General features: G+C 38.6%; 1 protein-coding gene across 1 annotated transcript; it reads right to left on the reverse strand.

The window, feature by feature from the left end:
- Positions 1-13,152: 13,152 nt before the first annotated feature.
- FRMPD2 (FERM and PDZ domain containing 2) lies at positions 13,153-58,603 on the reverse strand. Its single transcript, XM_065639047.1, has 33 exons — positions 58,480-58,603; positions 54,798-54,955; positions 53,776-53,841; positions 52,368-52,553; positions 51,389-51,515; positions 49,544-49,675; positions 46,077-46,161; positions 42,677-42,827; positions 40,967-41,038; positions 40,125-40,299; positions 39,216-39,366; positions 38,981-39,119; positions 37,948-38,100; positions 35,521-35,706; positions 34,465-34,621; positions 31,669-31,876; positions 30,636-30,739; positions 29,520-29,618; positions 28,323-28,430; positions 28,077-28,193; positions 27,383-27,618; positions 26,704-26,808; positions 25,378-25,471; positions 24,796-24,881; positions 24,442-24,589; positions 23,201-23,415; positions 21,813-21,911; positions 20,265-20,629; positions 16,777-17,068; positions 15,697-15,855; positions 14,868-15,042; positions 13,754-13,964; positions 13,153-13,228 (listed from the first exon to the last, which is right to left on the reverse strand). The coding sequence occupies exons 1-33, from the start codon at positions 58,601-58,603 to the stop codon at positions 13,153-13,155; spliced, it is 4,959 nt and encodes a 1,652-aa protein (XP_065495119.1).
- Positions 58,604-60,948: the final 2,345 nt, after the last annotated feature.

The following is a 60,948-nucleotide window of genomic DNA, read 5'->3' on the forward strand; positions in this document are numbered from 1 at the left end:
TGCAGTACTTAAGTGCATTTTGAGGCTTATTCTGTGGAATTGAAATGTGAAAAAATACTTTTGGCTCACTTATGTTTGCAGTAGAAAGAAGAAAAAGTGAGCACCATGGATACAACCAGCACCACATTTCACGTAATTTGGAAGTAGAGCCAACTATTGCAGCTTATTGCCTCATACAGATTCTAAATACAGTTTGTTCTAAATAACCTGTCCTTGCAGAAATATAAACTTCGATGCTAGTTTATATTGGTAGAGGAGACTGGCCACATTTTCATGGAATCATCCTCATGTTTCCAACGCTTTCCTGAAAATTAGTATTGCCACACCTCACTGCTAGGAATTCTCACTGCAAATTCTTCCTTCCTGAAGTAAGAAAATATTTTCTATTCTTTTCAGCTTATCTCACACTCCTGTTCAAGAATGATACGTGAAGTAACTTTGCTGCACCAAAATCAGGATTCAGTTTTACTAATCTGCTCATCATGGAGTATATGTTCTCATCCAAAACTTGACATTAAGAAGATGGATTTATGTCTCCAGAAATATCACTACTCTACTGGAGCAATTGGCAAAATTTTGTTGCCATGTAGAGTAAAACCAGTAGCTTGTTTGGTGAAAAATAGTGGTTTGAGGCAGAGGAATTATAGAATTTGTCCTTTTATTCATAAGCTACTGTTAGCAAAGAGTAACATGCCAGCTGTCTCAAGGAAAACCTGACGATCTGTTCCACAGGTTTGTTGCATGCTGAAGACAAGGAGCAATGCTCTGTTTTCCTCTTGTAAGATGTCATTGCTACTCTTAACTAATCTCTGCAACAAAAGTGTTGTGCTTGCTCTGCTTTTGTCTGGGCTACAATTTGCACCTGCTTTGCCTGAGTTTCTAAGACACTTTCTGTTCACAGATTCGAGGGTGTTTCTATTAACTAGTTGAGAGTGCCAGTGAGGACAGATCTCCCACTCCAGACAGAGCACGCTATTTCCCACAAACTCTTCCTCCAGATAAAGTGGAATAAAAACCCCAAACTCTTAACAGGTCATGGAGGATAAAGTGGTTACAATTTTCTGTTTGCTAGCCAGCACAGCTTGGTTGTGCGACGGAGATAAGTGTGGTTTACTTTGGATGAGACATCCGCTATCACAGGGTAAGAAGAAGCTGGGAGAGACCTGTATTGCAGAGACTCTGTGGGATACTGCAGCATCCTCAATATGATCCCTTTCACAAATTATTCTTGTTTGAGGCAGAAGCAGCTTAGTTTCCTACAGGAACAACTAGGCAGGTTCTCTCTGTAAGATGTCTTCTGATATCAGATGGGCTTTAGCACCTGAGGGCTGAACATGCTTCAGTATGTGGTTAAGCACATCAATTCTAGAGGTTATGGAGTTATTATATGAAGAGAAATTCAGTGATTCTGGGAAAAAATCTTGAGATAGAATTTGAGATAGATAGACCCTTCACTATACATTTTTGTGTAAACATTTCATTTACTTTTTTGATGAGTTGTATGGGAACAGCAAGGGAGAGAGGAGAATGATTTCAAAACCTTCTTGTATCCACTGATAACAAGGACATTTTGTAGTATGTTCCTGGAATTTATTCTATTAATTCTCAAAGCCTTCTTTTTCATTGCCTTTCATATATGAAAAAGGCCTTCTACTACATCCCATCTGTTTACTGTATCTCTTAGAAGAGAATCCATCTGCATTTATTTTATTCATTTTTGGACAAACTAAGAATTTCATTTTTTTAATTATGCACTGGGAAACTCCCATAAATTTGCTTCTCACCCAAATGTCAATATTCTTCTTCTTTTTTTTTATTTTTTTGTTCAGACACTGAGCCAATGTGTCATTTCTTTGCACTGTCCAACAGTGCATAAGTTTGAACAAATGTCATGATGTCGCTCAAATTACAACAACTTTCTTTTCATCTTAATGGCTCAGTTTGTATACCTAATTAAGTACAATCAAGGTATTCAGAGATTTTCCTTTGAGAAGGACATGATATATAACATTAAAAAAAAAAAATCCCAACCAAAACCTAAAAGACACAAAAAATCCCCACAAAAAAAAATATATATGTATAAAAGGTAGCTCATCCTTTTCAAACTGGAATTCCAAAGGAGATGTGCTCAGAGCAGTGGTGAGAGGGTGGTGGCCAGCAGAGCTGCCCTCCCTGGGTTCAGTTTCATTCAGATTCATGTTCCTTCCTTCTAGCAGTTCTCCAAAACAGTCGGAGAGACCTTGATGTGGGCCGCCTTCTTGTGGATGTTACAAAGGTTTGATGGCCTTCATATGTATCAATGGTAAAAATTGTGTCCTGAGTGCCCTGGTCTTTAAGACACAAAGAGCAAATTCTTAGCTTGTATACAAGGGATTAGTGTTGTTTTCTCTGTACATATGCAGAGGAGTGGGCCTATAATGTTAAAGAAACAAGAGAAGTTTTTGCATGGTTACTTCTAGGTAGAACAGAAACTCTCTGGGGTGTATCATCATCTTCATTGTTCCAGTTGTCTGACTCAGACTGCTGACTCTCTCTTCTGCCACCTTCACATTCCACATATTTCTGTGACCTGTAAGACAGCATTAGTTGAACGGTCTTATGCAAGCAGCAGAAGCTTTGATAATCTGAACCATACAAAGGTTTTTGTTTTAATCTAGTTTTGGTCACTTACAACTTTCTTGAGCAAGTATTTTCAAGAATTATTGTGAACTCTGAAGAACATAAGTTCAAGAAGTAATAGTAGCATTTTTTTCTGGAGTAGTATTTACAAATATAGCTAGTGAAAAAACACTATTATTTGTATATGATTTTTTTTTTTTTCAAAGAAATAAGAACATACTTTGTATAAAAAGATGCCCCAAAATTATTGAAAGTAAGGTTTATTGCAGTTATACATAATTTTTCATGTATGTCATTTTTCAGTTGTTAGGCAATCATAGCTAAATAGCTTTTGCTTATTAGCATTTCCTATTTAGAAAATTTCAGAGCACTTAAATATGTTTTAGGTAGAAGATATGCCTGTAATCCAGAACACAACTTCACTGGTTCAAATATTCCTCTACTGGCTAACTCCTATACTCTTAGACCTAACATTTGACTGTGTTAGTAGACTTAAGCATATCAGTCTAACATTATCCTATCTTATGTATAATCATAATACATAATGTTAGAAATAGTAAAAGGTACACTTAAGAGGGAGAATAAAATAATAAGGAGCAGCCATAGTAGCACAGGGTCCATCCCGGGCTGCAAGACCTGCTTGGAATTCTTAGTGTAATAAAACCCACGGGGACCCTGCCCACACCAATGCTGTTTAACAACTCTTACTGCAGATGGAGCTGCATTCAAATACAACCGTATTTCTATTATTTGGGACACGAGTACATTTGCATGCCATACTAGGACAGCTCTGGAAATACAGGAATAAATTACCCATACTATTTAATTTGCAGTTGTATTTGAAAGACTTACCTGTCTGAAATGTTACTGATGATATCCTTATAGTCTTGTCCAGCCAGCTGACCTTGCGGAGGGTAATTGGGTGTAATTTCTGGATCCTGCAGGTTTAAAAAAAGATAAAAAGCTGTGAAAAATCAGTACACAGAAACATCAAGAATATAGATACTTCCATCAACATTCTTTATCTGAAAAAAGAGGTGTCCTTCACTCAAGGAGGAGAGGGAAAATAGAAAAGTTTCCATTTTCAGAAGAAAGTATGTAACTTGGATTCAGCGCTGCAGTATCCACTAGGACCAAAAAGCCACATCAGCTGTATCTCTGAGTTTCATAACAATACAGCCTTCCAACACCTCTACAACTTAGTAAACATGGTTTAACTCCGACAAGGTTCACATTAGTTATTAATATATGATCTCTGATCTCAAAGAAAAGGTAATCACGGGAACCATGAGTCACACTCTTCCACTCCTAGATCTTGGCAGCAGAAAGCACTAGTGTCTGAGGTGGAATTGTTGGTAATAATTTCCTTTTTTATCAGACACAATGATGCCAGCTGTTAGAGGCAGGGTGCAGGTGCTCTACTGAAGAAGCACTCAACTAACAGAGAAGGCAGACTCTTGATCATCCTCCATATGCAGTAGAAGCACTCAACTAACAGAGAAGGCAGACTCTTGATCATCCTCCATATGCAGTAGAAGCAGTAGTATTGATGGCTGGTTTTTGTGTTAGAGAATGATAACTGGGTCCTGCATTTAAGTTATGATGCAGAACATTTGTCATTAGTATGCAGAAGAGGCTCCTTCTCAGTTGAAACCCTTGATAGATAATTACTTAAATTTTAGTTCAGAGTGGTGTTTCTTCTTCTTTTCCTGCTTAATATTCCAGATGCACTCAGAAAACACCTTGCCATGTTACACAGTAAAAACTACTGAATGTCCCATAGGATATTAATGGTAGTTGACACTTATGCCTTATTTTCTTACTTCCATGGTGCATTTCCCTGTTCCAATACGGGAATTCACAGCTGCCTATGTAACCATGAATGTATTTACTCAGTTTCTGCACCTACTGACTACAGTGACTGGAGAATGCTATATGGATTTTTGTTTTCTATTTGCCAAGGAAAGGTATTCTACTGCTGCTTTTTTGCACCTTTTTTTTTTTTTTTTTCCCAGTAGCTTGTCATTTTCAAAGTCTACATCTTTGGAGTAGATGGCAGCTGTGCTCTATAAATTAAAGCATCAATAGTTTCTATTTACAGGAGAAAGCTAAAGGCAAGCTGGAAATAATGAAGAAGAGAGAGTTAATGGAACGCATTCAGCAAAATTTTTAGCATGTGCTTAAAGTTAGCCATGTGCTGTGCTGAACTAGATAGACTTAATCACCTGCCAAAAATGAAATTTATGCCTTATTACCTTGCTAACTCAGGGATCTAATAAGGAACCTATAGTGTTAGTACTATCTCCTACTTCTCATAGATATTATTTCTTGGGTGTACTTCTTTGTCAGATCATGGACATGACCTTGTTTTGATATTACATTTCACCAATCTCTTAACAGTTTTGTTCCAACACCCCTTCTAACTGTATATTTAAAACTGACTCAAATTCCTCTTCAAGGTTTTCTCAGCTTATTCATGTCAAGGTTTTTTTCAATTTTATCTTTTTCTAGTTTGAGTATATTGGTTGAAGCAGGGTTTGTTTTCTTTTTTTTGCTCTGGAGGATGAGAAGACCTATATTTCTAACATTTTCTGAGGAGAGTTTTTACAGTTGTAACCTTAGAAATAATAGACACTGTAAAACTTGATGTGGAATATTTTGCAGAACTCACCAAGATTCAAAAACGTAACCATGTTTGAAGAATTTTGGGTGCCTTGAAGTTATGAATATTAAGGGAGACACTTGAATAGAACTCTTTTAAAGTATATTGTTTTAAAATACTGAAAGAATGGTAAAATTAATAAATAAGTCATTCCAGTATTATAAAGCACCAGAACTAGACTTGCACATGTAACCTTCCTTCCCCCTGCCCTTTTAGCATATATATTATACTAACCACATTCTCTTATCTCAGTGGAATCCCCTGACTCATTCAAATGTTAGCAGTTCCAGTCATTGCAGCTCACTTCCCTCACATTTATTTTTCCATTAAGGTGTGGTTCTTGCCCGCATTGCAGCAAACTCATTTTGTAAACACTTACAAGTACATTTCCTGATAACTTCTAGAAGCCTGATTCAGATTTTACCTTGTTGCACATCTGGTTGGATTCTTCTTCCTTGAAAGTGAATCCAGGCTGTGCTTGGAGGCTTTCCTCAGCACCATCTGAATACCAGAAAACAAAATCAAAGTAACATGCCTACAAAGTATGAAAATACAGATCCATTTTTTCTACACCATCCACATCAGAGGACTTTCATCTTGGAAGAGGCACTGAGAGACAGTGCCAGAAACTGGCATGGAATGTCCCTTTCATGGATGAGGGTTAGTACAGCACAAATGCCATATATCACCACTGAAGAAACCTGCATAATTCAGGTTCCCAAGAGATACACTGAAGTAGACCTCTGTATCAATAGCAGTTATAAAAAACTTCAAACAGAATTGAAATCTGCCCTCCCTAATCCAGCCCATTCCTTTGCAGTGCTAAGGGACAAATAACATAGATCAACTTTGATGACAGTTCTTCTATAATACTATTGGGTTTTGCTGGTCCAGAAAAACAGTTTAAACTTTTCAGCAACTGTGTAATTCACCAACATCATGTGAGATGCAAATAAACATCCCCACAGTTATTTCCTTAACTTTGCAGAGCTGGAGAAAAGGCTAGTCTCACTGAAGTGAATGGGAATATTTCCACAACCCTTAATAGGGCAGGAGCTTCAATCAACCTTTTTATAACTGGCCATCCTTCCATTTTTTTGCATCATTAGACCCTCAAATCAGAGATGAGGCAGTGAACAGCCCCCTTCCAGGCCAGCGCTGAGCATAGTTTTCTCATCTTTATGGAAAAACTTTGCTCTTGAAGCACACCAGTTATCTTCCAGTAAGCAAAGGAGTGTCTAGTCTTTATGACAGATTAGGAGTTCAAGAGGATTAGCTTCAGTCTAATAGATACTGAAAAAATTGAGATATTTGAACCCTAGAGGCAGCTGCTGCCTAACAGCAGAATTGTCTAAAATACCTACGCAGGTAAGTTTGCATCAGTAAAGCTGACTACATGCATAAATGTTTACCTTAAAATATGTCCAAAACCTACAGTCAGCTCTGCATCTCCCCCTAGTCAGGTGTGGACAAAACAAAGAGCAATGGCAGTGGTTTCTTGCCTGAGAAGATTTGAAACAAAACCTCTAATTTGTAACCAGTGTGACAGAAGGTATATTAAGGAAGACTTCTGCATTCTTCCCCTTGAAGTTTCTACACCTTATAGGAAACATTTAGTTGTTCAAAGAAACAGAAAGTTGAGGAATATAAACCCATAATCCCCTGGTAACTCTATACCCTTACTTCCACTGCCAGCTTTAATCAATATGTTAACTTTGAGTATTCAGTAGAGCAGAGCCTTCAACACAGGTTTCTTCTGTTAGACCTAGTCAGCTCTCTAAGTATTGCTGATGCAGGTGGGTGTGCTCTCAAATTAATAGCAATAACCTGGAAGCAGAGGCTTCTGGATTTGAACACAAACAATTGCAGGAAAGGAGTGTCTGCTAGGCAGAACAGGAGGTGTAGTGCTTCCGAGAGATAAGGTAGGAGTGCTGGAATGTGAAATTTTTTGGAAATGTGTTTTAGCAGCTGGGTCAGTAATGGGCTATGCTTCCACTACTCCAAGACTTAAAAATCATGCTTAGGCATTCCCTCCCTGTGGTCCTATGTCTTGAGTATCTTAGCCAGAGCTGCAGATCAGAGTGAAAAATGTGTTTGTATCTACAGCTATGAATCAGGAGTAACTGTGAAGTTAGTAATATTGAATTGTTTTGCTGATGGGAAATTGGAATACAGGCAACACGTAACCCCACTTTTATTATGTACTGAGTGGATGTGGCTGCTTACCAGGCTCTGCTTTTGTGTTTGGAGGAGAAGGTATAGTGTAGCTCTGATTGCCTGAATAAGTCCAATGCAAAGCCATGCTTCGGCAGACAGTGAGTTGAACAGTGCCTCGAGCCTTGCGCAGCAGATCTATAACTGTTTGGCGTGGCAAACCGGACACAAAAGTCTCATTCACCTGAAAAATACAATGATACCTGCTTCAAGGTTCCTGTAACAGAAAGCTTCATTTAAGCACATATCCCAGCACTGAGCAATTTTTATATAACTTGTTTGCACTTCAGGTGTCCTTATCTCCTCAAATTTTTGTAACTTGTTTGATCATCTTCTCTCTAATTCTTTATACCATGACTGGCAGCAGTACACCACAAAAGTATAGTCTATATCTCTTCTGAGACATTAACAGTGCACTGTTTCTCTCACTCTTCAGATGGAAAATGGAGGAGAGATGGAAGTAAATGGAAGAGTAGGAAAACAAACAAAAATATTGAAATTCCTGAAGGAGGAAGACAAAATAATTGGGGGGGGGGGGGGGCGAAGATTATTAAAACGTGGTTAAGATAATAAGATTTTAAAATTAAGGTTCAAAAGCTCTAATTCCAGTCCTAAATGGCACTGTGATAAGTTCCTGCCAGTGTCCTCCTGGTTAGCTGTTTTATGCGTGGCTGGTCAGTCAGCTCTTGTTTCCCTGATTTTTCACATGTAATCCTCACTGAGCGCAGTGGAGGAGTTGCACTTTGCTGCTTGCCCTGCTACACTGGGTCTGCTTTTCTGCTGGAATGCCCGATTGCCACCTTACAGCTGTAGAGAGACCCAATACCACAGGGAGCTGAGTTCTGGGCAAGGGGTGGGAAGGACCCAGAACAGCCCTCTGAGCCCAGGAGACAAGCAACATCATCTTCTATGTTTTACTGTGCCAAGCAGCCACAGATTTCCAATCTGTGCAACCTTCATACTGAACAGAATGCTCATGATAGAGTAACTGGAGAAAATGTAGGCCAAACCAATGAAGAACAAGCATTACCTTAAGTAGGATGTCACCAACTTGAAGCCTCCCATCTAGATCTGCAATGCTGTCTGGACTGATGGCTTTTATTAGGATAGCTCTGCCATTTCTTCCACCTACCAGTGCAAATCCTAGGCTTCCATTTTCTGCTTTTTCCAGCTCAATCTTAATAATGAAGTCCTGCAAAAGAAAAAGATCCAATCTAAAGTGGGCTTTCTTCAGGCATGTGTTTTGTTTGTGTTTTTGATACCAAAGACTGCTTCACAGTCTTCACTGGCTGATGTAGTTTATGGGATATATCCTTCTCTTGAATAGGTTTATAGAGCTTCTAGAGATTAACATAGCAACTGCATGTATGTATGAGAATAAAAATAGCACATACTTATTTCTGTAATCTTTTTTTAATAAGTATTGGAGGAGAAAAGAACCTCTTAAGAGCAAGGAAACACAAAATTTTGTAACCCTTTTAAAACATATCAAATACATCACCTTCATTGACAAACAAATCACTTCTATCTCCAGCATGATAGTAATGCAGTACATACTCCATTCTTTTTCTGTGATGAAAATCCTAACCTTGCAACCCCAACATACCTATCAGTTTGGCTTTAGCACTTCATTCAGTTTTAAAATCAGCTGCTTTTTTAGGGTCAAGTATTATGTCAGAAATAGCAGCAGCCTAGAAATTTTTATGACTTGCAGCATGGATAGTTTCAATGTTGCAAATATCTTCAGAAATTATTTTAGCAAGTTGAACAGATAAACCCTAATGGATTAAATGGTTTGGAAGAAGCAGCAATAGTGATGACTTAATCAAAAGTGAGAAAATTGTTCCAATTTTTCTGCCAGGTTGAAGGTCTAATTTTAACAAGAGACAGCCCTTTTTTGCAAACCACAACGAAGAGAAAACTAGTAAATCTATTCCTATGAAATATTGGTCCTAATGTGGATAATTTCATTTCCAAGTAACATTATTTTCCACATGTTTGCACAAACAGAAGTGATGTTTGCACTTGTAAGAATTTTGGGGCATTGTATGTTGAGCATGGAAATCACTTATTTTTTTCAAATAACACACCTGTGTATTTTAGGAATTCATCAATTCAAAAATGGCATTACTCTTGCCAAATTCAAACCATCATGGTTTGTATCAGTGCTGCATAATACTACAAAGGTTTGGAAAATGTTTGACAATTACACTTATTTTCCCCAAAACCCCACGCTTTCTAAGCTAAGTATTAATCTCATAAACTGTTAAATAGTCCTATGAAGAACCAACGGAGGGGTTACGTCATATGAGCCATACTTACGTTACCAAGCTGGTAAAATAGTGATATTATGCATTGAAAAACAGCAACAGAAGAGTGTGATAAAATCTGCCACTTACCTTACATTCTGGAGAATCGGGAGTGTTTTGCTGAGCACTACAGTTTGTTTCCTCCAAATGTTTTTCTGTGAAAAGCAGCAACAATTTTTACACAGTTGTATTGGTAAAATGTTCCATAATACAACATTCAAAATCATATTCAGAGACATAATAAAACATTTTATATTTGACATGTAAAATACAAAAAAATGCCTGTGGACTTATGTGGGCTTAAACTCCTGAACTGTGAACTGAGCCTTCTGCATGTTATCCCTGTAGATTTTTACCTCCCAGTAAGCAGATTTCAAAACAAGCTTTAAAAGCTGCATGTTACAGGGTCAGAGACACAAGATGGAGAACAGGCAATGTATAAATGTTTTCTGAAACTCTGAAGGAGGCAGTTGTGTTTATGAAGAATTAATCTTTCGCAGGTGCTGCCAGTTCCACCTACAGACTTCTTTCCTTTCGAAGAGAGGGAACAAAATTTTACTAACCCTAATCGAAAAATACAAAGTTCCTTACCATGTTGATGGAGCAGATGCTGTTCTTGGGCATTCAGGTTTTCATTTGAGAGAGAATTTTTGGCTTTCTCTGTCTCAGCACGTGGCCCTGAAAGCATACACATAGGTTTTTTCTGACAGGCCTCCTGCTAACCTTCATAAACACAAGGGAATGTAAACTCTGTGCTTATATTATTAAACAAAGCATCAATATCCAGTATCGACACTATATGAGGCAGTTTGAGGCACTACTGCATTATTAAGTTTGCCAGTTTGCACAGTGATATAAACAATTCTGTCATGAATTGCAGAAATATTGCATCTCAATCATTGTTATTTTTAAAATGGTACAATCAGAGATCAGACCGAGTCATTCTAGACATGTGGCAATGAGCAGGCAGAGGAAGCAGCAGGGTGTGTTAGTGTCTGCAGAGATGGATACGCAAGAAGTCAATGTACATTTCTTGATACTCTTACCTCTACCCACCTCCAGGTTTGGGCTTTTGCTTTATTATATCTCGGTGCTTTTACTATTTTACTCTTAATGTATGAATTACAGAAAATGATGAGTGTTCTGTTGTTTAAAAACAAAACACAACAAGCTCCCTGTTGCATTTGCAAATTTAGTATACATTTTTGTAACTAAGAAACTGAGAGTCTATAAAATGAAGGTTTGCTTCCATAATAGCAAATTGTTATACATTTATCTATAACTCTATCAGAGATGATAGCAAAAAGAATGCCAGATACCAAATTACTATAGATTTTTAAGTGCCTTATAAAAGGAAAGAATCTTGTTTTACAAGAGAGGCAGGTAACTGTACCATTGTAGAGCTCACAAATCTGCATCAGAGGTGGACCAGACCTGTAACCTACTTTGAAGGTGTCTTGAGAAATCTTGGAATCTGCAAAGCTCATGGAGTGAGGATGTAAAAGCAAGGCCCTACCAGGATATGCATTTACCATGCTTTAGTCATACCACAGAAACTGAGAGTACACATAACTTTATCTGTGTCTTGTAGTAAACTCAAAGAAGCTTGTTCTTCAGTAAGTGAAAGAAGCTGCTTCAGTTTATAAAAACAAACACATGGCTAGTTGTTTTAGAGTAGGAAATCTGTAACTGGTTTGACTTGGAATAATTTCTTCAGGTAGCCATATGCCAATATTCAGATGAGTGTGGGCATTTAAGCAATTCTGGTGCAGGGTTACTTTTTCAAGTAATCATTGCATGATTAAAAAAAAAAAAAAAAAAAAAAAGGATATCCAGTCAGGTAAATTAAACTGTGGGTTAGGCTTGACTTGACATGCCAGCAAAATGTACACTCGAAAGTATTACTTGCATACTTAACACATTTTCTACGCAGTGACACAGACATGATACCTATCCTTCCACCTGATGGTGCAGATGCAGCCTCTGCTTGCTGAGACTCCTGCTGCTGCTAAAGCAGTTCTGGTCAAGTCTTTGTAATGCAGATGATTGCTCAAGTTTTCTGTCAGTTATAGTATTTGATATCATCTCCTAATAGGAATGTTTTAATATTAACTAAGAGATAGTAGTGCTGCCTGTTTCTGATTTCCTATAGATTCGTTGATACCAGTTTAAAAATTCAGTCTAAGTGATGAATCATAGAATCAGTTTGATTGGAAAAGACCCTCAAGATCATTGAGTCCAACCATAAGCTAACTCTAGCACTAAACCATGTCCCTAAGAACCTCATCTATATGCCTTTTAAACAACTCCAGGGATGGTGACTCCACCACTTCCCTGGGCAGCCTGTTCTGGTGCCTGACAAACCTCTCCATAAAGAATTTTTTCCTAATATCCAAGGTAGTAGTGGCTCATATTAAATAGTGTCTCAAAAAAGTGCTGGAAAACCCCTTAGAGAATAGTTTCAATCAAAACAGCTGTTGAAATATAACCACATAAATTTCCCATTTAATAACAACATATTGAAAAAAATAGAAACTGACTATGCAAAATGCATTTATTTTTTTTTTACAGAGAACTCTGTTTTATTTCTATCTTTAAAGAGGTACTGAATTTTCTTCAGACTTGGAATGGCAGTAACAGAGGTACTGAATGCCAAGTTACAACCTGTTAATAACTTTTTAAATTCAATGAATCAATACCTTAGGGTTTTTTTCAAAATCAAAAGCAAGTTTTGAACTAAAAAAAAAAATAGCCTTACTTACTCTTTTCCTGATCTATAGGAACCACTGGATTGCCATTTCTGGGGGCAGAAAAAGTGAAATATGTGAGCCATTAAGAGCTGCATGCTTTGTAAAGCACATATGAAAAATATTTTTAGAAAGCCAGTTGTCTAAATTGTAGTTGTACTTCTATTATTTTATTAATGGTGCTTTCCTAAAGAGCATTTATATCAGTATGTAAAATATTTCACTGTATTTAAAAACAGTGAAACATTTAAATGGGTTGGGTAAAGAAAGAACATGCTAAACTATCTGTCGAAATATGCAACTGCTTTGTGGATTCAGCTTCAGTTCCTCCTGTATAAAGTAGGAATGATCTTTTGGAATTTTCTTTGCTCTATTTCTCTATTTCTGTTTGTCTCCTTAGATTGTAAATTCTTACGTTAGTGTTGCCCACTAACTGATCAAACAGCAAGAAGTATAATGAGGCTGCAGTTTCTTCATCTGCTAGCCCAGTGCAAATTAATAAAACACTGATAAAAGTTTGAACTACATTAAGACAGTTGTGACAGACATACTATTGGCAGTTCTGGTTATGTATCTTAGTTATTCACATTCCTTTGGGTTACTATTTGACGGTTCCTCTGAGATCTTTGGAAGCTATTTCTAGGTCAGTCCATGACCTCTGTTGATGCTCTATCAGACTGTAGAACACAATAAATCTACAGTATGGCCAAGAACTGATGAAGGAAATTAATAACTTGCTACAGATTAAATGCTGCATTTTTAACACCTTTCTAAAATATTTGGCTGTTGGAAGTATCTTGGAGGTTCCCACCAGAGGTAGTTTCTTGCCTGTAGTTATGAATCTGAGAACATATGGAGAAGGTTGGCACTAGTGGTGGAAATATAAAGATTTTCCTTGGAGAACAAGATATCTGAAAATGGTGGCCAGCCTCACAGTTAAAGGATTCACATCCGTGTTTGGATGATGAAGTTTGAAGAGTTCTCATTTGTGTTGTATGAGCCTACAGGTACTCACTGTGTTAGCTGCAATTACAAGGAGTTCAGATATCTTATTGATGTTATGCATCAGGTTGCAACCTTCAGACCTTTGAGGTAAAGCATTCTTCTTGTATTTTGTCTTGTTTTTATCGTTTGCTTTAGTGATGTAAAGTGTAGAAATCGGCTTTAACATTAGGACTGAGATTGAGTGTGCTCAGATTTACCTTGTGGCTTTGATTTGGACATTCTGGGTGGCAGCTTCGCACACTCTCACTGCATCATCGAGGCTAATGCCCTCAGTCCACAGTCCACAGATGTAAACAATCTGATCGCGTGGCTGCAAACTGCCTTCCACACTGGCAGGAGAGCCAGGCACTATCTCTAGCACATAAATACCTTGCAACTTGCTTCCAGCTCCTCCTGTCAGCTTCAAACCTAAAATAATGAAGAGAGAGCATCTTTTGTGGCAGCATGTTTGAATTTTGCTGTCAGGGACATAGAGCCTAACAGAACAGATGTGGGTCATTGAAAGATAGGCTGAACAAATCAACATTATAAACAACAGACTTGCCTCAGCGAGATGGTATAAAAGCTGGACTGGGAGAGTGGAATGCAATTATATGTCAAAAGAGTATGGAAAAAACTGAAATGGTATTGTCCATCTCTACACTTCAGCTATTCCATAGTGCTTTATTTCACCTAATGTTGAATAGTCATTTCAATAAGACACTTAGCTGCATAGCAGTGACTCCATACCAGAGTGCTTAAGTGCTTTGCAACAGGAGATACCTATATAGCACAAACCAGAATTGTGCAATGATATTCAAGCAGCCTCCGAACAAGCTAGTTTCTGGACTGAAAACCTGAGCAGATAAATCTGTGTTGTTTCCTGGATCTACAGGTTTATCTGTGTGCAGTACTTGCCACATTCTGCAGCAATACTCACACTGTAGGGATTTCTTTTATCACTTGTATTGCACAATGTACATAAAGCCTTGTGTCTGTGGTGAATCAAGGATTTGAGTGGAGGGTTTTTAATCTAATTACCAACAACTTCTGTATAACAGTAACATAAAAATATGAGACTAGACATCTACCAGAAACTTCAGCTGATAGGACGATAATGCAAAGATATTTGCCTAATAAAGAGATATCAGTCTTCCCTTTAAGGCCTTGCCCAAAATAATGCTCTCCCTTCCTTGGCCATGGGCAATGGAAGAGAGCATAAAGGTGTCAAGGTCACACAGGATCATATTGATCCAAGACCACAGTTGCTTATGATTACCTCAATTGCTGTATTCCCTGTCCTAAATCATATGCATATTTTTTCCTACACACCTAGCTGTCCATTGGCACCTTTGGTGAGAGTAATTTCAGGAATCTCATCTGGCCTCATAGAGGGACGTGGATCACAGTCAGCACGACCAACCACAAGGTGCAGATCAGGAGGAGAGCTTTGCAGTAAAGTCAGGGCTTCATTGCATGGTAAAGATGTGACATCAGTTCCATTCACCTAAATGACAAACCAGTAAAATGATGTCATAGATCTCATTGACCATCATGTAGCTCTCTCAACACTCTAAATTTTACATATAAACTGAAATTAGTTTTCACTTTAATGTTACTGCTTTGCTCTGGTATTTAATGTCAGTGAATGCGACAGTTAAGATTGTAGTAAGATTTCTTCGTTGAACTTTTATTTTTTCTGAATGCAAAGCTTTCATAAAAATAGCTCCTTTTTCTTGAAACTGAAGGTCTTGTAACAAAAAAAAAAGGAAGACAGACTAACACAAGAAATAGAAGATGAATCAGACTAAAAACAGGCTTTATTCATATATTACAAAGGACATAACTCCTGCATCCTTTGTATGTCACCTATCTTATTACATTAATTGTGTTTATGTCACTTGATTGGGAAGACTTTTAATATCTTGGTTGTCTTGTATGGCTGCTATATGATTCATGTTATTTGCCTGGTCATATAATCTATTCAGTTTGAAATTTGTCCCACTGAAGTCAGCAGAATTACATTTATTACATGATTCATTTGCACTTGCATTCCTAAATATGTGATAAACTGGATCCTACAGAATGAAGAATACCAAAGCTAAATGATGTTGATCTGCAAATATTCTCTCCTCTGTATAAACTCAAAGGATTACTGTACCATAATGATTCTGTCTCCCCTTCTTAGTCTTCCATCAGACAGGGCAGGCTCATTCAAGATTTCATCAATATACAGGCAGTTGTCCACTTTGTTAAGAACTACAGAGAATCCATAACTGTTGTTCTCTGACTTTGTCAAAGTCACAAAGATCTCCATTTCCTATTAAAATAAGCACAAGATATGTCTGATGTAGGCTTTTCTTTTGCTTCACTAACGTATCCCATTTGGTTTTATATGCAGATAGGAATCAGATCCTCAGATGGTATAAATAAGAACATACATAAGAGTTTCTCTGATCCTGCCACTGCCTTATTGTAGAATTAATTTTACTTCTTTTCTCCTAAGTGGAGTGTCATGGTGATTGATTGATTTGGCCTAATAAGGCAGCGAATGCGATCAGAGACTGGAATTTTGGCATTTGAAATGTGTAAAGAAAAGCTTGGAGTCCTCTGAGCTGACAAGCATGGCAATAGTAGGGTGCAGAGATTACTGTTGTTATTGCTACCACTGTTCCACTGAAGGAAATGGCTGGACTTAAATTTTGTCCTCGGTGTTCCACAAATTAGTGGGAATTCAGAGCTCACTACTGTCACCAGGAATGCAAGATGTTCAGCATTTGGCAGGACTGAGCCCTACATTTTGAACAGCAATTAGCACAAGGATCACACGTTCTTATCAGGACATTATAGTAGTATCACTGTAACAAAGTGATTTTCTGCATGGTTTTAAAACATGACAGAAAAAAAAAAAAAAAGTAGCTGACTCAATTTTAGAGGCCACTAGAGGGCTTTTAGGCCTTTGTGTGCTGGGAATAACACTGCAGAATGCTGGAAAGTTGAAGATATAGTAAGATGGCAAAAGCAGGGATATGGCCTTAAGACAAATGGTAAAGAATTCTGGAGAGCTGGGCATAGAGGAAGTTTTGCTTTACTTGAAGACTGTGGGCATTCAGGAAAGTAAAAAAAGCCATGCAGAAATACTATAGTCAATGAGTTAATGTTTAAGAATGTTGCATTCTTAAAGTTGTTTCTTTTCCCTCGTCATATTCTGCCTGTTAATAAGCTGGTGCCCATCACATACCCTAGTGCAATCTTCCTTTTCTTCCTTCTCTTCCAGTTCCTCCAAGTCTTCCCATTCATTGTCACTGTCATGTGTCTCTCTAGCAGGCAGGGATGATGAGAAAGGACCACCAACACGTGGTTGTGGGGTCACCATGGTTGTGGAGAGCGTCTCGGAGCTTCCATCTCGTGAAAGGGAGGTCACAGACATTGAGCTGATGGTGAGATACTCTTCATCAATAGGGGTTAGAGAGAGAGTTTCAGGCACACATTTTGTGTTCGATAGGTCATCATGGCTCTTATTAAATATGTGGCTGGAAAATAAAAAGATTGCAGTGCTGGAGTTTTCCTCCACATGCTTTATTAGATGGCCACCGAAAAGTCTACTGACATATATGACCTTATTTTAACTGAAGTACTAGTTATGGTATTAAATTGCAGTCTGGGTCCTCCAGTGTTACTGTAAAAATAAATAAGTAATCAATATTTGGCAAAGCTAGTTAAAATATTAAAAATCTTTCAGAATTTGAAAACAGTCTCTGCAAAATCTTGCACTCTTTTTTTTAAAAAAAAAGCATTAATTAGTACTTTGGTTGCTTCTTGAAAAGAAAAATTGGACAATTCCTAGATCATTAATTATTTCATCTGACATAAACAACCTAATTAGCTTATCTAGTAAGTGTTATGCACATTACAATACTACTACAATTTTCACATTTGCATTTTTCTTGAAAAAGGAATGCCAGACATATTCCTGGCCCCTACAGGTCTTTCCTCAGTAACTAGAGCACAGATGAGAAATATGAAATATTAAATGAATCTTGTCTCTCCATAAAAAATACAAGTCCTGACTTCTCTTTGTAAGCCTGCATTTATTTTTATGCTTGCCTTGAGGCATAAGAGTTACCTTACGGAAATCAATAGATTTCTTCAGTTACTTGAACTAAAATTATTATTGATTTGATTAGAGTCAGAGTATTTAGCACTTTTAGTGTTCAAGCCCTGACTGTAATCATATGTGGTGTGTTCAATATTGGTTTGGCTGTTGTTATTCATGAACTCTAATAGACTAGTATAGTCTACATAGAATAGCATTGTCTCTCACTAAATTTACCATTAAAGCTAATAGAGAAGACTGAAACACTTTTCTTTAAATACTTGTTTTATTCATATCAATCTTTATTGAAATATTGATGTGTCATTCATCTTAAAAACACTTAAAATGGCATCACTTTCATTAACGCTTCACAGAGCAATGATGCCCTGTCATTTCATATGTAACATTTGCCTCGGATCTTTCACTATGTGCCGTCTCCCAAACAAATATATACAACCAAAAGGAACATAAATTGGGTGTCTTGTATGAAATCATAGAAGATCCTCATTGTTGTGCTCTTGTTTCAAAAGTTGTCTATAGTCAGAAGGAAAATATAAAACAAAGTAGCAAAATGGGCATTTTGTCTGGATATGGCTAGTGTTTTTGAAATACTGACCAAAATAAGGAAAACATAGGCTCATGTCATGTGCCCTCAGTGAGGGAAGCATTGCAGTCTGCCAGCTTATATCTGTGCAGAGAGTAAAGAAGTTGGCCATCTCCAGTAGCACAGCAAAGCTGACAGTAAGGCTGACAGTTTGTGCTTTAATAGCTGGACAACAGTTACTTACAATATTGTGGAAGAAGACTGGGGCAATTAAAAGCAATGTTTAAGGATAATGGCAAATGCACTCTGCTCCTTTCTTTTGGAGACAGGAAAGAGCAAGTTCAATGGATGTTGCTCAATATGGGTGTCATAGAAGCTGTCACATGCTAGTGGAGTGCTGACTGACCTTCAAGGCGTATGAAAGGTGTTTGGCAGAGCTAAACAAGCTCAAGGCAATGAGCCAGCAGTGGCTTAATCATAGCACAGCTTCTACGCATCTCTGCATCACCATGGAAAATAACATGAGTCTTGGTCCTGCATGCCCATATATGAGCTCCACCGACATGCTCAACTTTCTTTTGGAGTCTCTTGAACCCTACACCTGGACTTCACAGGGGAAAGCTATGGGTTACAGTTTTTCAAAGCAGCTTTTTTAAAGATTCTTATTGGTAGCAATGAGAAGAAGAATGAAAGAAATTTTCCATGTGAAACCCTGAGCAGGGAACTTTTAAAATTCATATCAGAAGATTCCTGCATAAGAAGTTTTGAGCAATCTGAAGAAAATAAATTTCTTCATTAACGCTTATGTCCTTCTGGGTTTCTTTATATGTTTTTAGATGGAAGGATTATTTAAACTGAGATGACATTTAAAATATTGTTCAAAATGCATACCGCCTTAAACTGCTCTGGCTGCCTTTTGAAAATGCAAAAGCTGAAACTAAATTATATCAAGAATGCACCAAACAAAAACATTTACTTCAGAACTTCTTTATGAGGAAGAACCCAAAACTTTTTTTGGAATTCATATTTTCCCACAAGAAACTTAGTTTTGTTTAAACTGTATCTCTTGGCAAGTATGTTTGCTGCAGACATGTATCTGCTGCTTTTATTCGCAGCAGTAGAGAAGCATATATGTAAGCTGAAGTTTCACTCAGGAATGTGAGTGAAGATTCTCCTCTCAAGAGAGAATAGCTACAAGTACAAATTCCTACTATGGCCCCACTTGACTTTCAGTCAGCTGGTGCCGTGACTCCTCAGAGACTGAAATCTCTGACTGTCTGCTTCTGTGCTTGATGGATGTCAAGAGTAACAAAAGGATTTCAAGTGACTGTATGGAAAAATAGAAATTAGTTTCCAGATAAAATTACTAAAGTTGTAAGTTAAAGGTCTCTGCAAGACCTTTAATTTGTCTTTCCATCAGTCCTTTCTGTTCTGATAATTTATATTCTTTTGCACTGGGCAAGATTTTTAAAGTGGAATGGATTGTCTTCTGTGTGCCAGTGTTTGGTATATCCAAAAGAGTGTAAAGGGAGGCTGCGTCCATTTCACTGCATTTTATTGTACAACTTGTCTGCCTTGGGGCTTCTATTGGCTTCTGAAGACTGGAAAATAACTTTTTTTTTTTCTCCTGGGTCACAGTTTGTCTTCTGAGTTTTTTTTATTTGCTCTGAAAAAATTTGAAATTAAAAGATTATACAATAAGAAAGAAATTTTTGATGCCTATTGAAGTCAGCTCTGAGAAAATTGGAATTAACAGAGCATATAATAAATAAGAAAGCCTTTCGTTCCTATTTAAGTCAATAAGTCTTTCCACTGATTTCAAACAGCAGCCAGCTTTGGCTGAACAGCATAAATGATTACAGTAGTGCAGCACTCATACAACTGTCTTGCAATGCAGACTTATGCAAAATTCTAAGAAGATGATAATAAATAGAGCAGATTAGGATAGTCACAATAAGATGGCAAAGCAAAATCTTCAGTAATCAGCAGCGATTGAAGAAGATAGTCCTGTACTTAAACCTAAGCAATTCACTTTTAGAATTCTAAGAACTGAAGGAAAAGCTGCAGAGTAGATTTTGTAATTTCTTACCGTTTGGCCCATCCAAATTCACATGGTGAGTAGCAGTTCTGCTTCACTTCTTCTTCTAGGGAGTGTAAGACTTCAGAACTGGCAGCTTCTTGATGAAATTTCCAAAGATGCTTGTAGAAACTTTCCCTGGTAGTCATAAATTTCTGTAAGGACTTCTCTTGAAACTCAGCATCCTGCTCTTCATAAGCTGAGCTGTCCTCTTCAGGAGGCTCACTGAAATCTGCTGCCACTGGAGAATCCAGGCAGTCTTCGAGGTCTGGGGAGGTGCTACCTCCATCACTGGTAGACTGGTCCATACTATTTCCTACCTCTGTACTGCCTGGCATTTCTGCCACAAACTCCTTAATTGGAGATGGTGCTGGAGTCTATCAAAATAACAGAAAGTTTAGTGTAACCCTTTTTTTATCTCCCATCTTCTTTCCTTTAAGAATAAAATAGTTTGAACAAGCATCTGAATGTGAAAAATATCAAATGGTAGCTAGAAGGCAGGGGAAAAAAAATAAGAGGGAGGTAATCTCACTAAATAACTGCTTTGTCTTTATGCTCATCTTTCACATTCTTCAGGATTTCCAGACAGGAAACTACTACACAAGTTCACTTTTCCAATTAATTCTTTGCTAAAGGTGGCTGATGTTTAATTATTTTCATATCATGCCTCAACTTTGTGTCTATATTCTCTTCATTGTGTAGAGCTGGCTTCCAAATTTGACTCCTGTGTGACTAACCATAGAAATCAGCCAAGGGTACATTTTAGGAGAGTAATGGGAGCCAGTTTGTTATCTGGAGATGGTCCTGCAGTCATTTCTGTCTGCCCATGGACAACAGTTATAAACCCTTGTGGGACAGGAACCATGAGTGGCATATTCTGCATGGAGCAAGAGTGATGCAAATGCATGTTCATTATCAGAATACTTGTGTATGTGTCTGTGATTTGTGTTCAAGAAGGAGGAACAATAATGCTAGCACACCTAATGGCACTGGTTTAGTCTCTGTGGTCTCCAATGTTTGAATTTTTTTTTCTCCTCTTTTTCCCCTGTAGATTCTGCTCACTGTCAATAAGAAGTTCAATAACCAGTTGAAACCATTATTTCATTTATTAGAGTTAATAAAGCACTAGCCTGGATAGGAAAAGTTATATATTTTCCTCTCATTTTGGGGACTAATATAGCCACCTTAAACCCAGGAGTTATAATAGCTGCAGTTGAGAATATCTGCAGTTTCTGGCTGATGATCTAGGAGAGCATTTTTAGAAGCATCACTAGAAGATCCACTTGGGTACGTGCTGTTTCACTCCAATGACAATACTGCATTTCAAAAGTTGTTGTACTGGGATAAACATGTTTTACATTTTTCAGATTCCAATTATTTTGGTTGCTAAGGAATAATCAGTTGAACTCTAGAGCTTGAGTTGAAGCTGGGGTGGGAAATAAATGGAATAGAGGGCCTTGGAGAAAAGGGAAGGTTGCCTTGTTCAAGACTATATAGAAAATCTAGTAGTGTTTTTCTAGGTTTATAGAAGCTTGTTTACTTCCAGAAGCTTTGCCTTACCAGGGCACTCTGCTCTATTTCTGGTAGAACACCTTTTGGTGGTCTGCAAAGTAGTAGTGTGACTTCTGGAGGAGATCCTCGCAACAAGTGCAGGACATCCTAAGCAGGAAGAAGGAAATTAGGTTTATTATGGAACACAGTCTATAGTACATGTTATTTTACTAGCTGGGATGGAGACAATTTTTATTGTGAATGCCTAATTCCTAGTACTGCCTCTCAGAAGTGTCTGGGGGCCAAAAGTCACTACTGCATGGTTGTCATATAAGTGGACCACAGTTTTTATGTGAATGTGTATCTAAAACAGTCAGTTCTGTTTACAGAGTCTTGTTCTACTAACAGACACATAGTTTTAAAATAATACTTTTTGTGAAGAAAACAGAATTTTCAGACAAATGCAATCGAACTGCATATGGCAGGGACAGGTCTTCAGTCAATTACATCAGCATAGCTCCACAGACTGTCATATTGACATAACCAAAGGCAGACTTCCTCAAAGCCCCTCCTTGACTTAACATCTGTTCAGTGGCATGCAGCTTTCAGCTATAGTGGGAGATGAAATACTTAATCTAGAGGAAAAAAAATTCTGTAGGCTAAAACATGCTGTGACACCCCTGCAAAAACTGAGTAAAAAGGCTGTACATTACAGAGCAAGACAGTGCTGGAAAAGGACAGAGTCCAGGTCAGTGGGGGCGGGGGGGGAAAGGGTGCAATTACAGCACCGTGCCAAGGCATCTAGGAGATACAGCACCTTGTCTTTTGCCCTAGTTATTCAATGACATGAGTGACCTGTCAGTGGACAAATTGCATAATTTAATCATTTCTGTTTGTTACAATCTTATCTATTCAGTGCATATTCATATACAAAACTCAGGGATTTTTCATAAAGTGAAAAAATTACAATGTAAAAAAATAAATCCACGTGTAGTCCTTTTTTACCATTTAATTTCTGCGTGCAAATATAGAATTTCTCATTTCAGGTAAAAAAATTACACAGGATTTACCTCACCTGGTAGAGATTTGAAGCTGAGCTATGGTATCCAGCATGATATTACAAAGCACAAATGACCACAGGGAAAAAAAATATTCCAATTATGCATAACAGGAACAAAGACTCCAACTAAATAACAACTGGTGTTCATCTAACAGCAGACTTTGAGCATCAATAGTAGAAAGTTATAGGTTAAATAGCAGAAAAAATTCTCTGTGTGAATTCTGTTAGAAAGGAAATTCTCAATAAGAATTCTAGAGAAGAATCCTACATAGAAATCAGATTAATCGTATGCAAATTCTACCCTCCTCTAGTGATAATTAAGTTTAAATGCAGTTTCATCCCATTGTCTTTATTAACGTTACCCATCCAGAGTCCCAGTGATAGTGCTGTCTGGTACCTGATACAAGAGTCCTTGAATAGGTTTCCCATTCACAGCTAAAATGATGTCTCCGACTTCAATTCCACCATTCTCTTCAGCTGGCTGCCCTGGAAACAGTCTTTTGATCCTGACAATATCTCCTCCAAGGTGTTCATGAGCATCTCCTTCCATTTGCAGTACACTAAAGCCGAGACCTCCAGAATTCTTTGTCAATTTGACTTCAAATATATTATCTGTTCAAAGCAAGGATTGGGAAAAGAAAGGTAGCTGTGGCACATATACCTCCTAAGAAGGTGATGTAAATTATAAGCTCAGCAGACCTTTTCCCTGTGTGCTGCAGAGGTAGATCTACTGATACTAAGGTCAAAAGAAGGGTCTGAAGTTCCTGTAACTTAAAATCCCATAGGCAGAATGGGGAGAACTGGATTCTATGCCACAGTGTATGCACAGACTTTATGCCATCTAGTATGAGCCCATAAAGGAAGAAGCATTTTGTACCAACTTCAAAAGGTTCAAATGCTGTTCTCTTCTGACATTCTTCTGTAAGTGTTGGGTAAATCTTATTACTCTGTAGCTGCGCTGACCAGCATAAGCTGGAATTCAAGCTACCACTCTTTTCAGACAAGAACAAGAGACCGGCCCCTTCTGAAACACCATGTTTGCAGCTGAACCCCATTCTGCTAGGGACAATGTAGAGGTGCAACTGCCCCATGGGAAAGCATGGTTCAGACTTAGTGTTTATGAGACAGCCTTACAGTAAAAGATACAGCATTTATTTGTTGGCTGAGTTCAGTGAAAGTGATCTCTGAATCCTCTGCTTTTAAGAAATGAAGTGATGGCAGGTGACAGTCCTGGCCCTGGGGCAGCAGTTCACCCCAGCTTCATCACTGATGCAGTAACAGCAGCTGTGCCGGTGGTGCTCTCCTTAGGTGACAAACTGGCAACATCAACACGGCTGCTTCCTGCCTAAGAGTGCTCTAGAGTACAGACAGGGACATCCCCTGCCAGCCCCACCTTGTGAAGGCTGAGAGATACAGTACTTATGCCAAGGATAAACTCAGCTATATCTAGCAACTCTGACTACATCAGAAATATTTTTCTCAAAATCAATTTTTGATAATGCCATTAATATTGCATATTATATTTTTATTCAGTATGCAGTTTTCCTTCCAACCACAGAAATTTCATAGAACTATTTTCATTCATTCTTTTCTTGCACATTATAAGAAGTCACCCTGAGCTCCTTTTTTATCTCTCACCATCTGTCAAAAAGCAGTAGTCCTTGGTGCCATCTGTGAAGGATGTTGCCACAGAAACAACTGCACATTGGTCCTCCTTTCTGTCACTAGCAGTCAGGCATGGCTCTGGCAATTGGTAGTTTCCCCTTTCTAGAACCAGCTTGGCAATCTACAACAATGATGAACAGGTTCCAGTTACACAGTACACACTGAGCCCTATCACACTGAGCCCTATGTCTTTTTACTTTTCTTTTTTAGGAGAATGACGTTGGGTGAGGGGGAGAAGTCTCTTTTGACCCAGCTTTGCTACTGTGCTTCATACTAAGTGCAGTTTATTCTGCTGGCTATCTTATTGAGCTCTGCTGTTGTACAAACCTGGCCAGACTTCTTAAGGTGTTCCACGGCCTGTTTGTGGGTGATACCACAGAGGCTGATGCCATCTACTTCCAACAGACGATCACCTGAGGCAAAAGAATACAAGCAAACAAAAAATGGTCAAGTCGTTCTGATGTTCAGGTTCAATGGATGTAAACCTTGAGGCTACCCACATTGCAATAGATCTTCCTGCTTACATATGTCAAATTATGTTACCTTGTATGAAAGTAATACTGCTAGTTACACAGCATTCTATAACTAGCACTTAAAACATACCAAGGTATTCCAAAAATAAATGCAGTGATAGCATCTGGTTATCACAGCAACACTGACCATAGATGTCAGTCACTAGCCTGATGTGCAGCTACAGAGATTAACTGTACAATGTTTGTATGAAGCTCTTGTTTTTTCAGTGGGATCTCTACAGGCAGCACAGGGACAGGTTGAGGAATGATGGACAGCATATTACGTTTCAAGGTTGTGTGACCTCCGATCCCCAATGTGATTCATTGTCTCTGTGGCAAGCATTCCATACAAAAAACTGAGTTCTGCAGCCCAAAGTTTTATTGTCAGACACATTACCTATCTTTATTTGTCCGTCATTATCTGCAGGTCCCCTGGGAATAATTGACTTCACGTATATCCCACCGTTACGCACACTAGTGTTAATTCCGCCCTGCAAAACATATGGCCACAGATTAGAGTGGAGTCTTCACGTGTTCTTCCTGTAATAAAAATCAAAGCATTTTACACATGCATTGCAAAGCAACTGCTTCATGAATCACATTTTTTTTTAAATAAAGGGCAGGGGGGGGTGTTACTCCAAAGTCCCATCTAGTTGTAGTATACTTCCCTAGGCTGTAATCTTATTTTATTTTCTCAGGAAAATGCAATGCATTTCTACATGGCTATATAAAAACATTTACTAAATGTTCATAATTTTTTCCCTATGCTAACATAAAGATTGGGTTGTATCTTTCAGTCAGTCTTTATCCCAGCTTCTAAACTATACAATATCCATTCAGCAACTATTAACCTTTCAGAAAATATATAACGCATGGACCCGAACTTTTGCAGCCACTTGAAATCCTACAGCTCAGAGAAATTCCAGATTAACCTAAGAATCATGTTCTGCCCAGCTACATCCCCTGGCCAAATTCAGATGAAAAAGCAGCCCTCAAATTCTTTTGCAAGCAATGAAATGGCTGTTGCTTCCCACTCCATTTCAGCAAGGACTGTAAAGACATCTCAGCCTGGAGGGGTAAATACAACTATGATAGCCAGGGTAAGGTATTATTATTCAAATGGGGCAGACAGTTTTCACTGCTGCCTTCTCTGGTCCTCTAAGCATATGGAGAACTGCATTTCCTTTCAGCCCTTCAGCATGATGTGGCTTCTGTTACACTGCCTCTTGAGGCACAAGCCAAAGCCACATCAGGGGCTGTCTGTGGGCCACTGCTTCAGCCCACTTCGTGGTCCTGTGCAATTTGTTTGTACAGACACAGCTTTTGAGTTTCAGGAGCTCGAGGAGAGCAACAAAACCAGTCGTGACTTGGAGAATTCTTTGCATCACTGCATTTTCTAGAGGCTCTGGCTATATACCTCCCTGACCAAACTCCACGTTCAGTGGTAGGTTTTGTTCTCAGGCTGAGTAAGGATGAAAAGAGCTGGTGCTGTCATGTGCTTCTTTCATAGATTCTGTGGGCAAGAAAGGGGGAATGGGCAGAGCCAGTACTTTATGCTTTCTCTGTCAAACAATCAGACAGTTAGGTTTGAAATGGGCCATGCTAACAGTTTTTGTTATCAGCCTATTTTTTAATCTTTGTTCCACAGAAATACACTTCTGTAAGTGTTTCTTGGTCATGTAACAGTTTACAGACACACTGGAAGATTAACAGTAACACTTGCAGTCACACTGATTCCAAAAGTCCCGTCTTCTTTAACAAGCTCCACAGTATAGATTTCCTTTGAGTTGGTTTCAGATGAAGATGGTAAGTGCGAAGAATCAGTTTCCTGTCTCAAAAATATAAACACTAATGAGACCACAGCATCTCAATAATAAAGAGGGGAAAAGGAAGAAAAATGAGAGAGTTTCCAGAAGATATAGAAGGTTTGAGCCTGCTGTCATTGTAAGCCCGGATGGGTACCACGTATATCCTTAACGTTATTTCAGGCTTACGCTAATGTTACTTAAAATGTAATCTGTCTAGATGTGCATTAGCTGAGTATAGATAGGGAGGCTCTCTAATAGTAGGAAATTAGACATAAAACGTTGCTGTTCTGTGTCTGGTTGAAAACTTAAGAGATTGAAAGAAAATAATCAAAATTTTGTACCTCCATTGGAAAAAGGAGGAGAATTTTTAATAACATTTTGTGGAACAGTTTCCTTGTTTTTTCTCATGTTCTAGACATGTCAATTATGTTGACATTTACAATGTAATTTAACAAGCAACATCTTCCAAGGTTTTCTTTCTCCTTTCCTAATTTTTAAAATTTCTCGTTTACTTTCCACTTTTAATATAGCTGGCATGTTCTTAAGACACATGCTGGCCATGATGTTGCTGAACAGCATCAAAATCTTAGTTACCTCCACATCCAGGCTATCAGCTGAAGGAACTGGAATCCTAGGGCCCAATTTTGGTGCTAAGTTCTGGGAAAGAGCCTTCTCAAGTTCATCTGTATTCATGTCTTGTTCTTTGGGAAGAGCTGTATGACAGTCCTGAATCTTTTTTCTCCCACTGTCTACACAAGAGATTTCAGATCCACTAGTGCTGTTTCCTCTTGATAGATTCTTTTCTTCATTTAATCCATCTTCATACATGTCTGTAAAGTCATGTCAAAATAAAACATTGTTGAATGCAAACAGTAAGTAAACTTGAAAGCAAATATTATTATACCTCAGCACAGGAGGACACATCAACAGGTTGTGAAATCAGATCTATAAAATGAGTCAGTCATTGTAAAATGGAGTGAAGCTATAATAAGTGTGGAGAGATGTATCTACTTCAGCACTGCAGAGGACTATGACTCTCAAAGAAAGAAATGCCAAAATTCTCTTGGTATTCAGCAATGCAGCCCATAATAGATTTTTTCACACTGCTTGTAGAATAGAGATCACATGATACCTACTAGAAGTTGACTATCTTCACTGCTAGCCTATGGTTATTATAACTGGCACTGAGTAGCAAGAGAGTACTACTGCATCCGAGTGCCTAATAAATACTAGTGTCCTGAGCTAACTATTAGCATTCCATAGCCAGCAAAGGCATTTGCCTTTATACCTTTGGGTTGAGATATGATGAGCTCCACTTCATCGGGAGAATTCTGTATGATTTTAACTGCAGTATTAAACGAAACACCCTCAAGACTAATATTATTCACTGAGATGAGTCGTCCTCCTTCAAAAAAAAAAAAAAGAAAAATATAAACCCAAGAAAAAGCACATCTATATAAGGAAATAAATCCAGAGTGGCTAACTTTAAACCATAAATGCATTTTAGTTCTAATTAAAAAGTAAGGACAATGACCTGGTTTGATATTTCCAGCTCTGTCTGCAGGTCCCCCAGGGATAATTGAAGCGATAAAGATACCGAGGTCTAATTTTCCTACATTTTCTCCTCCAATAATTACAAAACCTGCAAAAGTGAGATAAGAGAATGCAGAGACACTGGCAGTATTAGAAAAGGTGAACCTTAGGAGCACAAAAGACTTACAGCATAAGTTTTATACATGGTATGGAGAATGGGGAGCTCTGATTTACATGGCATCAAGGTCTTGCTTGGGAGAGCTTTGAACTCACATTATAAGTAAAGTGTGCTGGTGACTTTGGTGGCTGTTTAAATACAATTTCTCAGTAAGAATATTTTGCTGCCTTGGGACTTTAAAAGATTCCAACTACTTTTTTACAAGAGTCATAAACTTTGTGGACCTTAGTATTTAACATCAGTAGTAGGAAAACAGTATAAAAGCTCATTAGATAAATTCAAGCATTGTTCTACGTATGTAGTCTAGGCCATGTAAACTTCTAATGGATATGTAAGAGATATATAAGAAAAGTAAATCTATTTTCAAGTAGTTCAGTTTCACTGTCCTAGCTCAGAATACTCTGCCTGCTGCAGAATATGTTCTTCTCACTGGTAGAATATTTGGCTTTGGGATCAGGATATTCCGCAGAGACCTGCACCATTTAGAAATTTGATTTGATTTTATTAATAGTCAGTTGTGAAGTCAGGTGGTCCTCTGAACTCATCCACAAGAACAGGATACAGTTTGATAGTGTATTATATAACAAGAATATTATCCAAACAAGAATCCAAAAATCAGGAAACATTAGTGTTAAGCTCGTGTACACATTTTGCACCCCCACAGGCAAAACCTGAAAGCTTTGAACAACATCATCTCCCCTGTGTAAGGTCTAAAATAAATAAAATCACTCTGCATGCATTTCAGGTACAAAACTAGACTTTTGTTCCTTCTACTCTTAGCACTTGGTCCCCTTGACCTCTGTAGCCTTAGTTAATCCTCTGAAAAAACTGTGGTCTTGATGTATGTGCTTAGGTCTCTTCAGTCCTCTAAGTCCTTTACAAAGTTGGTAGTCTTATTCTATAAGAAGAATGAGGTGAAGAAGGTTATAATCTTGCTCAGCTTGAGTCAGCAAGTATCGGGGTTAGCAGCAGGATCTGACAGTCTCAGTAACAATCATAACATTCATGTTCCTTACTTACCAAATCCATTCTTAGGGTCACGTTTTAGTCTGACACAAATGATTTCTCTTTCTAGACCACTTAGCAAAACTTCCTTTTGGATGGCTGGTGATCCAGGTGCTGCAGAAACAAAACAGCTAGAATAAATGCAGATTAATGCAAGGAGACAGTAGATTCATACAGTGTGAAACACTGAGGCTTCAAAAATTAAAAATATGTTTTGTCCTTGTTTTCAACATTATTGTTACTTCTGAATTGATATAATTCAGGAAGGAAGGTCAAACAAGTGTTTGGAAATTTGCCTTCTTTAGAAAAGTATGTGTATAGTAGCTGTGTAAGCTCTTCCTATAATATTCCTTTCTGGGAGAGCATGCATTTATCTTCAACATTTTTGTTAAGATTAGGATATCTAAGGAGTCAGGCTTGTAGTTCTCATTGAACATGAGGGTCACCTGGACATAAAATCTCCTATGGGTTCCTTTGGAAACTCTAGCCTTTGGCCCTATGGGTCCTTTTGGCTCTGTAGGTGCACTCCAATCAGCACTGATTGGTGATCATGACTTTTGTAGTGTTAACTTCACTTAACATTGTTTAATTGCCACAGTGTGTTTAAAGTACAGTTCAAATTTTAAAATGGACTAACCAAATAATCATAGCTTTATTTTCCAGAGATCTGCTCACTGTGTGCACGCAATATGGCTTCTGTTAGAAAATTAGGTGTCCAGTTCTTATTCCAATTAGTGTCATGCAAATGCAAGAACAGAGGAAGGACCTGGAGCCTATGTTGTCTCATGCATTATTTATTGAGTTGTAGATCTCAATTGCAAACCAAATTATGATCTCTGAGCACAGGGATATTGCCCCATGCAAGAGTCCCTGGTGTACTGAACTACGTCTCTGAATAGCATTAGGCACCATTGATTGAATAATTTTATCATGAAGTCCCTTACCACTGATCCTGATGGAAAGCAGGAGTGAAAGGGAAGAAAACAGCTTGTCTTGTTAAACTCTGGGTTAATTCCCAGAACTATAAGTGCAAAAGAATATTATTTAATCTGTAAGTAGAATACATTTTGGTCTCCTGCAATTGAAACACTACATATAAAAGGGTACTGTCTCTATGATTATTATACTCACCACTGATTGTGTTCTGAGTTGAATGAATAGAGAGGTAGTCATAACTCCTTTGCTTTCCATTCAAATCGATGTGCATTTCTGACTGAGATAGCCCTGATGTGGACCTGCACAGCAGGAAACGAAGACTGCATTACAATAACAAATCAGCAATGGTGTTTAGTACTCTTCACTGTCATCAATCTGTCAGAGACAAGTTGGGAAAACACGTGTTTATAGCCTTTCAACAGCTATTCTGATTTCTGGGCCACATTTCATTGTAGGGGAAAGGTGGTTTATTCTTGCCAGCATTTGCTTCCAAATAACAGCAGTCATTAGATCACTCACATCACGACTGATTTCCCTCTGTGTTTTTCTCTGAGCTGAGTGCAGGCATCAGGAAAACACAGCATAGCCTCAGCATGATTCATTTAGCCCTGCTGTCCATTTAGACAAAACCACATCTGAAAGTTTTCCTGGTAGTTCCTGTTCTTCTTGGCGCTATTCTAACTTCGTATTCTAAAAGGCACTAGAATTCTCAAAGACCTCGAGACTGTGTGCAGCTATAGTAACCGCCTACACTGGTGAATATACCAATGCAAATGTAAAGGGAGAAGTTCTTACACTGTTCTCTACGATTTGCACCTTTAGACATGGAGGAATCAATTAGGTAAGGCCTGTTCAAACCCAGATTCCGCTGTGCATGCAGTTCACATACTGCCATTTCCAGAGAAGATATACAGTCCTTAAAGATTTTACTTTTATTCTCCTTTCTTTTTATCCTTCTCCATAACCCAGTAAGAGCTTCATTCCTGAGTCTCATACAAATTTAAATGTCACTCATTTTCCAGTTCTTATCTGTTAGACTGTTAGCTTCCTGTCTGTGTTTGCTTTGCTGCTGGTCATGAAGTCCCAGGCCTGATGGTGCCTTTTGGTGTAACCACAATAAAGACTGAAAAAAAAAAAAAGTCTGCCTCACAGTTTGCCATAGAAGTTTGCAATGATGTAGTCTATGACTGAGTATTCTTACAAATGTTTAGAGGAAAAGCCAACCTACCTGCCAAGATTGCTTTTGTCTCTAGTCTTGTTGGTTTCCACACTGAGGTTGTCACAAGATTTGCTCATCATCCCAGCAGAAAGGTTTTCCAGGTTTGCTCCATAGAGCACATTCTCCGAACGAGACAGTCTCTGAATCAAGGCAAGGTGTTCATGCTGAGCTGCATATGCAGAATTTGATTTGTCTATTTCCACAAATTTACTTTCCTCTGAATAAGAAAGGAGAGAGGGGGAGGAAGGAAAGATAAATCCACATCTATTATCCCACCTTTTTAAGCTCGAAGGCGCTTTCTTTCTGACTTTCTGAACATGTCAGCAAAAAAGATTGACATTACAGTTATATTTGTCATAGTATCCTTGAGGATATCTAGGCCTTGGAATGAGCAGAAAGGGTTTCAAATCCACTTCTTTCATAGAAAATACATGCTGTTTTTAGATTTCATTTCTATGAATTATATCGCAAATTCACTTTCTGCAAAGATGGAAGAGATGTACAACCCTGTATAATTTAAACCTGAATATCTCTGTAAAGTATATTTTGTAAATGTTCAGTTTATGAGAAATATCTGTCTGTCAGAGAAATATCTGTCTGCCAGGTTGTTAGTTTCCCATCCTTCACATGCCCATAGCTCCAATACACGTATATCTGAGAAGACTGGAGGTCTACTAACACATAGTGCCCTCTTAAGTTCAGAGAGGGGCCAAGGAGCTGGCTGTTCTCTCTGAGTAATTTTCACAAGTGAAGTTGAGTAGGGGGCCATCTCGGTGGCAATACTTGCTAGCCAATTTTCCACCTCTTTGAAATCTACTACTTGCTTAATGAGGTCTGGGCTCTGCTATATACCAATTTATCCTCTCAAAAGATTTTATTTCTCTGGAACAAGATACTGCTGGAGGAGGCATTGTTAATTTCTATTTAGGTTCTCAACTGGTGGGCTGGAGAAGGGATTTGAAGGAGAGAGAGACAGCAGACAATTGGAGACACACCAGAAAGTAAAACAAGAGCCCTGCTTGGTACAGGCTAACACAAACATGGGTTTTAATTCTGCTTGTATGTGCCAGCTGACCTCCTGTACATTTTTCCTAAAAAATATTAACCTGACTGCAACTTTCTAGAACACTACTCTGCAGCATTAAACCTAGGCTCCATCTTTCCTCACTTACTTTGATCAGGATTATTTGTTAAGGCATCAGAAGGCTTAACTGTCCACAGTATTAGTGCAATCTGAGAGTTTCCATGGTGATTTCAAAGTAGGGGGTTACAAGCAAGTTTTGAAGAGATGGTGACTTATACATCTGAACAGTGCAGCAGAAGCAAGAGTTACCCTTGTGCAGAAAGAAATTTGTAATCTCTTACAGCCTCACTCTGGTGACAGAGGCAGCATTTTGAACTACTGCTTGTCATTGCCTTCACAAAGCCATTTTTCTGGGACAGTAAACACACAAGCCTCAGAACCTGCAGTCACATGGCTTGTGCAAGTCTGGCTTGTTTCAGTGATTTGGGGTACTTGAAATCAGGACTTGGGTAATAATTTTCTTAGGTCTCAGTCTTTTTGTTCTCTTATATATGGAATGTAGGAATTTCTATTAAGATATGTTACCACAAGCAAATGTAACACAGGAAACTTTAAAATTCACTATCAGCTCTCATTTGTATGTTACAAATCACAGTCCCAGTAAGTTACAGGAGCCCAAGCAACAAAAGGTGCCTTGAACTTCTAAATGTCATCCAAGCACCTTTTTCCATGGTAAGAAATTTGTGCAGCTGGAATTTCATTTTTCATGAAATAATTTTAGTAGGAAAGAAGCAGTATACAATCGTCCCATTATATCCTCCCACTAAAAAATTTTTTGCCAGCACTTCTACAGTTTTACTAGAGAAAGGAGTATCCCAGCAGATAAAGCATGACACTTGATTCTCCTGTTCCGACTCACTGGGTCAAATACTCAGTGGCTGCAAATGATCATGATTCTGTTCAAGGCAGTGGAGGAGTCTTCCACTGGTGAAAACTCATGTTGCTCCACTGAAGTCAAGAGTGATGAAAGTTGTCATCTTAGGCTGTTATTTCTCATGTGCATTAGTTTCCCCATAATGATCCTCACTCACCTTTACAGAGCATGCTGAGAACCATGGATGAGAAGTGCTATGTAACTGCCCTGGGTTGAGCAGAACCTTGTCTCAGAAATTATGGAAAGTCTAAGCAGGTATTAGTCATGTCTTCCACAGGCATGGCATAATCCAAGATAAGAGCAGCGAACAGCTACATAGTGGAGTGGGTATGACTGATGTGCCTTTGGTTCAGTGGTTTTGCCCTGGGACTGAACCGTAAGGTTGAACCCGTCTTATGGAAAGATAACGAGTTAACTAAATTCAGCTCCAGCATATTTGGGTGCTACTTTAGTTATTCTTTGTGTGGAACAGGTCATATTTCTCAGGTTATATTTGGGGTAAGTCTGATACACTTCTTCAGAATTCTCAGCAGGTTTCCTGAAGGAAGTGTAATTGTGCCTTTTTTTTTTTTCTTTTTTTCTTTTTTTAATCTGAGTTTAGCTACATAGTTATTATCATTGGGGAACCCCTTTCCACCCCTTCATGTGCCCACTCACATCACATGCTCAATTAGACTTACACACCTCTAACTTCCAGTGAAGTAGGAGACATTATTTTCCAGTCTGCAAATGAGAAACTGAAGCACAGTGAAACTGATGTGGCAGGTTCTGATTCTCAGCTTCACTGAATGTACCTTTCCTAAAACCTGACCTCGTCCTGAATAATGCAAGTGCTTTTATACCTCACCTGATGAAGTTTGCCGAAGTTGCCTAGAATTCATCTGTGCATTGAATTTGTGCTGGGCAGAGCAGAGATCCAGTAGATATTTACATGTCTTTGCTGTATCAGTAATGAAGGTGTGTTTCTTGCCACTGAAGCTGCTTTCAATCATGAATTTTTTTCTCTAAAGGGAAAAGAAAGGCATCGGTTGCTTCATATGTCAGTCATTACACGGAGGGACTGAAAGTGCATTTGTATAGTCTTGTTGGTTTGTTCAGTTGTATTTCTGCCTGGCTGCATGCCTTGTGGGTGCAGTAAATGCCTATTCTAAATTCACCAGTTGTTAGTGAGGTGTCTGTCATTGGGATCATAACTGCCCTATGTCAAAAGTCAAGAGCCTTTGGACATTGACTGCATTGAAAGCAAGTAGATAGAATTGGAAAAATGTGGACCTACAGATATTTAAAATTATTAAACCAATTTAATGTGAAAATGCCAATATCTTCACAGAGCAGAAGGGCCATTTTGTGAAATCAAACAGGCTGGGAATTGTGTGATGCAGGATGACATCTAAACTTCATGGTGATAGATTGATATACCTCTCATGGCAGAATGCCATTTAGAAGGGGTCACAATCTTGTCACCAATACAGTTTTGTTAACAGACACCAATATACTAAGAGATGTGGATGGGAATGATGAGATCTGGGAAGAGGGAGACATGATGCCATAACCTGATGTAGGAAGGAAAAAAAAAAAAAGAGAGAGAGAAGTAAAGATGAGAGGAAGTAATACGGAATATGCCATAAAGAGGTTTGACATAGTCAAATCAACACCAGATTATTCATTTTACAGTAATTTGAATCTAGCCTTGGTAAAATAACGCAGAACTAAACCTAAGAACTGAGTATCTTGGTATCTACATCCAGATCCAGCCTTGCTTTTCCACTGTTTTCAAAAAGGACTTACCTGTACAGAATAAGTCTAATTCTAGATCTAAATGCAATAATTTATCAAAGTGACAGGCAGAACGAGAATAAAGTAATAGTAGAGTGGAGAAGATATTCACTTGGTTCCAACTCACATGAGCTGAAATTCTTTCTGTTTCGCGCCACTGGAATCTTAAACTGGCAATTCTTGTGTGATTTTTGACCTCATACACAATGATGCCTTTGGCACAGATTCCCAGGATGATGTCTCCTCCTGTTCCTTTCTTCTCTTGGGACACACGATAGAATAACACTCCATATTCAGGAAGTTGCTGAGTCACCTTGTAGAGAAAAAGTGTATTTACCACACATTATTGAAAAAGAGGCATGGGAAGAAAAGGTAGGTAGATGGGAGAGGAAACGGTTTTGAGTGTCTTTATTGAATATTCTTTCACTCTGTCATGAAACTTTTGAAAATCCTTACCAAATTTTCATAAATACTGCCTCACAGAATCATAACCTTACTTTGGTACGTCATAGAGCCGCTACATACATTCATTTTCCATTTGTAAAATTGAAATAACTCTTTATCACACACTTCATTTGAAGAGGTAGAAGGTTTATGTACCTTCTTGCACAATAATCTAAACATTACAGTGGCACTGAGGCCCTCAGCATTACTGTTGCTTGGCACTTACGTGCATTTCTGAAAAGAAATCCATGAAGGATTAATGCTTCTTGACTACTGTTAAACCTTGTTTCTTTCCATTTTCTTTCTTGTGTCTTTGTTTCCCTGAGCAAACCCAGAAACCTTGAGGTACAGCAATATGATGATCATAGTAAAACTGCTAATACTTTGGTGCCAGGGCTACTCTGAAACTCTTAGGGGCTTCTGTGAGTTCCTTTCTACAAAGTGATGACCCAGCTGCACATCTTAACTGCAGTGACATCACAGCTCCCAGCCTGCAACGAACTCACTCAGATACAGATGCCTATTCTTTCATGGCTATAGTATTTTAAAATCAGACATTATAAATTTCCATTGCCAAGAATGGTAAGTTACAGGGTTTGCTAAACTGTACCTCAAAGTATCTTATCTAAATACAGTGGTGATTTTTGAGGGAATTTCACTGCCCCGGAATTCCCTTCAGTACCAGACTTTATAGTAACAGATCTTCAGCGTTGCTTCTTTCTTGCACAGTGTCCATTGCAGGCTGGAAAGTTAAGTAGCATTATACTTCAAGGGACTGAGGAGCCAGCCTCTGCCCTGCCATCTAACTGTGCAGAGCATACTCTGAGGAACTCACGCAGAGGTTCTGGGTGTTGTTGCTTGTCTTTCTGCCCCTCATTCACTTGGCCACAAAATGTTAAAGTGTGACTCAAACCCATTACAGAACTATGGAATATGAGGAGGGTTTTCTGTCCTCTTTTGTGATCTGCAGATCAATATGAATTTTTTCTAAAACTTTTTTGTTTTCCTGGGAAGCTAAAGTAGAATCCCCAAGTGACTTTTCAACTCTGAATAGAGATTTTCAGTGACCAAAAAAAACCCCCACTTTAAGAAGATCTGTTTTTCAAATGTATCCAGAGCACAAATGTTCACATCCTGAAAACTGGGGCATCTATAATCACTAGCTGAATTTGGGTTTTAATTTTTAATCCCTTTCATATTTGGCATTTGCATGTTCTTGCCATGGGATCTTTCTCACTTTATATGATGTATTGGCTCCTTCTACAGACTTATGCATTGAAACAGATACTAACAAAGCTGCTTTTCTTCATTGGATTTGCCACGCATGATGGAACTGTCATTAAGGCTAAGCTTCAATATATTTCTTCAATTCCACTGACAGTGTTAGATGAGAAAGTAACATAATTAAACAGCAACTGAAAGAAAATGATCCTATAAATAAAAGCATGTGGCACTGCATCAAAATGGCTACTGATATTTATCCATTATATAATCCCTGATATTTTTCATTTGATGGAAAGCACAGAAGTTTGGGGGGAAAGGAGAATCTTGGGGGAGGAGGGCAGAGTTAAATCCCACATCATCGTGACACTCTAGAGCCCTACAGAAATAATCATGTGAGTAAATACTTCAGATAACTCCTTCTTCACTTCCAGGGTTCACAGATATTTTAAAACAAATAATCACTACATGTTTAGAAAGTAGATGACCAGCTGCTGTAGTTTCAGAAGTCAAGAAAGTGCTTATTCCCATGTTTTATAATAACCTCTAATACATTCAGTAGGTGCATTTATAATCATCTGGAACCTAGACATGTTGGTAACATGCTGGAAATTCGCATCAATCCTTAGGACATTGAAAATACCCTGAAATGTGCATTAGTCCTTTATAAACTATCAGTGAAACCTAACATGTAAACATGATGTAAGTTACTTAGAGTGACAGTGTTTCCAGCAGAATGAAGTTCTGAGTTTTTTGCAGAGTAATTAAATTTTTTCACCATATCTAAAATCCACTGTATCAGGCAAGAAGGAAATAATAGACAATAGTAAATGGAGAGGGGCTTTCTATCTCAAAATAAATAAATAATGTTTGGAGAATAGCAAGTTACCTTTAAAAATTCTAGTTCAGCTTCATCCTCAAACAGGGACCGATTCATACGATGTAATTTAGCAAGCTCTCGCTGTACATACCCCAGGGTCATTTTCTCTATTCGGCTTGCTGGAATGTAGTCTTCAACACGAAAATAGCTCTTTCCATGCATCTTTGGGAGGGGGGAAAAAAAAAAAAAAAGAGAGAGAGAGAAGAACCTTTTGTTCTTTCTCGACTTTTCTTATTTGGTGCATTTCCCTTTCCAGGGTGACATGTATGCTGAAGTCACCCTGTTGTAATTTCCTAAAAGAAGATGTGGAACGGCAGGTAGTGTCCTGACAGGCAAATGTGTCTCTTGCACCTGTACTCAGCCAGGTGTGCCAAGCGGAGAAAAGAGCTGGGCCTGCAGGCACCCCTGCCGTCTTGCACTCAGAGCTGACAGTTCCAGCTGCATCAGCCCAACCTACAGTGGGGGACCCAATGCTGACCAGATGGATCAGACCACTCAGAGTTCAATTAATAGAGCTACACTGATTTACATAACTGAAGATATGACAGCAAACATAAATGGCTATTTTCTGTACACTTCAAAACTAGGATAACTAGTTCGGATATACCATCAGCAACCTTCTTGTCTTTACAGCTGGTGGATCTGAGCCTACACACAAAAGAGCTGTGAATTCTGGAGTGTTTATTTATTTTTCTCTTCCTTGTTTTCTAATCTCTTTAAGCCCCTCTGCACATCCAAGATGTGCCTATGTTGTGGATTTTCTACAGATTTTCTGGAGTTTCTGGGCTATGTTATCAGTTATGAAGGACCAAGAGTCTTTTATCATTTTGCCATATTTCCTGCCAAATTCTTCTGGCTCATTACTGTTCCTTAATCAGGAAAATTTTGTAATTCTTTACATTCAATCAGAAATGTGATTACTGAAGGACTTAGCTGAAATTATGTGTTATTGACATTTCTTCTTTAAACTCTATGTGACAAACAAAAGCTGCAAAAGCTGTTGAGAGAGATGTCTGAGAAATATTGTATTATTTATCCACACCTCAGAAGCATAATTGCCAAGCTCTGCCTGTAAAGCCAAAGCGCCGAGTTTCAGGGCAGTCTCATCATTGCAGTACAATCGCTCCTCCAAAATATCTTTACGAAGCTGCAGGTAAAACTGATGCCTTGTCAAGCTGTGCCTGAAACACAAAAGCATTTAGGAACACAGAGGGAGCCTTGCACAGTCACCCTAAATGCTACTGGTTTTCCTGCAATCAGCAGAACCATGCACTTACTGGATAACATTAAATTGGTTGACAAAGAATTTTATCCTTAGAAAGAGTGTGAAATTAATGATGGAGGTTTTCTTCTTGGGTTGGTCATTCCAGCCATCTGGTGCCACTTTGTAGAGTTTGGTCTCTTCATCCAAAAAGAAGAATTCTTTACCTGAAATCAGAATTTTGGGTTCTGTGATAAGTCTGGAAGCACTTCAGTAGCTCAAAGTTCTCCTGTCTTCATTCAGTGCATCACTAGCAATAAAAAATAAAATGGATCATTGATGTCAGTTGAGATTTACTTTTCTGTGTCATGGCTTAATTTATTACTTCTTTGACGGAGAACTTAAGATAACACTTAGTGTGTAATTTAGGATTACAGTCGCTAGACGCTGGATTGCTGTAGTATCTATAGAATCGCTCAAGAATTGATGGGGCTTGCATTCTGCTCACCATTCAGGTTCTGCACCCCATTGTAATCCTCATGCCCTACACACAAGGTGTGTAGTGCCTCAGCCATGTTTGTCATCAGAAATGGTCTAGGGGTCTTGATGTGGGTCTTGTAGATGAAGTAGCTGAGCCTGTACTCCAACTTATATCTAGGACCAAAGACAGTCAGCCTTTCTCTGTACAGTGCTTCCTGGAACTTCTGCTGGGGCTACATGGCTCAGTATTATTCCAGTGTAAGACCGGGACGCAGCCTTTTCTGCATGGGAATATCAGCCAGTAACAGTATGACTGTGCACAGTCCTAGGATAGACATGCTTTACATTAGTGCAGTACAGTTTAAACTGACATACCTTACTTTTGCTTAAGCTTTGGATCTGCTTTCACCTGAAGATCTTAAAAGATCTTCCTAGAATTCATTAATAAGGTGACTATAGAGGCACTGAGGAAGAGGACTGTGACTGTACTTAGCTGTGTCATTACCTTTCAGGTAAGCCAAGCCAAAGTAGAAATGTTCCACCAAGTTTGCATATGCCACCACGGTATTGAAAACATCTCTTGCCTTGGACTTGATGTCACATTGCACCTCAAGGCACTGCCCATTGAGCAGAATCACATTGAGATCCCTTTGGGACAAATAGGATTTCCCTTTTTTAGTCTACGAACATGTAACAAAGAATGAAGAATGAGTGGCAAGTACAAGTAATGCAAGTTCCAGAGCATTTTATTACTGAGGCCCCCTAGTCTCCTGTCTTTACACAACCTGATGGAATTGCCCATAACACTAGGCTATTCCCTGCCTTCTTTCTCATAAATTAATATCCCAAACATTTCTAATTTTTAAAAACTCAGAGAATCCCCAAAAAACAGCCGAGCATATTCAGACTCTACAATCACCAGGGTTATTCTAGATTTTAGGGTAATTCCAAATTTTCTTTGCCCTCATTTTTACTGCTGTGTGCTGTCAGCCTTTTACCTTACTTTAATGAAAGGCAGAGGATGTGCCTGCAAACTGGAGGATTCCAATACATTGCCACTAGATGTCACATTGCATATTTGGTGTATAATCTTCATCTCAGAAGTCTTGTGCTAAAGTGAGTATTTTTAGCTGAGAAATTAAGCTATTTTCACACCAGCAGAAATAGCTATATAGAACTGAGAATTAAATGACCTCCTTTCAAGTCCTAATACTTCTTCAGGAACCCTGAGTTAGTCTGGGAGGAGGTAATAGCAAGAATACTGGGTTGGGACTCAGATGCAACTTAGAGAGAGCCCCAACTAAAAAGTCACTAGATTAGTTCTAAATTCTTAATGTTCATACTTACCACAATTGATCCAGGCAGCTGTAGGGTCACTGGTGGTTCAGTAGACAAAATAATAAATTCTGGACCTGAAAACTGTAAGGAGGTAAGTTAGATGTTTCATAAATATCTCCTTAATGTAATGAAGATCCCAAACACTAGTACCAATGTAACCTATTTCTGTTGCTCTGTATGCTGTAGCTAATTGACGTCAGTGTCTAATAACTTGCAAATGCTGACTGAAGATTTTTCTCTGTTTGGGGTCTCTCTTGTGTGGACTCTCTGGGGTCTGATTTGGGGTAAGCTCACGCTGAAGCCTTTTCTTCTGTAAAGGCACTTAACCAAGATCCATTTATTTTGCAAGGCACCTATTTTCACGGCAATTTCAGGAACTTAATTTCTCCGAGACCTTTTCCCATTTGATTCCTAAGTTACTAGGAGGACAGTCACAGACGTGTACACACATACATACACACCACTGTGATTTCATAAGCTTAGCCTCCATAGGGAACCAGAGTAAAATGCAGAGCTGCTTTCTTCCACATAATGAAGGCTGACTGACAATTTTTTATTAGCAGACATTGTATTCTTTTGCTTTAACTTCAGCAAACTTTAAGAGCAGAAGATGCTTTTTTTTTCTTGCTGAGCATCTACCTCAAGGAATTTTGCATATTGGGATTTTTTTTTTTTGAGATTAGTCTATGCTTTTAGATCCTTGAAGCAGACAGAAATACCTAAACATCTACAAGTGGTAAGATGTGGACAGCCACATCCAGCCATTCTCTATGACTTAATACCTTGACTCATTTAGCTTTTTTTTGATAAAATTTATGGTTTGTTTCATAATACTAGTATTGTCCTGCCAATAGACAATGCAGCTTTGTATCACATATAAAGAGAGGGACTAGCACTCTGTTGTAACAGTTGCTGGTCTCCTTCTGAGGAACTCCATTATTATCCCAGCAAAAACCATATTAACAAGATTTAAAACTAAATTTATCTATAAACCAATAATTTTCCAAAGTATCTAACTGAAACCCTTGATCATAGTTCTGCCACTGGTCAGTCTTGAACTTGTGAATGGTGAGCAGGTGGAAGGATTCATCAGCCTGAAACTTGTCCCTTCTACTTCGACAACAGAAAGCTCCATGGACAGCAGCATTGTGGAGTTTTCTGTGATTCAGTTATTTGTGGATTTTTGTGGAACAACTGCCAAAGAAACATTATCCTTCCAATTTAACAGAGTCCTACAACAAGTCGGCAACTAGAAATAAACCATTGGGGGTACTATTGGTTTGGCACACTCACTGCTAGCCTATGCTTTCCATCCAGGCATACACTGCAAAACAAAACTAAGTTCTTTGAGCACCATTGACCAGCAAATGTTTGTCTTCAGTGGTTTTGTAACTGGTTTTGCTGCTCTGAAGCTCCTGTCAAGGTGGTTGATGAAAAGAGTCCATATGGTGTTTGATGCTTGCAGAAATCATGTGTAGGTCAGAGAGGGTTCAATTATAGGGTTTTGCTTAGTCTTTATGGACAAGAGCTTTCACTGCCTGCAGTTCTGAGTTATCACAACTGGGTCATACCTAATTTGGAGTCCAACAATTCAGAACACTCATCTAATGAGGTGATTCAGTAGCTAATATGAACATCACTGGCAGACAACTGGATGAGCAGTTTCTCTTCAGTGATATTTACATTTTGAAATCAGCTTATACATTTTTCATTAGTCACCTTTTCCTTCCTGTGGAACAAACATTTCTGTGATGCAGCAGCTGCTGTGTAGTCCTTTGTAGACACGGAGAAGGTGGAACCTAAACTTAGCAGGTTCTGTCTGCTGTTCTTCTGATTTCCACCAGGGATTTCTTCTACTGCACTGACTGACCTTCAAAGGAAAAGTCACAGTGAGCAATATAAATAGCATGCAATCGAAACAACACACACTTGAGGACAAAGAGCTTAAGATACGTTGACTGGCAGAATATTATGAAGTCCAGGGCAATGTCAGTTATAAGCTGTTAAATGTTTCCTTACAGAAAAAGAAAAATAATTTAACAGGGATAATATTACTGATACTCTTTGTAAATAAAACTAAACTATGCTTTAATTCAGTAACAGTCTTTTTTCTTTTCCTTTTCCCTTTTTCCTTTTATTTTTCTTTTTTTCTCATTTGGTGAACCAGATCTAGCCAGTTTAAATCTGGTGTAACCAACAGGCAAATAATTTAGCCTCATGTCTTTCTGGGAATTCTACAGGATGAAGTCAATTCCTCATTTCTTATTTTCTGAAGCAAAAAAGCTTCAGAAAACATAACATTTGTTGTTACATTATTCAGAATTTTCCAGGAATGGGAACTAAATTATTTGAATACAAAATCATTAGAATAAATTAATGTCTCAGGGAACTGAGGGAATTTTCAATGTAATTAAGAGAAAGATGTGTGAAATCTCTGATCAGAAAGCTGTCTTTATACTATACTTTTACCCCATGAAGTAATCGTGTTTTCCATACAAGTAGACACATGCACAGTTAGAATAAACTGAAAATATAATATATACTTTTATCAATGAGGAAAGAATACTCATGTGGCATAGAAGGAAAGGTTTTGTTGAGGTGGATTTTTGTTAATTACATTTTTAACAAATGCCAAATTCATGTGGAAGCCTTTTTGTTGTCCCAGAGTTTTACCCTTTTCTTTTGCATGTTGCAGAGTTGTTTCAGGGAACTATTCACAGACTTTCAGAAAGCTTTTAATAAATTTACTGGAGTAGTTGCTGTTCTCTTCACCCTGGTATCAAGTGACAGTACATGCAGGAATTGTTCAAAGTTGCATCAGGAGAGGTTCAGACTTGATATTCGGAAGCATTTCTTTACTGAGAGGGCAGTCAAACACCTGAAACAGGCTTCCTAGAGAGGTGGTTGATGCCCCAAGCCTGTCAGTGTTTAAGAGGCATTTGGACAATGCCCTTAATAACATGCTTTAACTTTTGGCCACCCCTGAAGCAGTCAGGCAGTTGGTCTAGATGATCGTTGCAGGTCTCTTCCAACAGTTCAGTTCTATTCTATTCTATTCTATTCTTGCTCTGTCTATATATATATTTTTATTTCTATCAACACAACCTCATAAAGGTCATTAGTTAGCTAATAAAAATCCTTAAAAATGACCTGATGTGACTTTTGTTGGTATAAAGCATGATTATCTCAAAACCCAAGGTCCTGTATTAAGACGACTTCTTTTTTTTCTTCCCTGTGGAAAATGCTATTAGTCACACAGGGTGAGAGATGCCAGACTTGACAGCTGTGTCTTCTTTATATATAGGCGATAGTGCTTCATATACTTACAAGCTTAACTTTATGAGATGTAAATTATGTCCGTTAGACTGCTTACAGAAGTGAGCATTAAGATATTATTAAGCTTTATAGATATAGATATAGATCACAGAATCATTTCAGTTGGAAGAGGATCTCAGGATCATCAAGTCCAACCATAACCTAACCTAACTCTAGCACTAAACCGTGTCCCTAAGAACCTCATCTAAACCCATCACTCATATATGGGAAATTGGTGGTTTCCAAATTAATGATTTCAACTCCACTGTTGTCATGGTACTTACAATAGGATGGTAACCTTGGTAGAAATCCAATTGCAGATGCTTACAACCAAAAGTGGGTTTACAGTCCCTGTTGCAGCATGATTTTAGATCAAGGATACCAAGATGGTAGCCAGACTGGTAGTCAGAGGCATGGCAATTGCTCCAAAATACTCCATAAATAAATGTTCTGCTACTGATATCATTGTCAGGTGTGTGATACATATAGACATGTCTGTATACACACATATATATATGCATGTGTGCAGTTAGACAGGTAGACAGAGACTTCATCCTTCACAAAAGCTGCTGCTATCCTGCAACCTGCTTGTAATTCTTATTGCAGGGGTAGAGGTGTGCTGGGGTATCTCACATCACTCAGATTATCGTGGCTGATATATCAGGAAGTTCAAACTGTTTACTTGGGATACATTTAATTGGGAGTTGATCTAAATGGAGCATTTCCTGTAGGCCTGAATTACCCGTGTCATGGTTAAAAGAAGAAACTCCTGTTTAACTGGGTCAAGAACTCAATTTAAATGGGATGTCTGTAGGGATTACATGGTACTTAAATATGGTATTCTGGTCTTCATGGTGCCTAGAGGCTAACAGTACTTACATCTCTTCTTCACTTGGAAACAGCCATGTTTACAACTGCACTATTCTAACACCCAGTCTAGAAAACTCTTGTTTGGCAGCAGTTTTGTTTCCCTGGCTTTTGAAAAGGAGTTAGCATCAGTTGTACAATACACAAGCTTTCCTTTTCTATGTACACGGCTGCTGTAAAAGCCATGGCTGAAATGAGGCTAATCCTCGCGACAGAGCAGAGGTCTTTACTGCTTGTGTCCCTGTGTTACCTATAATAACTCAACTGGCAGGTCACCTGCCAGTCAACTGGCAGGTCAGGGCTGGATATGGTTCACAAGTAAGACAAATTAATCTAAGAACTGAGATGGAAATGCAAATACTTCACTGAAAATGATGGATCACATACATGGTCTGTCATAACCACTCCAGAACAAATCAGGACTCTGCTAATGTGACAGTAAGGCAAGACCAGATCCAAAATCTGAATGCAGAGAAATAGGGAGTCTGCAGAATGCCTTCCCAGTCAAAGAAATGAGTGTTCATATGTTCTCAATGGGTTTTTCCCTTCCACACTCTCTGTGGAGCTGCTTCCCAGTTGTTTCAGTCACAGTGAGCTATTGCTGCTTACCTGTCTCATTCTGATGGAGACATGCTAGGAGCAGCTCTTCTGGGAGGCCAGTGACACAGGACACAGTGGCAAAGGTGGAAAACTTCAACATGCTTTTTTGTGTGGATTGTTCAGGGTCCAAAAACCATTTCACTAGAGCATTTGGACTGTTTCACTTCGTGCCAACTGAGTCTAGGTGCACTTTAATTCTACATAAACAGTATCTATTATCAAAACAGGTTCAGATGGTGACCCAAAAATTTTCTGATAATGACATTGCCACGCTAGTTGTCTGCTTCACTTGGTAATAAAACAACTTCTGTCTCCTAGGAATGTGAGTTTGGATTACCTGTTTATGAAGAGCTTGTAGCTACTTTGTGTCCTTGACCCACTAAGGGTGGGGTCCCATGACCTGTGTGTCTGTGGAACTCTCCCTGAAATGAATAAAGGAAATTTCACAATTGAAGCAGTTGTAGCAGTACTCAGGATCTTGGGATAACTACAAGGAGGAAATTTAGACTGGCTACTTCCTCTCTTGTGTCCTTACTTGGACATGCTAAATGGCTATTTGATAAGGCTAAGTGAACACTACACCAGCAGTATTCCCAGTTCTGTAGTTATTGTTACTTCCTCTTCATAACCTTTTGTGTGTATATAATTCAGAAAATAGCTCTTTAGGTACAATGGCTGTTATTTCCATATGTATGAAGGTAATTTGTGAAACAGCTTTTGCTTTTCAGAAATTACCCTTAGTATTCTTTGTTCTTCTATTCCCAGGCACAAAACCAGGGTCGGGGGGAGGGCAGGGGGAAGGGAGGGAAGCCATGAAACTTCTCTGGCTTAATCAGAATAGGATATAATATCGCTGAAATGAAAATTGTTTGTAAATATTCCAGTGATTTTTTGCTACATTAAATATTTTGTGAATGTTTTTTACATCATAAAATTCTAGCGGGAATATAGGATGGTTTGTGAGACATTAGCAAATAAGATTTGTATATTTTTTCACCTTCAGTCACCTCTGCTGCTACAGAAAGGATAGGCATTGTTTTGTCCAAATACATGAAGGCTGAAATTTAGAGGTAGAACCAGAAAGAGTTATGCAAGTAGTAGTTTATTGAACATTTCTTCTAGAAGTAGAGATGTTTTAAAATCTTTAAGGAAGAGTGGGAAGGTTAAATTTTTCACTTCATTTCATTGATCCTATTTGAAGAACTGCATATCAAACTATTACATTATCAGAATGATACAGGTGATGACATGAGCCATGTGGAAGCAATCATTTAGGTCAGCTTTTTCTCTAGGTAAAATATCCATGAACTACACCCTGAGACCTCACTCTGAATTCCAACACAAAAATAGTCATTGAATTCTAGTATACCAACCTCTACTTGCAATTTTAAAAACTAGAAAATCTACAGTCACATTGCTAAAATATGCATAAACATGTTTTTTCAAGCTGCAGATGGTAGTGACAAAATGTGAGATCTGAGAAAAGCCAAATACTTAGGGCTGGTTATCAAAGTTAAGATTCAGTCTGTGTTCTGAAACCACATGCTTTTTAATGAGAAATCCTTGCAAAATTATCTGCTTACATTATAGGTTTCATATAATTGTATAGATACACTTTGACAAGCACATAAAATTCCTGTGAGTTTTTCTGTCTCAGCTGTTATGGCAGTTGGACAAATTGGCTATTTTCAGTGGCCAGATGCTGAGCTTTGATCACAAATCCAACACATTCCTGATGTTTAAGTGACATGTGGCCCCCAAAGAAGTTGATCCTGTAGATGATTAATTTATTATATGTTAAATGAGCTTCTAAAATACAGTCTGGATAGAGATATTGATCACCCTTGATAACAGTGCTCTACTAGATGGAAATATTTCTTTTCAGAGAAGAATGCAGTTTTCTAGTACATTATCTCACAAAGAATGTCGGTGGCAAATAAGCTCTCACATCCTGTGTTTTCTCCTGTATTTTTATAGTTTTGTCTTACAAAATCCTGAGTACAAACAGCTAACAACGTTTCAGTGGAGACTGAGACACCCACAAATTCATTGGAATGAGTCCTTTTCAAGTTTTTGACCAAAATTTTTCAGAAAGAACTTACAAAACAGGCTCCTGAGTTTACCTTCACTTTGTACCACTAGGTATGTCAGTGACACATATGTGTCACATAGGGAACAGCTGTAATCTCAGGTTTTTATTGCTGCTGATATTGATTGCAATTCTGGAGCTTCAGAAAAGCAGTGCCTTTCAGGAGGAGAGTATCAACAGCAATTCTATGAGTAACCTCGCCTTCCTCATCTTTGGGGTTGAGGGCTAGCGGCTGAGAAGCTATTTTTTTTTTTTCCCCCCCCAGGATATATTTGCTGTCTCTCTGTGAATTATCTACTAGAAGACTTGTGATAAAGCAGTGTGCCCCTAGGTTTTTTGCTGTCTTCCCTAGGGAAATTAGTCCCCTGAGATCATGCTCTATGCCTTTCATTTTCTGCCTAGTAAATTTTAAACCTTTCTAATTTGGAAGAGTGTGGGTAATATGTTCCAACAAATTTCATGACAATCAGCAGCTGGATATCATAAACTCAAATTAATGCTCCCTAGTGAGAAAAAGCAAGGACTACTGAGCAGTTTTCTGTTATTTATGGCATCAATGAACTCACCAGTTGGTGTGCATACCTTGTTGCATTGTAACTGATGTAGTGGACACTAAGGTTATTACCATAGGGAAATAATTTCTGGGACAAAAAACCCACACATGCTTACAGAGCACATTTGAATCCATGCCACAGGAGGACCTAGTACTCAATTTCTCATGGAGAATCATAGGGGGCGGAAGTAAACTCCAAAATACTGAAATAAACTTCCTCCTCTCCGTCTGGAAGCTCAGGAGAAGTGCCCCAGGCAGGATGGAAAAAAAGGTTGAAAGCAGATGGGAGAATGGATAACTGTGGAATGGAGAATAGACATGTACAGGAGTCTGAGAATGAGGAGCTGGTATGGTAACCTTGGTTTTTTAGGAGATACTGATGATATGATACTGATTGGTTCTTGGGCAGCATGAACATCCTGTCTGCATGTCCCTTGCTCACATTCCAATTTAAACATGAAGATACACACACACAGCAGTACACACCTTCCTGCTGAATTTCCTTCTTTGCTTCATCATATCCCCCTACACTGTGATTTAGGTGGATTGGGAAGGACCCTGACTGATGTCTACCACAGTGTCTTCACTGAATGGAATCTCATCCCTCTTTCACGCTGTTCCAGCCATAGCAGGATTGAAAGTGGAGCTAAAACTCCAACTCTGATATCTCTGGACAAAGTAAATCAGAGGAGCAGCATTGCAATCTGGCGTTCACCTCAATGAAAACAACACGCTGAGCAGGAAATACACAATGGCTTTAGGACAAAAATGAAAATGAAACAAAGAGTTGTTTTCTTGTTATTTTGCTCTAGATTTCAGCTCATCTGTTTCAAGACCCCATATGCCAGAAACATGCTGTCCGGCTTTATCTGTGATCTGCTGAACAGCTTCACCTGGTAAAGGGGGCATAAAACAAGAAAGAGGTGATAGTGCTGCAAGGTAACCAGGGAATATACAACTTTACAGTAGGACACAAGTAAGAAGGAATCCAGTATAAAAGAATCTTTCTACTGTGCAGCTTAGCACAAATATACCTCCCTAGTTACATAACCACAAGTGCATAGAAGTGCCTATCACCTGACCATACATGGGTAGTTCCACGTTTCAGAGGACAAAAGTGATGAGTACATAATCTATAAACATAATCTTTCAGGATAATTACCTCTTCTGTGTCCTCGGTTCGACAGTATCAAAGATGTACTTTCAGAAATACTATTAGAGTCACTGTAGTCCACAGAAAGTTGTCTGTAATCTTCTGTTGACCGACTGTAATTCATTAGTCTGGACCCTTTGTCTGGAAACAGAAAGGAAATACGGTGATTTGCATACTTTAATTATAAGTCATTGTATCTCCATGATAACATAAATAACATTAGGCTTGATTAATTTTTATATAGTCCATGTCTGTCTCTTCTAACTCTGACTTTGATTCCTTAAGGACCAAGGAAAGCTTGATAACTTCATTCTATTACTTTTGTAATCTTATTCTGACCCAAAATAGTTCTCATAGTTCTCCTCAACCATTCCAAATAAAACAAATCTACTATATTAATTCCATTCTACATGTTTAACTGAAAGGTTACGAAGTGCAGATAACCTGCAAAGTTCTCCTTCCTTATATTCTGAGGCCAAGACCTTCAACTATAGAGTATTCTTTCTGTGTGCAGGATAGACAATTCCCAGACACAATCCACTACCAGAGTCAGCTGCAGAAATTCCATTAAGGGGTCATGCTAAGTCATTTGGAAGTATATATTTCTGTTGCACCCTAATTTTACTTTGGTTGCATTGTCTCTTGTCCTTTTCCATAATCTCTGAAAAGTGTGGCTCACACATTCTCAATGTAACTGACATCCTGATTCATCGAAGTCCTTCAACAAGTGTAAGCCATGTGGCCTGAACACAGAGATCACCTCAGATACGTAATCACTAGAAAGAGTAGAAGGGAAATAGCAGGAATTTGTGGCTAATAGGGGATCGAAGATGGGACCACCCCTTTTGGGAGCAGCAGAGTTGTCATCAGCTTATGCAAGTGTGAAGCTATGAGCTCAGTATCTGAATGTGTGAGTGAGCCAATATGATCTGAGGGGTGGTTTGTTGGTACATTTTCAAAAGAATCTCCTTTTCTTATGAACAATAATACCTAATAGAAATGTTTCACAGGTATTTAAGTGCGTGCTTAATTTTAGCTGAAGTTAATGGAACTTCGATGTGATTTGCTGAATAGGAATTGGATTGTTCATATGCATAATGTTGACCATATCCAAAAAAAGCCTGCATAGTTTGGGCCAACTTTCCCCTTGCCCCAAAATCAGAGATTTCTGTTGAAGTGAACAGTACAATATAGAGACTAGAAAAAAGAAATCTGAACTTGAAGTCCACATTTAGTTACAGTTAGAGAATTACTATAAGGGATAACAGAATCTTGATCTTAGTCAAATGAAACATGAAATTAGTATACACTGGTTTATTTATATAGTGAGCAGCAATTCATGTGTGAATTTGTACAACATCAACTTATGAATTGAAAAAATGGAACTAAAATAAAAAAAACTCCTCAAATCTTTGCTTGAGTAATCAAACAGGAAGGATTAATATATATTCCTTAATGGCAACAGGATAACTTCACAGAATCCCACTCTGTACCTTCAAAAATACACTGGAGTATACAAAGTATAAAAGTAGCTTTGAAAGTAGTTTTTTTATTATCTGCATAGGTTTTATTCAAAGTGCTTTAAAAGTTGTATCTGTGCAAGCTAATTCATTATCGCTACTTCACACACCCCAGACTACTGTCCTTTGAGGAAATAAGGAACAGAAACCTTGCTGACTTGCTTCAGAGTCTTTCTATTATTAAGTCATTTATATGTAAAGCAATAAGTATCCTATCCAACACTACATGTAACCACTATAGCATGAAATTAAACAATTCTCCTAGCTTGGGAAAGACTTAGAAAAGGCTGGCTGTATCTTTATTAGATAGTTCAGATTTTAAGTCTGTCTTTACCTTGGTGAAAATTCATCTGGGAGGACAGTGGTGAGGTGTCCGATATTTTCTCATGCAGTCTTTTCCTTATCACATGACTTCTGTTAAGCTGAGAGGCTGTGCTGTCCTCGGTGACTACCCACTCTACCTAGAAGACAATAGTGCTGCAAGTCAATGCCATATGATATCTGGACTTCAGACTCTCATACTGAAGTGATCCTTGCCCTCTGCTTGTCAGAGGCTGCTGATTTGCAGCCTCATCTACTCAGATTAACACAGAGCAGGATTGAGTTTTGATGGCTTCATGCTCTCATGTGAGTTGTGTGTAGGAGGGAACACCCTCTGTTACAGAGGGAAAAAGAGTAATAGTGCAAGGGAAAAGGTCATCTCAGCATGTTAATGAATACTGGTTGAAAGCATAAAAAAAGCAGTGTGCTTTCTTCCAGTTTCATGTAGCTTGTCAGCAAAAAATGTTTGTCAATACTTTGAATCTTGAAAAGGTTGCAGGTGCTCACTTATTAAAGACTTTACGTTGTCAGGCTTGATTGCACAACAAATGTTCAGCTCCTCTCCAGGACGATATATGGAGTTCTCAGTATGATGTAAATGTGATTTCTCTGAATTTCACAAAGAAGGTCTGAAACTAGAATGGCAGTGGGGAAATCTCTTCTGTAAAGTCCATTCCTTTGACCAACAAGAAGTTTCTGTAAAGGTTATGATTGCTTCAGTATTAACCAAAGAAATAAAGGTACTGTAAGTGCAAAAGCTGGATTTGCCTCATTTCCCAGGAGCATAAGAGTGGTATGAGAGATGGCTTCATAGCCTCGTTTGCTCATACACATGGTGACTCAATTCCCTGCTTAGAAGTCTAAAACCAAATCTCACTTCCTTAATTCATAAAAGCATTAATTTCAGGCAAATGCTCACCCATGTCCCATGTTGCTGCTCACCTCTCTCACCAAAGAAAAGGAAATGCTTAGAGCATAAGAGTAGTACCTACCTCACTGACACTTCCCACAGCAAACTGGACCATTTTCTTTATGCAGACATTTGCTGGTATGGAAGCAGTTTCCTTCTGATGTGCCTCACATGCTTCCAGAATTGATTCAGGAGAAAGTCTTTTATGTGGCAGATCTTCACATAGTGTCAGCAAGAGCATGTGTAGTTGGTCACTCAGCTGGAGGGACTGAATCAAAATTGAGGTACTGTTAAATGACATTTCCCAAACGTCTGAAATCCTGTGTAAACTGGGACCAGGAATTTCTGTAAGCTTTTCACTCTGGATGAGAAATGGGCACTGAATTCCCTTAGACTTTGGGAAAATTCCAGACTGGCAGCATAACATCAGTAAATAGACCCTCTAATGGGATCCAAGATAGCCTTGGAGTGAACTGTCGTCTCTTAGGAGGGTCATCAGCCTGCATAGGGGCTTCTTGGTGACAGACAGGCTCAGTCTGCTCTACAGCTTTGTTAATTGGACTGTGAATCCTGAAGATTCATGCAAGTAAGAGATGTGGCCACATATGAGCTTCAAAAAGGTGAGGAGTTATACCAGTCAAAACTGTTGACATAGAGACCAGATACTTAAATTTTAGAGTCATTTAGCTTATAGAGTCTTTTATCTTAGACTGTATATACCCATGAAGGAGAGGTTAATTCTACTAAAAGTTTGTGCTCTCCAAATCAAAAACATGCAATCAAAAGAATGGATATAGAAATGAAGCAAAATGTATGCTACAAATCTTTGAAAGGATTCTGGGCAAGCAAGAAATGCAAAACTTCAACTAGCAGAGATGCTGGTAGAATTTACCCAGAAATATGGAGTTTTTTAGTTTTATTCCAGTATCCTATTCTTTGAAAATGCACATAAATGTGCACAGCACCGCAACCATGCCAGTATGTTGTTTTTCTTTTAGCCCTTCCTATATTTGAATCATAGAATTATTTAGGTTAGAAAGGACCTTAAGATCATCGAGTCTAACTGTAAACCTAACACTGCAAAATCCACCACAAAACCATGTCCCTGAGTGCCACATCTGTACACCTTTTAAATATCTCCAGGGATGGTGACTCATCCACTTTACTGGGTAGCATGTTCCTTATTAAAGTCTTGGAATAAATAATCTTCACTCTTAAAAGCAAGGTACAATTCATCTTACTGGGAATATTTCTGATTTTTTAAGAAAAAAACAAAAGAAAAAAGAAAAGAAAGATGAGGCCTAACTAATCTGATTTGGATGAACTGGTATTTTTGGTAAAGTCTGGACCTTGACACAAGCTTTTCAATTCTATCCAGTGGTCCGAAATATAAAGCCCCTCTTACTGAGACTTCAGGTCACGCCTCTCAATCTTTGAACCTATCAATGTAAAATAGAATGAAAGAAAACAAAAATGTTTGTGTTACTGGCCTGGTTTGGAGGAACTTGGTAGTCCGCTGACCAATAGAGGGTCATCCCTAAGGAATACACCAACATCTGTAAATACAGAAAAGAAACCCCTGTATGAAGTCAACATTAAATACAGAAAAGCCTCATACTAGAGAGACCGTCTTTTTGGGTCTTTGGTCACAAAATGGCAGATGCCAAAAAGATCATTTTTTTAAAAAAACTAGACTAGAGAAAACATATAAAAGCACAATAATGACTCTTGGCTTGTGGACTAGGTAGCATGCAATGAGTATTGTTCATCTTGAGGGGATGAGCCAGGCTGCCGTCTAGCCAATGATGTCATGAGTAGGAAAAAAATTTGAAATCCTTAGTTTTGAAGCACCCCCATTGGTGATTAAAGATCTCGCCAACCTGTGGGATTGACTGGCAGTCATGTCCAGGAAGAGGATTACTGGAGCAAGGACCATCTATTCTGAAGCTTCATGTTTCTGCATAGCACCTAAGTGATCAGTGATGTGGAAGTCTGAAACTACTGTGTTTTGCCTGAGGGAAGTACGTAGTGATGTGGTCCTAGTGGTATTTAAAACTTTCAGGTACTTGAGTGTGTCTTACTGTCTTACCAGAGAGACTCATTTGGCAGGGAGAAGAAAAGAAAATTGTTAACAAAGCTGTACATATTTCAGACTTCCTGGGAGTGCTTCCACTCTCTGACTCCATAGATACTGCACTCCTGCTGCTTCTGGGATTACAATTACCATATCTGGTCAAACATCATGTGCATGGAAATATTCTTCCTTTCTGTGGGCCTTTACAAATAATACATTCCTGCAGACCTTGACCTGTTCGAAATTGATTTTGATGTTGACTTGCATGCTAATCTAATGGTGAGCTATAAGATACACGTAAATCTTTGTAACTCTAGCCTAATTTGTTTAGCATTATTAGAAATGGAGTTTGACAGTAGATACCTAGTATGCTGCATTAAAACCCACAAGCTTATCTTCATGAGGGACTGTCAAGATCTATTTTGTGGTATACCTCACCTTCGTTAATCCGAGGTGCTGGTTCTTACTTTGTCTGTGGAGCAATTCCGGTGCACTGAAAGGGACAGCTTCTGTCTGAGATGCATTGTTTTGGAAGGACAAGGTTCCTTCAGCAGACAGGAGGACTGACCATGGACAAATCACACAGATGGCAGGGTCTGAAAAATGTTGAAGAAGATACTGGAGTTCTTAGTGTTGAATTCACTGCACTTAGAAAATCACATTGCTGGCATCTCACCCGCATAGCCAAACCCATCACTGAAGCTTCCTGGAGATGTACCCAGAAGTCAGTGGAATCATGTTCATTTTTGCCTGGCTGATTTTGTCAGCTGGAATTCAGTGGCGGTTAAAGACTTGATTTCTCTTTCACATCATTTCACACATATAAACAATATATTGATTTCAATGGATTTCTGAAGCCAAAGGAAAGGCAGAATTACATCCCACAGGCATGTGCAGATTCGGAGAACTTGACCTTTTTGGTAGATCTTTTCATGTAAAGAGAATACCAGGAACGCTCCTTTCAATAAAGCAGGAATACTTTGAAGCTGGCATTTGCAAAAGACCTTAAGTTAGCTTCCGTTATATGTATGACCATGGTACAAATCTCTGTGGTGATATTTTTTTGTTCTGTATGCTGCTTATAGTCAGTCAGCTCTGCATTTTAGTAACCTCTTTTTCACTGTATTGTGTCTAGCAAAGCCAAGTTACTTTGCCAGGTCAGTGTCAGGAGTCAGTATCTTTTCCTTTCCATCATAGAAATGAAGTAACCACACCGTGTCAGTCAACAAAAGCTGAGGTAGCAGTAGAAATGAACTTCCCAGTCCCAGTGCTATAACCTACTAAGCTTTTCTTTAAGTGGAAACATTTCCAACTGACCTGAACTTTGGGAGTTTTTTTAACAGAATGCAAGTATGAAAACTATCCAAACTATAACTTAGACTAGATTCTACCAGTAACATGGACAGCCATGGTATTTTAGCATTATTCACATGCAGTCTTTCTGCCTGTGTGTCAGTTCTGTTAAGAGAGAAGATATTTCAAACAAAAGTGGTTTCAGATGATAAATGTAGACTCCTAAACCTGACAAGGTCCTGAGGGCATTAATAAGCTTTAATGGCCCCGAGCAGCCTCACTTGGGACCTACCCTCATCCTCTGCCCATAATCCCAGGCTCCATCTAAGCTCAGCCCAGGGCCTTGAGCCCCTGCCTGACATGTGGTGTAGGAGTGCCCGTCTCCATCTCAGAGACTGACTTCCCAGCATGACCTAAGATTTGCCTTGTCACTGCAGACTTGCCTGGTGATCGCTGGGCTGTCCGACCCTGGTTGCCCACACCAGACCTGATCCTGACTTCTTGTAAAGGGCTGTGTACTCTTAAAAAACATCACTGTGGAGGCCCACTGAGGTTGGCCTCAGTGGTCTGAAGCAAGAGTGGAAGCATGAGGATGTGTAGTCTTTTGCAAACACTCCTCACTTGCACAAGTACTTCAAGGGAATTTGACCAAAGACATTCAAGTGATTTCATTAAGATATTCATTTGAAAAGCATGATGATAAGCATCTAAGATCAATCTGTTTACTTTAGAAAGAGGAAAAGCTGCATTATCTATGGCAATATTTGCATCTAGGGTTCCTGGAATTACAGGTAATTTGAAAAAAAGAAAAAAAAAGTCGGCTGTTGAACTACTCTCTTCAGTCTATACCATGAGAACAGAGACCATTCAGATCTCCATAGGAGAAGAGCTCAGAAACATGCTCTAAATGCTTTGGTATTTTACCATTTTAAAATTATATATCCAAAAAACGGCTACTTAGTTCTCATGCATGGTGACTTTTACATCAGTAAAATGGATGGTAAAAATGGGTAAAATATTACCCATCTGGAAACTCATATACACCTAGAAGGTTTGTATAGCCAGAAAACCCAGAGATTCAAGACTTATGGACCCCTGGTATTTGCAACAGTTGTGGCATTTACTTCTTAAGAAATTAAAGGTCTTAAAATCATCATCTAGTGCTCTCTTTTGCTCCTTCCCAATTTTTTGTCATATTATATGCAAATCCAACTAGTACATGCTGGGAAATTTGTCTGTTTTAGAAACAGATAGGCAGCTTGTACTTTAGCCTTGATGAAGATTACCAGGTCTTCTGTTATGTTGGCCAGCCAATGAATCACCATATCTGCCTAATGAGTCAGTGCCCAAGCACATTGGAAATACTGCTATAGCAAGTGGTGCTGACCATCACCAGGTCTAGAAGAATTTATTACATCTAGCACAGTGCAGCACAAATGCAGCAGTACTAGCCCTAAGAAGGGGCTGATGCCAGAAGCAATATAGCTGTAATTAAGAGATGTGGAGCCAGAGATATGCCTTAGTCAACTGGGATGATGCTATGCAGGGGCGGTTCACCTTTGCTGCCCTCCAAGAAACTGGAGCACTGGGGATGCAGCTTTAGAAGGAGACCAACTTGGCACCACTTCTGGACTTGAGCTCTCTGAAGACATGTTTGAGCAGCCTTGCACTTGACCTATAGACCAGCTTGATTCTACATCCCTACTTCCTCTTGGCTTACTCTTCATTTTTCAATCATAATACTCTAAATTTATCTGGTGCAGTATAGGGAACACAGGCTGATTATCTCAATTCAATAGATATCCAACAAGTCTATTTTTTTAAAAAAAACAAGAGGTCAGGAGAGCACACTGTCAGTCAGCTTAGCATCTGACACTGAGTTTATAAACTGTGATAGACCTGAGCTGAATCTACCCAAATGGGTATCTCTGTGCTGCACTCCTTTGCACATTCCTTGTGCCTGTCTTGTCTGGTCTGTTCTATCCTCTTGTTGCACTACTTAATGGAGAACTGATGGCATAGTCAACCTGCTGTAGTGTTCCAGTCCATTAAAAACTAGTTGGTAATAAAAGTTCATCCCTCCAGCTATAGCAGAAGTTTTGTTTTCAGTATTTTGTATTTTGATTCTACATGTTCCTGAGGTAGGAACCTGTCTCATCAGTTCTCTCCTCAAAAAGAATATCTATTGTTATAAACAGTTCTCAAAACATGAGAGGTTGCTCAAATGTGCTCTCTTGTATAGCTGGCCAGCTTGGCAAGCATTCATCATGATGACTTGCCTAGCCATTATGATAAGTTACATTATTATCATCAAGGATAAAAGTCTTTTACTAGCTGAATGAGAAGCCATGTGGATTTGCCTGTCCTCCTCTATCAGTACATGAAGGACATGATCTTAGCTGGCACTGCACATTCTCTGCATGTTATCCAGACTTTAGGAAGGATTCTGCTGTCCTGTTCCACAGTGTATAGTTGTACTTAGATGAATTAGTATCTGATGTGTAATTTTGGGGGGAAAAAAACCACAAACAAACAAAACCCAAACACCACCACCACAAAATAAACCAACTGTGTTAAGATCTCTTACGTAGGCAGAGAGGTCTGCATGTAATCCCAGCAGCACTGAAAGATTTCTCATTTTTATTAGCAACATGCCATTATTGCCATTAGAGCTTTTTATCTTGGGGGAAAAATAAACAAATAAACAAAAAACCACCAAAAAAACCAAAACCAAAAAATCCCCACAACTCAAAAAAGCTAGAATAACTCAAGAATGGATTTCCAACAGTAAGAACTATAAAAACATACTTCATGTAAGATACCTCACCTTTGTGAAGGTCCTCCAGAAGCTGCACTGTGGCCAGGTACAAGAGTGCCCATATTTCTTCTTCCTCCAAAGGGCTTCCTTTTGCCCACAAGACCTCGGCCAGTGTCACACAGGAACTGCTCATGCCTGCTGCAAAAGAAACAAGATTTTGGACACACTAGAGTAGACTGAATTGTTCAAAGCAAGCCGTACTGATTACAGCTGTACCTTTCTCTCACAGTAAGAAATATTTTATAAATCACCCTGCTGCTTTGTTCACAAAAAAACGTAGATATCATTCATCACTATCTTAATCTGCCTAAGAGCAAATAAAGGGGACTGAAGTGACTTCCTGTAATCTTTTTCAGCCCTTTTACTCATCATTTGAAACCAATCACAAAATTCTGTTAGGCCAATAGCTTTTACTCAGGAGATCCTTCATGAATATGTGCTGTTCAGACTTTGTGAGTGGTTATCTGAATGGTAGGGCATTGATTTTGCTGCTTAATTGGATGCTCTTGTCTATGAAAACCTGGCAGTTAATCTAAGAGAAAAAGAATGGCAAAGCAGAAGACATGCGCTGTAACTTGAAAGGTTTATAAAGACAGTCCAACAGAGCAACTGAATTTCATTCACTGCTCAGCAGATGGATCAGTAAAAGCTTGTAAACTCTTACTGAATTCACTGATGAGAGATTTTCTTGGCTAGATACCTGAGCTTCAGAACTTGCATTTCATCCATACCAATATACATATAACTTGCTTCGTTTCACTGGAACAAATTAAAATATTATTCCCTCTGTGAGCTGCTGAATATCAGTTTAGTGGCTCCCAGCACTGTCCTATCTTTCAGGTGCGTAAGACCTGATGCACTGCAGAAGAAAGTTGTTCCACACACTTCCCTGTTTTGTCTCAGCTCCAATGCAGCAGCAGAACATTTAGAGAAAGGCATCCTGTAGTGAATCATAATTTAATGTCTTACCTGTTGGAAAAGTACTTTCCTAATTCCAGCCAACTAGAAACTGACTTGTGACTTGAAGTACTAAGGTTTCTTTTCCTCTGAATGTTTTATCACACTAAATATTGTCAAAGAAGGTTTTGTTCTTCATAAATGGGTCTGATTTTTCCTTTTTATCAGTTTTACATTTCTGTAATTTACTAATCTAGGCAGAGCTGCTCTGGGTCTACACATCTGTAAGGAAAACTGAATCAAAGCTTAAAATTTGCTAAAAATTTTTGAACTTAATTTATGCTTTTACTGTTACTGTCCTGTAACAGTGAGCTCCACAGGTTCATTGTGTGCTGTGTAAATAGGGGCAAAATGAGAAAAGTTGGAAATGATCCATCTATTGCTTTGAGATTTTGACATTGTCTGTACACCACCAAGTGAGGACACTAGAGCCTAGGATGCTATTGTCATGTATAGGATTATAAACGACACGGTACAATGACTTTCCTTGCAGCCTGAAAACAGACTTTCCCCTGTAACCATTTCTTCACCCTCTGTACACAGCCCACTTACTGCTACCATTTGTTCTCTCCCAGAAATAGAATTTATTGTGTCTTACTGCTGATTTCTTTGCCAGCTTCCTCTTTATTATGAAGTCTTCAAGTGGTTACTGCAAGAGCATTACAATGTTCTCATTGCTGATTAATAGACTACTCGGACTTTGATTCATGGAGTCTTGTCCTGGCTCACTAACTTGCAAACAAGGAATCACGACATTGGAAGAATGATTCCTTGCTGCAATCACTAGGGGATTATGGACAAACCTAGTGACATTTTAAACAGAACCAGAGACCTAATTTTAGTCTCTGTAGCTTCAAAGGATGGTAAAGCTTCTTAAGAACCTAACCTTAATTAGAAGAGACAGACAAATCTTCTTAATCTAAGCCTTCATCATTTCTCTTAATAATAAATTACTGTGATAGCATTTCAGTTAACCCTGTGGTACTGGGACTAAGCAATTAATTCACTTCCCCAGAACTAGAATCTGTGTGGCTTCTCCACATGGGTAATCCACCAGACTGTACTTAGTGCTGGTTTATTTGAGACCGTGCTGGGGGAAGGAGCACTACATCCTCTATTTTAGACAGACCTGCTAATACCAAGTGATTTCGGTGCTGAGAGTCTAACTAGCTTAAGTTACTCAACAAGCAACTACCCAGAGTGCAAATTGTACACCTTTATAGAGCCAAACTGAAATCAGTAGTTACACCAGACCTGCATAGCTTTTGTAGTGAATGCTTTTTTTAAGGATAAAAGTAGTATCTCAGATCAATATTAAGTATGAATTAAATGAATTCTGCCAGCAATGATGTGTAAAATTCTTCCAAAAATTATTAGATTTTGTGGTCATGGAAATCATAATGTCTTTAAAGTGTGATAAATTATTGTTTTAATGCAATGTAGAGATAAGTGATGCACTATTTTACAAGCAAATTGGCAATTGTTTTTTAAACACACTCAGAATGCCCTATAATTTTGGGC

Source organism: Caloenas nicobarica, chromosome 7 (genome assembly GCF_036013445.1).
Source record: "Caloenas nicobarica isolate bCalNic1 chromosome 7, bCalNic1.hap1, whole genome shotgun sequence".
Taxonomy (NCBI): domain Eukaryota; kingdom Metazoa; phylum Chordata; class Aves; order Columbiformes; family Columbidae; genus Caloenas; species Caloenas nicobarica.

Excerpts from the sequence above, each read along its gene's own strand:
- FRMPD2 (XM_065639047.1), bottom strand. The coding sequence starts at position 58,603 with ATGAGCAGTTCCTGTGTGACACTGGCCGAGGTCTTGTGGGCAAAAGGA. Across the intron at positions 51,516-52,367 it reads CTGTGGGAAGTGTCAGTGAG|GTAGAGTGGGTAGTCACCGA; the intron begins GTAGGTACTACT and ends ATTGTCTTCTAG. Across the intron at positions 39,120-39,215 it reads AACCAATTTAATGTTATCCA|GCACAGCTTGACAAGGCATC; the intron begins GTAAGTGCATGG and ends TTTGTGTTTCAG.